Source organism: Silene latifolia, chromosome 8 (genome assembly GCF_048544455.1).
Source record: "Silene latifolia isolate original U9 population chromosome 8, ASM4854445v1, whole genome shotgun sequence".
NCBI lineage: Eukaryota > Viridiplantae > Streptophyta > Magnoliopsida > Caryophyllales > Caryophyllaceae > Silene > Silene latifolia.
The window spans coordinates 104,009,712-104,081,800 of NC_133533.1; the positions used below are offsets into that span (position 1 = coordinate 104,009,712).

The 72,089-nt window shown below is 37.2% G+C and overlaps 4 protein-coding genes across 6 annotated transcripts in view; 2 read left to right on the top strand and 2 right to left on the bottom strand.

Moving 5' to 3' along the window:
- Window positions 1-496, top strand: part of LOC141595627 (uncharacterized) — a 507-nt gene extending 11 nt beyond the window's left edge. Inside the window, exon 1 of the mRNA XM_074415589.1 lies at window positions 1-496. This exon is cut by the window's left edge and continues 11 nt beyond it. Within this exon, the coding sequence (XP_074271690.1) occupies window positions 1-496 (496 nt within the window).
- Window positions 497-21,010: 20,514 nt separating this feature from the next.
- On the top strand, window positions 21,011-36,058 carry LOC141595629 (uncharacterized). The gene is made up of 2 exons (XM_074415591.1): window positions 21,011-21,066; window positions 35,074-36,058. Exons 1-2 carry the CDS (start codon window positions 21,011-21,013, stop codon window positions 36,056-36,058), a joined length of 1,041 nt encoding a protein of 346 aa, XP_074271692.1.
- Window positions 36,059-37,735: 1,677 nt separating this feature from the next.
- Window positions 37,736-42,129, bottom strand: LOC141595803 (ricin B-like lectin R40G3). The gene is made up of 4 exons (XM_074415769.1): window positions 41,531-42,129; window positions 40,986-41,105; window positions 40,655-40,889; window positions 37,736-37,956 (listed from the first exon to the last, which is right to left on the bottom strand). Coding segments are annotated over exons 1-4 (876 nt in total). The 5' UTR covers window positions 42,050-42,129; the 3' UTR covers window positions 37,736-37,954.
- A 3,451-nt stretch (window positions 42,130-45,580) lies between these two features.
- Window positions 45,581-50,224, bottom strand: LOC141595804 (uncharacterized). Of its 3 annotated transcripts, XM_074415770.1 has the most exons (11): window positions 50,030-50,221; window positions 47,696-47,757; window positions 47,491-47,610; window positions 47,286-47,405; window positions 47,081-47,200; window positions 46,878-46,997; window positions 46,590-46,709; window positions 46,387-46,506; window positions 46,100-46,219; window positions 45,894-46,013; window positions 45,581-45,773 (listed from the first exon to the last, which is right to left on the bottom strand). In XM_074415770.1, the coding sequence occupies exons 1-11, from the start codon at window positions 50,164-50,166 to the stop codon at window positions 45,700-45,702; spliced, it is 1,233 nt and encodes a 410-aa protein (XP_074271871.1). In that variant the 5' UTR covers window positions 50,167-50,221; the 3' UTR covers window positions 45,581-45,699. The 3 variants fall into 3 exon arrangements, with proteins under 3 accessions (XP_074271871.1, XP_074271872.1, XP_074271873.1); XM_074415771.1 differs by lacking the exon at window positions 47,286-47,405 and having other exon boundaries at window positions 50,030-50,224; XM_074415772.1 differs by lacking the exon at window positions 46,590-46,709.
- Window positions 50,225-72,089: the final 21,865 nt, after the last annotated feature.

The following is a 72,089-nucleotide window of genomic DNA, read 5'->3' on the forward strand; positions in this document are numbered from 1 at the left end:
CAACAAATCAGATTCAACCCCGCCGCCCAAAGCCTCTCTCCACCCTGTGTACACCGTGTCTAACATCACCAACAAGGTCCGTATCCTCGACGGAACAAACGTCACCTATGCCTCGTGGGTTCGGCTTTTCACCCTTCATGCCCGTGGGTACAAGGTTCTTGCGCACATCGATGGCACTCCGCCACCGTCACCTTCTGCCGAGAACTATGTCGAATGGTGTGAGGTCGATGCCCATGTCCTTCAGTGGATATATGGCACGATGAGTGATGATTTGCTTCCCCGTGTCCTTGAAGATGAATCGACCGCATATCAGGCTTGGAAAAGAGTTGAGAATATCTTCCTCAACAACAAAGGAGCACGGGCCGCGGCGCTTGAACATGAGTTCAGCAATTTGAAACTCGATAGTATGCCCTCCCTTGATGCTTATTGTCAACGATTGAAGGATCTCGCTGGTCAAAGAAAGACGTCGTCTCCACAGTCGACAATCAAAGGCTAGTACTTCAATTGGTGCGTGGTCTTTCTAGTAGTTATGATACTGTCGCGGCCTACATCAATCAAACTTTGCCCCAGTTCGAAACCGCTAGGAGCATGTTAGAATTAGAAATGCACCACACCTCTGCTCGGGAGGAGCCAAATGCGGCCTTAGCTGCCACCCCTACCCCACCCTCTGATTCGTCTCAATGGGACGATAACTCCAATCCCTCTGGTTCTCAGAATCGATCGTCGAACAGGGGCAATGGTAATCGTCGACGCGATAATCGTAATTATAAGAAAAATGGCTCGCCATCTCAAAACAAATCCACGGTACCAAACTCTGTTTCTCCGTGGTCAAATTTTAATATGTGGCTTTACCCTTGGACCCCTCCCTCCTGCCCATACCCGACATACCCGGGTTGGTCTCCACCATGGCAGCCGTGGACTGGTTCAAATTCTAGCCGTGCTTTGTCCAATCGCTCGAATAACAGTGGGTCTCGTAACAATTTTGGACAAGCTCATGTTGCTGATCATGAGCAAGCCCAACCCACAGACCTTGCTCAAGCTTTTCAGGCGCTGGGATTACAAGCTCCAAACCGACCTTGGTTCATGGATACGGGCGCCTCTTCTCACCTAACCTCCGATTCAGGTACGTTGGTTCCTCCTTTTAATGCATCTTCAATTCGTTCTATTATAGTTGGTAACGGTCACAGCATTCCGTTCAAACCTCTGGCAATACTTTTATTAAAACACCAGAGCGTACCCTTCACTTAACCAACGTCTTACATACGCCAAAAATTATAAAGAATCTTATATCTGTTCGGCAATTTACCAAAGATATTAACGTATCTGTTGAATTTGATCCTTTCGGTTTCTCTGTGAAGGACCTTCAGACTAGGATGACGATTCTAAGGAGTGACAGTAATGGCGATCTTTACCCCGTGTCTTCCACGTCCGCGTCGTCCACAAATAATCAGGGTCACAGCTTAGTCTCTTTGTCTCATGACATCTGGCATAGTCGTCTAGGCCATCCTGGCCCCAACATTGTTAGTTTTCTTAAGAGTCATTCACGTATTAGCTGCAATAAAGAGACTAGCTCAAATTTATGTCATTCGTGTCAAGTCAGTAAACACAAACATTTGCCTTTTTTTGATTCTACTTCTGCTACTGTTGCTCCATCTGATATTATACACAGTCATTTATGGACTAGTCCTATTTTGAGTAAAAGTGGTTATAAGTATTATCTTGTGCTCATTGATAATTTTTCGCAATTCGTTCGGGTTTATCCTCTCAAAAATAAATTCGATGTGTTTGATCGTTTTATATCTTTTAATGCTTACATTCACACCCAATTTCATTGCAAAATCAAATCATTTCAGTGTGATCTCGGGCGCGAATTTGATAATAGTCCGTTTCATGAGCTTGCCAATAAAAATGGTCTTACTTTTCGCTTCTCCTGTGCTCAAACTTCCCCACAAAACGGCAAAGTTGAACGTATGATACGCCGTCTTAATGAAATTGTCCTTTTTCTTCTCTCTCACGCCTCCATACCTCCCAACTTTTGGGTCGAAGCTTTAAATGCGGCGGTCTATCTTCACAATATCCTTCCTACAAAAATTCTCCAGTTCTGCTCTCCTACTTCTGTTTTCTTCTCCAAAGATCCCTCCTATGATCATTTACGCGTTTTCGGCTGTGCGTGCTATCCTAATATTTCTGCCAAGCGTCCCCATAAATTGTCTCCTAGGTCTCTTAGGCGTGTCTTCCTTGGTTACCCGTCTCAACAATGCGGGTATCGTTGTCTAGATTTAGCCAGTGGAAAAATCATTATTTCTCGCCATGTCACTTTTGACGAGTCCGTCTTCCCATTTGCTGAGACTTCGCAGCTTCCGCTTACCTCTTACTCTTTCCTTGACCCTCCAGCCACGCCCATCAACCCGCTCCTTTTTGAACAAATAGTTGTGCCACCCAATCCCCCTACCCATACCGACACACCCTCCTCATCAGTCACACCTCCTGCCCATACCGCCACACCCTCTTCACCAGCCACACCCACTGCCCTGCCCCGAACGCCCACCACCCAACCAACCGTGTCCCCTCAGCCAGCCTCCCCAATCGTGACCACCTTAACACCGACACCACCTCCCCCTCCTCCCCCTCGCCCTCACTCCATGACCACTCGGGCAATGAATGGTATTTTCAAGCCCAAGAGGTTTGCCGATATAGCCCATCAACCAACCGCTTTATCACCCGTTCCCAAATCACCAACCCTCGCTCTTAAAGACCCGAATTGGAATGCTGCGATGCAGGACGAATTTAGTGCATTAAAGGCTAACCACACGTGGGACTTGGTGCCTCGGCCCTGTGATGCTCATGTCATTCGGTGCTTGTGGCTCTTTCATCATAAATTCCACAGTGACGGCTCCTTACAACGATATAAGGCTCGCCTTGTCGTTAATGGTAAAACACAACGGGTTGGTATAGACTGTGATGAGACATTTAGTTCTGTTGTAAAACCGACTACTATCCGTCACTAGTAGAAAAAGTCTCATTGACATCGGTTATTTTACCCTATTTACATCGCTTTTGTGGCGATGTTTCTGGGGGCGACGTATTTAGTATTTTTAGCTAAACATCGGTTTCAGAACCGATGTAAATAGTATAAAATTAACATCGATTATGGGTAAAAGCGATGTTAATAGTGTTTCAATTACATCGGTTTTGGTCTAAAACCGATGTAAATAGTATAAAATTAACATCGATTATGGGTAAAAGCAATGTTAATAGTGTTTCAATTACATCGGTTTTGGTCTAAAACTGATGTAAATAATATATTATTAACATCGGTTATAGGTGAAAAGCGATGTTAATAGTGTCTCAATTACATCGGTTTTTGTTTGAAACTGATGCAATGTAAATGACATTTTTACATCGTTTTGTCTGAAACTGATGTATGAAACTGATGTAGAATGATTCAGAATGACGATTTACTCTTAAGCTATTTGTGAATTTTTACACTGTTAGGGGCCTGCAAAATGAATCAATATAAAAATAACATCCCTGCATCTCATTCCTTCCAACAATTTTAAACACAACTACATATTTATTATACCAAAAAAATATCTTAGCGTATACAATTACGTCCATTCAAAATAATTTAAAATGTACACTACAAGCTTCTACGACGCAAAATGTGTATTTTCAATTACAATTTCTAGAAATCTAAATCATACATACTCTAGACGTTCTTTCCACAATAAAGCGACCAAAGCTCTCGAACCTCGTTCATTTGTTCAATTGTCATTTGCGAACCTGAAACACACTACATACAAGAACAAGTATTATTAGGCCACACTTAGAAAATACGAACAATATCTACACATAGACATTCTATACGAACAATATCTATACATAAAAATTCAAACAGTTCGAGACAATAGATCAAGCTACCTTTACTATGTCGTCCTCTGATGATGCGTAACGTACAGTAATATCATACATCCACTTCATAACATAATAACCGCACTCATAACTCTGCGGCTGTTGAGGGCACTACATTTATACAAAATCAAGAGTAAGTAGACAGCCAACAAGGACAATCAGGTTGCTTTTGCTCGAGCACTACATTTATACAAAATTAGCAGTAAGTAGACAGCTGACAAGGACATACAAATATATGTCCTTAATATTCACTTGTTAAAACCTTGAACCTTTCCTTATTTTATAAGGAACATACCCCAACATGTCCTTATTTTATAAGGAACATACTCACAAAATAATAACCAAGTCTCACATGTGCCCATAAATTGTTGTTCTTTTTTTATCATTCACTTGTGCACTTTGCATGTGAATTATTTGTCTTCATCTCTCTAAAAATAATATTCATCACTACTAAGATTGTTAGTATACATATTAATATTTACTAAGACTTGTTAGTAATATTACAAATAATATCAAGGGTATAATAATAATAAGTTCTAGTTAAATACTTATTATTATTTTTGGGTAAGTATACCATCGGTGGGATTTATCATAGTGTATACTGTATACTTAAATTTTGGGAGAAATATCTAAACTGCTATTTTTCCTGGAGTTGTAGGTAAGAAGAGTAGAGTTAAAGTTCACTTACTATTTCACTTATCAACTCTTGCGTTTGCGACGAAAGGTCCTTGGATGAAGGGGTATGTCCTTTGACCCACAAATAACCCCTATCTTCAAGAAGTTTCGTAACATTTTTATGAGTAGCTTCGGGTTCAACATCAAGATCATTAGCCAAGGCATCGTTTAATTCTTCTTCATACCAATCCTCCATCTTACTCATATAACCAGCTCTTCCCATATAATGTCGGTGCAAGTTACACTTTTGGGATTCCTGTGCTTTTCTACTTTTTTCCTGCAATTTATTAATTATAAAACCAATAATTTTTATTAGTAATAAACTTGAAAAAAAAAACAGAGAGTTGAATATCAATTAACAAACAACAAAGTAATTCACCTTAAATGTCTCATCCATTCGTTGTTTCACAAACTCATTCCAATCATCTGGTGTTATCCCTTTATAAAGGGACAAAGGATCATCTAAAGGCTCTGCTCTCCTTTGTTGTCTTGTTTTAGTGATAAAAAAACAAGTCAAGTTTGTCCTAAACAACCTAAAACTCTTGCCCACGTTACTTAGTACCTTCTTACGCATTGCATCATCAGTGAAGTTCCATTCGGTCTATCAAAAGAATTCATAAACATGGCACAGAAATCCCATTAACAACCTAAGGGAGAAGAGTTACTATTGAAGAGTACAAATGAATGGAAAAAAATGTCAATTGTTTGCCAAAAATACAAGTGTAAATAACCTAATGAAACTACCCATTGAAGAAACTATAAACAACCTAAGGGAGAAGAGTTACTATTGAAGATCAGTGGTCCATTGCTGGCTATTAGTTTATGTTTGCTGCATAAAACCCTGTAACAGCTGCTAGTTTAGCTTTTAATTTGACATGCTTTCTGTCGTTCTGAAGGTGGTCTCATTGATAATTGAGAGTCTGGCCTGGCTCTCCGTGTTGATCATGATTGGAGTAGAAAACAAAGTGTATATTTGTGAATTCAGATGGTTTGTCAGATTTGCTCTCATTTATGCTCTGGTTGGAGACGCTGTCATGCTTAATCTTGTGATCTCCGTCAAAGAATATTATGAGAGGTTGGTTCTTCTTGTTAGTTTTAATTTGGTTCCTAGGTTACTAATTTCAATTCCTCATTGATTATATTTATGATGGTTGATGCTCTATTTTTGTTTTCTTGTTTTTTTTTTCCCAAGTGTTTTTTCAACTATTTTTTGTGTAACATTCTAACACCCGTTTTAATTATCTCTCTGTCTCGTTACATTGATCACCCCAATAACAAGTGAAAGTAGTTTTAGAGAAAGGCTTGAAACAATGACAACATATGCATATGATGCCTTGAAATCTGTCATTCTCATAAAATATTAAACAAAAGGAATGACAAGACTTGGTTAAAACTATCTTACCACTAACTATGGGTAGACCGTGTTTATTTTGAGGTTCTAGTGTGGGTCTGTACTCACTAACAAAATAAGTTTTAGTGATGGAATATCTACCATTACCATGCATTTTTTGAGCTTATTAGGACCATATGACGATTATTTGTGGCTTTTAAAATCCTCAGAGTCTACACTTTTAATACAACATTATGTTTAAAGAGAGAATGCAATGTTTCTTGGAGAAAGGCGTTACATGAGAAAAAAAGCTGTCTAGTTGGCCCTTTTTCTTATTCATGTATATTTCTCCTTTCTCTATTTTGGAATATTACTTCGTACCTTAACATAATTGGGAGTTGCTTTTTGCACTGCAGTCCAGTGTCTTTGTACTTGTACCTCGGTGAGGTAGTTATCCAGTTTAGTGTACTTGACCTTTTCCCATAATGCATTAATTTTCATATTTAGTGTTCTATGAATTTGCAAAGAGATTAGAGCTAGCATATATATCGCACAGTCTTTAAACATTGTGATAATTTCTGCGCTTCAACCATAACTTCGTAGTTGCTCTGTCCTGAACAAGTTTTTACTATTGTGAAAAGCACATTAAACTGGCTTATGTTAGATGGAAGGAGAGAGTCGTCAAACATGTTAGGAATTTGGCTTCGTACAACTTTTCTCTGGCAGGAGCGAAATAGGTGCAGATTGGAATTGAATCTGCAAAAACCAGACTACATTGGGAAAGTTGTTAAGCAGCTGGTGATAATTCGGTTAAGAGGTTGCATCTCAGCCCCAGCTCGTATTTCAGATAAGGAATGGTTACAAAGGATAGGGATAATTGCTTCTTAGTTTTGTCTTTGTAATTGAAAGTAGTGATAGAAGTTGCTAAAATGTATGCTGAACTGATGTATGCTTTTGATTTTTGAAATATAAAAATGCTCACATTACACCAAAAACAATAGCATTTCCATAACATTCTGGCATAATTGAGCTGAGGAATGGCTTTGTTCAAATGCTCATATCTTGAGTTTTACTTAGCCAAAAATTATGTTCTTTATATGTATAAAATGTTGAGAATGTCATCTTTCTCATGGACTTGGAATGGTCAAGTTTCACCGTATGGATATTTCTCAGTAATCCCTCAAAGACTGGCATGATTTAATGTTCCAGTTTGCAGCAATTCTGACCTGTCAGTACTAAAGGGCTCATATCTCCCAAACCAGGAAAGATATTGGGCAAATTCTTATTGGAGTGTGTAGCTAACTCATCTAGATTCGATTTGGTATATGGGAAACCTCGTGGTTCATCTTGAGGCAATTATTATAAGGTCTGCAAAACGGGTCTGAATGCTAAACTGTACAGCAGAGGTTCAGCCTGACCTATCGATACTAAAACAATCATACCTCTCAAACCAGACAACATATAGGAGTAATTATTTTTGGAGGTGGTAGCTAACTCAAGTACCTTTCATTTGGTACCTACGGGACATTCTAATTCAACTTGAGGAGCAAGATATGGGGTCTGCAAATCGACACAGAAACTGGAAGTGCTGCTGAGTAAAATGCATCAGTTCTGTTTTGAACTAGGAACGTTCAAGGGATTTTGGCCATTCATATGCTATGTAAAACTCGCCCAAAAAATGTACCTTAGTCCTATGATGATACTTGTATGAGGAAATAATATTGGCATCAAGAATGAAGCATGTGAGAGCAGAAAAACCAAGCCAAATGCAAGGACAAACTGTCATTGTCACTTGTGGTCATACCATTTTGGGTGAGTTGCTATGTGAGTCTTAATGAGCTATGTTGGGACTAATTGGGCACGACTTGGAGCTGTTACAAGCTGTCACAAGACTCACCTACTTCCTAAGCATAATGCCAAAAGAGGAGCCTCCAACATCCAATGACAACTCACCTTCAGTTTATTTGTTCCTATTTGTCTTGTTTACAAACTACACAAATTAGTCATATATTGCAAAATATATGCTCCAATTGCATCCTTTCTTACCAATGCCAAAACCTCTAATGAAGCTTGGACTATTCTTTCAAGCACATATGCGAATCTGTCTCGGGGCCATATTCTCCAGGTAAAAGACTCCCTTGACTCCTTCTCTAAAGGTAACCTTCCAATTTCCGACTACATGACTCAACTCAAAACCTTTACTGATAAACTCGCTGCCTTAGGCAAACCAATGGATTCGGAGGATTTGCATATCTTATTGTTTCATATTGTATTATATCTTTCCAATTCTCATATCTAGTTTTAGGATAATTTACCTTATTATTGTCAATATGTAAACTATATATACCTTGTATCATATCCTTATTGCAATACATATATACAATTCAATCAATTCTCTTCTCAACTCTAACAACTAGTTCACACGGCAACAACACCAACAACTAGTCAGCAACAACAATCGAATGAATTCTAACAAACGCAAATTATTGTTTTCATCAGCAGTAGCATAAGACCGTGTTAATTGTAGCATAATACGGTACTACTCTATAACAATTAACAGGAGTACCAGAGCCCTAAATCGCTATATTGAATTCTAACAATCGCAAATAACTTCAGATTGCTTTCACATATCACACAAGTAACCAAATAATTGTAACATATTATTGACTACAGCATATGTAATTGCAAAATAATTGGAGAAACAATAAGAGAAATTTGGATGCAGGCATACCTGATTAATAAATCATACGGGGTCAAAGCAGGAAATAGGTTGAGGCCGGGTTCACAGGTGCGCGTGACGACAGGTAAATAAGGGTTGTGGTGGCCGGAAAAAGAGGAGGCGACGACGGCGTCTGCGTGGGTTTGTGTGGTAAGCAAAGAGGAAAGGGTTTTGCGTAGGGGAAGGGTTTAGCGTGGGAATTATGGGATAACTGCTGATGAAAGCGGTGTACTATTACGTGTTTGTTGCGTGAAGGACATGTTTTAGTGACATCGGTTGTCTAACCGATGTACTTGAAAGACCTTTAAAATAATTGTGAACGGTTATAACCTCGGTTTTTAGAATACTGATGTAATGACAATATATTAACATCGGTTTTCATATAAACCGATGTTAATATAATATAAATAACATCGTTTTGGTTTTTAAACCGATGTTAATAACTCCATTATTAAAGATTACATCGTTTTTATTAAAAAATATAAAAACGATGTAACTAAGGCAATGTCAATAGGACTTTTTGTACTAGTGCGTACCGTTCTTAGTCTTGCGGTCTCCCACTCTTGGCCCATTCACCAACTTGATGTTAAAAATGCTTTTCTCCATGGTGATTTGGCTGAGACTGTCTACATGCATCAGCCCCTCGGCTTTGTCGATTCTGCGAAACCATCCCATCTGTGTCGACTCCGTAAATCCCTTTATGGTCTTAAGCAGGCTCCGCGAGCCTGATTTCAGTGGTTTGCGACATTTATTCTTTCACAGGGTTTTCGTAGCAGTGCTTGTGATTCTTCGTTGTTTATATATTCCATGGGTACTGAGATGGCTTATTTACTGTTGTATGTGGATGATATTGTGCTCACTGCTTCTAGCACTACTCTGTTGCACTCTATTATTAAATCTCTCTTGCAGGAGTTTGCTATGACGGATTTAGGTGAGTTACACCATTTTTTGGGCATTACTGTTACCCGTACCGGTACTGATCTATTCTTGTCCCAAAAGAAGTATGCTGAGGATATTCTTAGTCGTGCTTCTATGTCGTCATGTAATGCCTCTACCACCCCGGTTGATGTTGGCGCTAAGTTGAGTGCCACGGCAGGTCCTCTTATTGCTGACCCGTCCTTATATCGCAGTCTGGCTGGTGCTCTTTAGTATCTCACTATAACCCGCCCAGATATATCTTATGCTGTCCAGCAAGTTTGCCTCTTTATGCATGCTCCTCGCAAACCGCATTTACATTTTTTTGAAACGTATTCTTCGCTATCTTAAAGGTACGCTTGCTTATGGCCTGACTTTTAAAGCATCCCGTTCTCTCACTATTACTGCTTATTCGGATGCTGATTGGGGTGGTTGTCCGGATTCTCGCTGTTCCACATCTTGTTATTGTGTGTTTTTTGGAGACAACCTCGTGTCTTGGTCATCCAAACACCAGGCCACGAATATCTCGTTCTAGTGCTGAGGCCGAGTATCGTGGGGTTGCTAATGCTATTGCCGAGACTTGTTTGCTACGCAATTTGCTTCTTGAACTTCGGGTCCCTATTAAACGTGCTAGCCTGGTTTATTGCGATAATATCTCTGCTGTTTATCTTTCTGGTAACCTCGTTCAACACCAGCGAACTAAGCATATTGAGCTCGAGATTCATTTTGTTCGCGAGAAAGTACAGGTTGAAACAATACGTGTTTTACATGTCCCTGCTGCGTTTCAATATGCTGACATTTTCACTAAGGGACTCCCACGGTATCTATTTGATCGTTTTCGTTCCAGCTTGAGCGTACGGCCTCCTCCCGCTCCAACTGCGGGGGTGTATTAGTGTAAATATGTTACTATTAGATTGTATATCTTTTAGTTATCGTAAATATCTCGTAGTCATATATTCTGGAATATTCCGTGTAACCTTTGTATTGACTATATATATGAGTAATATGAGATCACCCAAGTTAGGGATTACATTAACTTACAAAAATATTTGAGATACATTTTTTTTATATTATTTGTTTTAAAGCGTTTTTTTTACCATATGGTTAAGCAAAATGTTTATCAAATAAATCTAGCCGCTGCTTATCATGTACAGTTAACAATTAATTAATACATGTAAGTTTGACTGTAATTTTTAGGGCTGCATTTTTTCGTTGGCACCGGGTCTCTGATTGTTTCAAGACGGCCCTGAGTACTTGATTGCAATGATCAATTTGGTATTAAGTTGTGAATTTGTGTTTGACTCGAGACATTTAAATCATCTGAATTCATCAACATTGATATTTGTTTGATCTTATTTCAGTAGATTAATTAAAACAACAAATCCCCCAAAACTGGTTACTTTACTTTACACTCTTATACACTTAACATTTCACAAATAAGATTATACCTCCAGTGGTACAATAGCATCATACAACCAAGTTATATCTTATCGAGCTTATGGTGTAATTTTATTGAGGTTTCTTAAAGTTAATTTTTTTTATGTTTAAGTGAGTGAATTCAGAAATTTTATGGTATAGCTCGACTTCTTTAAAACAAAACTCGAAAACTTTATTATATAGCTCGGATTCTAGAGCATACAACTTGGTACAACTGGTTGTAGGATCTATTAATTGTTAACATTTTAATTAATTTAGTCCTTCTTTGTAGCCCATCCTTACTTTCACTACATTACTGTTTTAATAGCCTAGTTAAATGGGTGATTATAAATTTATATATAAAAAAACCGATTTATATTTATTAGACATACGCTTTTTAACACTTGAGTTACAAACGGGTCAATATTTATGGATTCATGAGCCTTAATGTAGGAGTCAGGTTTACATATCTGGTGAGCATTTAACAAGTCTACCTCTTATCTAAGCTCGTGGTGTTCAAAAAAAAAAAAAAAAAAAAAACTCCCCGGGTTAAAATGCTGAAAAACTCTTTGTCAAGTAGTGTTCAGACATAGTAAAAGCAGAAAACATCATCCCTACTAAAACATAACCTTAGTAACCGATCGGAGAAGCTGATGCTCATTAATTTATCGTCGGACCATTTCAAAATGTTCGGTCTCACGTAGGAAAACGTACAAATAAGAATATAAGATCAGCCCTAATTTAAATATTAAAGGAATGTCGTAGTCATGCGGTTTCCTGTAAATTGGGGAAATAGCCCTTGTCCAGTTGTCATGGAGGCAAGTATTACAGTATCAAACACGGTCTCAAAGCGTTTTCGGAGCATAGGGATATCTATTAGCGTTATAGAGTGGGTCAATTCAATAAGTAATATATGAGAGTAAAAAAAAAGCATACTCCGTATTATATCACTATTTCGTATTTTCGTATCGCATTTTATATTCCATTATCTCTTCTTTTAACACATTACTATATTTATTCAGGACATTTTCAACGCAACCAAAAGCCTTCAATATATAATCCGGCGTTCCATTCCATTTCTTCTTCTTCATCCAACCATAACACATCCATATAAAAGAAAAACAATTGTCATTCAATTATCAAATAATTCATCGTTTCGAACAAGAGTTATATATATCATGCATTCGCCAATTCAATTTTGTGTGTTATTGGTGGTGGTGTTACTCGTTTTACAATCTCTCCCTCAATATTTGGCTGATGAAATTATGTCGAACCATACAACGGTTACTTGGAATACAAATAAGGCAAAAGATGGAAATGAAATAAATAAAGAGACTTCAGTGCATGTTAGAAAACTTATTGTTTACAATCGTCCAAGAGTAACCCCGTCAAGGCCATCAACATCGGTATCAAGTATTCCAATAATATCAACTACTCCTACAATACCAACTACTCCAAGCGTTAAATCACCGAATCATTCGAATGCCGTAAAATCACACATTTCATGCCTTACTTTTTCACCCTTATTTGTTCTATTATTTCTGTAAGAAATACTATTTGTTCAAAAGTTTAATTTAATCGCAATGATACAAAAACCCTATATCATATAGTACTCAATAGTGTTCCATATGTATGTATTTACATATATTATCAAAACTATTTACCAAATTTCATCGATAGTATATATCGATAAAATTTGCATAGTTTCACGATTTCATCGATATTTCTTTGTTTTAATGTTATACACCTGTATATCTTGTAATTTTAGCTTCTTGATTGTCTATAAGATTTTTTGTTTATAATTTATGATTACTAGCTTGCATAAAAATTTGACGATATGTATGTTAGGAGAACAAATCCGGCCACATTTAGGAGCTTTGGAGCGAGTATGATGATCCATAATATTAGGCAAATGTTTTCTTCCTATATTTCTGTTAAGCGAAACATACTTATGCTATTTAATATCTTGTGAAATTTTATAAAATCTGACTATAGGTAGGACAGAGCACGGATCGGATATCCAATCCAAAGTGCTAGTTCAGATTAGATATCCATATTAGAAATTCCTGAAGTTAGATATCCATATCCAAACCAAATGTTTCGGATATCCAAAATAATCGGATCAGATTCGGATATATATTAGATATTCATATATTGGAATTTACTTTACATCCATATTTTGAAATTTACTATAAAATTAAGTTTGAAATAAGATCATATTCATCATCTTACATGATGATTTTTTTTAGTATTCTTACTTCAATGTTTTCAACATAAAATTGAAGTATCACTTACATATTTCTATAATATTTTAAACTTTAATTAAGTTGTTGTATGAGATAAAATTGTATTTTCACGAAATTATACTAGAGAATTGTTTCGGATCGGATATCCAATTATTTTAATTCTAATATCCATATATATACAAACATAAACCAAAGAAGTCGGATCGTATATCCGATCCAAACTTAACTTTCGGATCGGATATCCAAAAATTCGGATCAGATAGATATCGAATCTCGGATCAGTTTGGATAATCGGTTTTTTTGCTCACCCGTAACTATAGGGCATGTACAAGGCTATTCGGCCGTTTGGCTAGGGCATGTACAAATTCAGCACACCTTGCCATTTTAGTTGACTACTTATACGCAACCTTGCACGGATAATGCCAGTATGAAATGCCACAAAATGAGGCAGCAAAAGAGGAGTAGTTCATAAAAACCAAGTTCAAGCAATACGCAACAACTAAACACACAAAACTAACCCTATTATTAATTCCAATTATCACCCATGAGAAAAATGGGATCCAACACCACCAAGGCGGTCGCAGCAATGATGATGATGAACCTAGCCATGTTTGCATTTGTGTCTGCAAATCCAACAATAACACCATGCCCAACACTAGACATTTGCGTAGGCTTACCATTGATGAATGTCTCGTTTGGTTTTCAAGCCGGCACACCGTGTTGTACCCTTCTAAGTGGGCTTTTGGCTGGTAATGCACAAGCCTGTATTTGCACCGGCCTCGTTGGTTCCATGTTCACTAGAACTCTTGCTCCCCTTCTCGGCCTCCCCTTCGTCGGAGGTCTTCTTGGTATACTTACCACCGCAGATTATAATAAAGAGCTCATTTTTCTCTTCAATGCCTGTAACGCCCCCACATTCGTCTGTGATTACTAATCTTTCATCGCGATTGTAGATTTGTAGTTAACTAATTAACTCCTTTTGTTTTCGGCCTAATAAGAATAATAATGAATAATCATGCATGCATGGATAATGTATGTATGATGGATCATGGATCATGGATCATGGATCATGGATCATGGATGTACTACTGTGTTTTCTATTTGATTTCTTTTTGCTTAAATTCTGTAGTCATTAATTAAGTGTGATCTCCTTATAGTTAGGATAGAGTCTCGCTATAACTCCTAATAATATGGCATTGAATTAGTGACTTTATGTTGGGAAATTTACGCCAAATTACCCACACGCAACGGAAGCACAATCGACAATATAAAACCAAAAGTAGATAACCGTAAACAACAATAAGACGAGACAGAAATATAGGGTAAATACCCAGGGCAAAACCCTCCAAATTCGGAGGTAAAACCCACAGCCAATCGAGCAATCCACTATAATAATAGTACCAGTACAGTCCGCCATCCCGAATAATACACCAATTCGGAACCACAATGATTTAGGAAAAAACCAAATCTAAACCCTAGAACAATTGACAAATTCCACCAACTGACTAGTAAGAAGGTCTAGATTAAACCACCTAAATAATGTGTAAATCCGTATACAAGACCGTATACAAAGAACTATACTGACCTCGATTAACTGAACCCGAGATAAGAATCTCGACCACAAAATCACCTTGCTCCTGCCACCCAACCACACACTAACCCAAGACAAGAACCGTCTTGTGTCAAACCGTGTGTGAGAAGACCCAAGAAATCAGACCCGTTTCTTGTTAGAAGAAGTGGCACCAATTGAGCTCACGCTCAAATCAACCTGCAAGTATTTGCCTTTTGTGTTTGTGTGTGTTGTGCTTGTTGTGTACTGCCTTCTGCCAAGATAAAAGGAGGAACTCCTTTTATATCCAACAACCAGCCAAATTTCCCTTGGCTTACAAAACAAGCCGTGGACTTGGTCCACTAAACAAAGACTCTTATTCTTATTTAATAAGACAAGTTCTAAAGAGAACTCTTGGGCTGGACACAAATTGGGTCACGACCCAACAAATCTCCCCCTCCAGCCCAAGGGGAACCGAGGAATCAACCATTGACCTACCGTACTTATCAGCTGCACACCCGAGTTAGTATCCTCTCCCTAACTCACAACCACGGCCAATGCACCGTGTACAGCTGTACCAAGTTAGTAGCATCACTTGAATTTGGAGAGGAGCCTCTCCCCCTCACTCTTACCACCCTTGCCCCCGTCTGCAACCTGGAAACTAACATGTCGACGCCTTTCATTTTTCCAGCCAACATGTGAGCTCTTCAGACGGTATAACCCACGATGCAACTCCCCCTTCATAAGGACCATTGAACCCTTAGTCACCTTCACCACTCCCCCATGAGCTTTGAACCCATAATCTTGAGAGTCTAATTGACTAAGTGAAATTAGATTCCGTCTCAACTTTGGAGCATAAGCAACCCGATCCAAAGTGTTCACCACCCCATTAGAAGTCTTGAATTTCACCACCCCAATACCCATGACATCCACCGTTGAATTATCCGCCAAACTCAACTTCTTAGTCACACCCAATTGGAGCTCTTCAAAACATTCTTTCCGGAAGCAAACATGATTGACACTACCCGAATCTAAAATCCATTCCTCCTCAGAAGAAGCATCGTACCCATTTGAGACCGCAAGTAATTCATCACCATCAGTTAAGAAGCAGCTACTACTCCCTTCACTTCCTTCACCGACAACCAAGTTGGTGTCACCCTTGCCTTTCCCGCTTGTATTAGGACAAAACCTCCTAATATGCCCAAGTTCACCACACTTGTAACATTTCACATCCTTGCTTGTAGAAGCATTCCTGGATTGAGACCGGCCATGCTTTGACCCATCACCCCTGTTTAATGATCGACCTCTCCCACCATGAGCAACGGCAGCCGTATCTCCACTGCCACTGTGCACCCCAGCCTTGTCCTTCTTCCTCGCATCAAAAGACAATAGAGCTGCTTGCGCTTGATCCATAGTAATGGTATCCTTCCCGCACAAGATAGTATCCACACAATTTTCATATGTATCCGGGAGAGAGTTAAGGAGTAACAATACTTTGTCTTCCTCCTCCAACTTTAACTCGATTTTGTTCAACTCATCTAAGAGTCCATTAAACATGTTCATATGCCCAATAAGATTTCCATACTCATCCATCCTCAACCGATACAACCGCCGCTTCAAAAGCAACTTATTGGTCAAGCTTTTAGCCATATACAACTTTTCCAATTTTTCCCATATCGCCGATGGAGAGTCTTCATCAAGAACGCAATTAATGACTGAATCTGAAATACACAGCCTGATGGTATTAGCACACTTAGTACACATCTCTTCCCAGTCATCATCACTCATCTTTTCCGGTTTACCACTAACCCCTTTCAAGGCTCTAGCCAAGCCAAGATGAACCAGAAGGTCTTTCATCCTCCTTTGGCAGAGGGTGAAGCTACTTTTTCCGTCAAACTTCGGTACACCAAACTGAGACCCCATATTTGACATCATTGTCAATTAAACCGCCACCTAGGACCGAGCCCAAGTGGCTCTGATACCACTTGTTACCACTTGTTGGGAAATTTACGCCAAATTACCCACACGCAACGGAAGCACAATCGACAATATAAAACCAAAAGTAGATAACCGTAAACAACAATAAGACGAGACAGAAATATAGGGTAAATACCCAGGGCAAAACCCTCCAAATTCGGAGGTAAAACCCACAGCCAATCGAGCAATCCACTATAATAATAGTACCAGTACAGTCCGCCGTCCCGAATAATACACCAATTCGGAACCACAATGATTTATTAAAAAACCAAATCTAAACCCTAGAACAATTGACAAATTCCACCAACTGACTAGTAAGAAGGTCTAGATTAAACCACCTAAATAATGTGTAAATCCGTATACAAGACCGTATACAAAGAACTATACTGACCTCGATTAACTGAACCCGAGATAAGAATCTCGACCACAAAATCACCTTGCTCCTGCCACCCAACCACACACTAACCCAAGACAAGAACCGTCTTGTGTCAAACCGTGTGTGAGAAGACCCAAGAAATCAGACCCGTTTCTTGTTAGAAAAAGTGGCACCAATTGAGCTCACGCTCAAATCAACCTGCAAGTATTTGCCTTTTGTGTTTGTGTGTGTTGTGCTTGTTGTGTATTGCCTTCTGCCAAGATAAAAGGAGGAACTCCTTTTATATCCAACAACCAGCCAAATTTCCCTTGGCTTACAAAACAAGCCGTGGACTTGGTCCACTAAACAAAGACTCTTATTCTTATTTAATAAGACAAGTTCTAAAGAGAACTCTTGGGCTGGACACAAATTGGGTCACGACCCAACACTTTAGTAGTTGTTAGCATTAATCTAGTTGTGTTGTGATCATGGGAAACGTGTGTATACATCTCACTTATGCTAAAATTTGTTTTAGATTGTAAGCCTATATAAAGGCCATTAATTCATGTGTTATTAATTGAGCAAGTTTACAATAATTTTTCCCTTTTCTCCCCAACTATATTCCCCCTTAGAAATTCTACATGTTATCAAAGCTTCTTGAGTCGGGAAGGTAGATACTATTGTGAGTTTTACTCAAGTTGCCAGGTTAAATTCGGAAATGGGGGTTTACAAAAGAAATGGTGAAAAAGGTTTTAATGAAAAAAAATAATATAAGAAATGTATTCCTTGGGAAATTCTATTGATTAGCAAAGTCATATATACAGAAGGCTGGTAACCGATTACAACAATCATGACCTACAAATATGAAAACCACATCCTAAATATTTGCACCTAATTATATTTACTAAGAATACAAAGAAGGAATATACATAAGTATATTCTAACACGCTCCCTCAGTCGAAGCGGGAGGAGGACGGATGCTGAGATTGGACTGGAAATCATCGAAAAGAATATTAGGTAGCCCTTTCGTGAAAATGTCGGCGTACTGATATCGGGATGGAACGTGACGAACCTGTACTTGACTAATGGCGACCTTTTCGCAGACGAAGTGTATGTCTATTTCAATGTGTTTAGTGCGCTGATGATTAACAGGATTTCCGGATAAGTAAATAGCTGACACATTATCACAATATACCACGATGGCCTTTTTGATAGGACAATGAAGCTCAAGTAGTAAATTCCGAATTCAACATGACTCGGCTAGAACATTGGCCACTCCTCTATATTCAGCCTCGGCACTTGATTTGGAAATGGTTGCTTGCCGTTTAGAGGACCATGAGATCAGATTTTCGCCAAGGTAGACACAATAACCGGAGGTGGATCGTCGAGTGTCCGGACATCCACCCCAATCGGCATCACTATAAGCACAAAGAGAATCAGTTCGAGAAGCATTTAAGTGAAGGCCATAATGAGTAGTACCTTGCAAATAGCGGATGATGCGTTTGAGAGCCCCGAAATGAGCTTCTCTTGGATCATGCATATATAAACAAACCTGCTGAACCGCATACGAGATGTCGGGACGGGTGAAAGTCAGATATTACAATGCCCCTGCCAAACTTCGAAAAAGAGATGGGTCCAAAACTGGCTTTCCCGAATTGGCTCCGAGCTTAGGATTGGTGTCCACGGGAGTACGGGCAGGCTTGCACGATGTCATATTTGCACGAGCAATGATATCAGCGGCATATTTCTTTTGATGCAAAAACAGCCCGGACTTGTGACGAACAGCCGAAACACCAAGAAAGTAATTTAGTGGCCCGAGATCAGTCAATGCAAATTCTTTCCCGAGGAGAGCAAGGATGTCATCACAAAGTTTGGGCGTGGAAGTGGTGAGGATAATATCATCCACGTAAAGCATGAGATAGGCCACATTATCACCGTTTTTATAAATAAAGAGCGAGTTATCCGACTTACTATGGATAAAACCGAGAATGGAAGCATAAGAGGCAAACCTTTGGTACCATGCGCGGGGGGGTTGTTTGAGTCCATAGAGAGACTTCTTTAGGAGACAAAAATGATTTGGGCGATGACGGTCTCGAAACCCTGGTGGCTGGCGCATATACACCGTCTCATCTAGACGTCCATGAAGGAAAGCATTTTTGACGTCAAGTTGATGTATTGACCACTTTTTAGAGACTGCAAGACTAAGCACGGTACGGATCGTTGTCGGTTTTACTACCGGACTAAAAGTTTCATCGCAATCAACTCCCACCTGTTGTGACCTGCCATTAACAACAAGCCGAACTTTGTACCGCTCCAAATCACCGTTAGCTTTGAATTTATGCTTAAACAACCATAGACACCGTGTTATATTGACATTAGAAGGTCGAGGCACAAGAACCCACGTCTCATTCTTAAGTAGAGCGTCATATTCATCTTTCATGGCCTGATTCCAATGACGGTCCTTAAGTGCATCGATGGGACTTTTGGGTAGAGGTGGCGGGTCGGTCGTAGCACATAGGTCAAATAGAGGTTTCGGTTTGAAGATACCGTGTTTAGCTCGGGCAATAAAGTACTCGATAAAGAATCATGAAAGGGAAGTTTAATGTGCTTTCCTAACTGACAAGAATGACAAACAACAAATTTATTAATAGGACGACAAGCGATGTTTTTATGAGCACACAAGAAATTAAAAATAGCGGAGTCGGGATGTCCTAAGCGACCGTGCCAGGTAGAGGCGGCAACGGCAGTGAGGGCGTGGGCTGATGGTGGAGAAGGTGACGTGGGGTGAAGAGGGTAGAGGTCCCCCGTGCTATTACTTCTCATAATCGACGTCCCCGTCTTGAGATCCTTCACAGTAAAACCGAATGGGTTAAATTCAACGGATACATAATTATCAGATGTAAATTTCCTTACGGAAACTAAATTCTTAATGATGTTGGGAATATGTAACACATTCTTTAAAGTGAGGGATTGATTGGGAGGGGGAAGGGACACAGCACCACGACCAACAATAGGAATCAAGTGACCATTTCCGACTACTATGTGACGATTACTACTTAATTTAGAATAAAAAGAGAGATTACCATTATTGGATGTCATGTGCGACGACGCACCTGTGTCCATATAATAGTTGTCATCTGGCCGCTGAAGTGATAAAGATTTCATAACCGCAGCGATATCCGTGGGAACGAACGCTCCCTGAGATGCACCTACGGTTCCTGGTTGCGCAATAAATGTCTGAGTAGGGTGCGGTCCAAGGATGCCTGGAGCACGAGACGCAGCTGGAGGCGTCCAACCAGTTGTAGGGTACGGGCAGGGAGGGATGGTCCATTCTTGCTGCTACTGCGGGGCTTGCCAAGGAGACAGGGGAACCCAAGTCCAAGTCCCTGGTTGCTGCTGTCCAACACGGCCACCGTTGTTACCACCCGAATTAGAATTATTTGACGAGCTGCCACCACCACTATTCTTTCCACGATTGTTTTTGCGATTATTATGGCCACCCTTCCCCTTATTCGAATTAGACGACCCATCCTTGGATTTGTTGGAGTTGGATCGTGAATCTGAATTAGAGGATGCGGAGTTTGCTTGAGACACATGGAGAGCCGTGGCAGAGGTATCTGAGACATTGGCGCGTCGTTTTTCTTTGAGTGATAGCATAGAATGTGCCTTGTAGAACGATGGGAGAGGATCACTTTGTTGAATGATAGAAGCGATCCCATCATACCCATCGGAGACCTTAGTAACCAATTGGAGGACAAGACGGGTTTCGGAGACCGGAGCACCAACATTAGCGAGTTGGTCAGCGATCATCTTGAGAGCCTGACAAAAGGACGATACATCGGGGTAGTTATCCATATGGATACTAGAAAATTGTTGCTCCAGTAACACGGCACGAGTGTGTTGATTATCGACAAAGATGTCCTTGAAGCGATCCCACGTCGCTTGGGCCGTGGCACCTGGTTCAAGGATCGTGTAAAGGAGGTCAAGAGAGATGGTACTATAGATCCATTGCTTAACGATTGCGTAGAGACGGGGTCCATTGGGCGCCTTTGTTAATCACAACATCCTTGGGAGGAGCCATGTGATCAATAACATCAAACGTGCGGGCAGTGTTGAGAAAGAGTTCTACCCACGACGCGTAGTGGACATTCTCGGACTCAAGGGTTATTTGGACATAGTTCTTAATATTGGAGACGGAGTAGGCCGGGTGAAAAGGAGCTTTGGATGGGGTTGCATCGTTTGTCATGGCTGCGAGGTGAAGAGAGAACGAAAAAGAAGAAGAATAATAAGGCAGAGAGGCGGAAGAGTTTAGATCGTGTTTAGGGTTGATACCATAAAAGAAATGTATTCCCTTGGAAATTCTATTGATTAGCAAAGTCATATATACAGAAGGTTGGTAACCGATTACAACAATCATGACCTACAAATATGGAAACCACATCCTAAATATTTGCACCTAATTATTCTAATAAATAACGGTGAAAATAGCACTATTATTGAGAGATAGAGATGTGTTGTATCGAGTTTTGGTAAAGAAAAATGGTTCTACTGTATTTGGGTGAAGAGAAGTGCTTCACATGTTAATGGTGAAAAGGCTTCATTGATAATCGGATTTTTGGAGAGAAGTATTCTAAATGAAAGTTGGTGATAAAGTGCACCAACAAGACAGTGACGAGAGGTGCGTCAGAAAGTGAAAACAAGGGCTTCACAAAATTGAGATGGAGAAAAGTACTCCAAATTATGGTTGATGGTAATAAAGACATCAACGAGATGGTGATGACAAGGGCGTCACAATGTGAATATCCGGGACTTGTTATAAGCCTTTTGCTAGCATACAAATCGCAGTCTTTTGTTGATTTGTGTGGATACTAGTAGGGGCACTATAATTGGAATGCTCTTGATTTTGTAGCAGTTGAATTAATCGGATATGGTTCTTAATTTTTATTTGCTATTTATTATTTGTTCACGAATTCAACATGCTGTAAGATATTTCGAATACCCTCTTTATTTATATTTAGGACTTGTTTGGTTGACATAAGTTTCAAGGATGACTCATATTTATAATTATAGAATCACTGTATCTTATGTTAATCTTTTAATGTTGGGTAATTCTATTATTTATAATAAGATGACCCCACCTTATGGTAATTTTTTGATGTAATTTGAAAACATGTAAATATCTACTCAACCATTTATATTTTCAAGAGATAAGTCAACGTCTCAACGTTTAATAATAATGACTCGTACAAAATGTAAGAAATTGAGAAAGAAATGAAGTTAGAGTTTGGTTAGGTTTAACGGTGAATGTCACATTAAACCTCTGTTTATGTATAGCTTAGGTCCTTCCTATATACTTTACTTTTTGGCTCCGCCATAGCCCATAAGGCATTGAGGACGTGGTTTGGTGACTTGGATATGGTTCTCTGGATGCCTACTGTTAGAGAAGATTGCATGGAAATAAATTTTAAATGTGCATTACAATTTACAGTGCACTTGCCTATGTTTCCAAGGTATACAAACAACTACTCCCTCCACATTTTAATGTTCTTCCCATTTCTCAATTACATATGAGTAGTATTATAATAAAATGGGAAGAACATAGAAATGTGGAGGGAGTATAAATTTAGGATACTTTTTTAAATTATTTATTTTTTAATAATATACTCCGTAATTTTTTAAGAGCTCTCTAAGACTATTTTTGTTTGATACCTAAACTCCAAGGATGACTCCTATTATTATTATAGGATCACACCCTACTTTATGGTTATCTTTCTATGTGAAGAATTCAACTATTTATTTGTAATATATTCACTACTTCTGCATTATTTTCCAATGTGGAACAAATAACATAATATAGAAAATATATATTATAATCTATATATATATATATATATATAAAAGAGAGTTTTTTCGAGCGATTCTAGGCTGTCCACATCATCACAAATTAATTTAGGAAAGTTTTATAAATAATATTTTTGATGTAAAAAATAAAGTGGTAAATCTTTTAATTACTATTATAATATATATTTCCTATTTTATAGTCAAGCGATGTTTCTAATTTTATATAAAAACTTTTACATTTCATTTGGCAAAATAATGTCGGTAAAAAAATTATGAAAATAATAGAATTAGATTCGTGGTAAGAAATGCTATCATTAGTATAGATTTCATATAATTTGCATATATTTAAGATGATGTACTTCTTAATATGTTATATGTCTACATTGAACATATAAATATTAGAATTCTCCCACATCAAAAGATTAACATAAGGTGAGCTGATCCTATGATTATAAATAGAAGACATTCTTGGAACTCAGATATCAACCCAAAATCTTTTGAGTCTCTCAAGTATTGTCTTGGAGAGTTCTTAAGAGTTAAGAGATTGTATCTGTTCCGGGTGTAATTCCAGAGCAAGTATAGTTACCACCCGTGGCTTGTCGAATGATGTCTTGAGTTGGATTCTCCTTTGGTCTTAATCGTTCCTCTCGGCCTCTCCTGCAACAATGAACGAACTGAGGGCTTGGCTTTGTGCCAAGCGTACTCACTCCGACGCTCAAGTCAGTAAACTTAAGGGATAAGTTGTTACTTGGCTGAATGTATATTGTAGAGAGATAAGGAAGATATTACCAGATGAATAGTGTATTTAGGTTTAGTTGTGGATTAGTTGGATCCTCTCCTCAATGAAGGTTGAGGAGTATTTATAGGCTTTCACCTTTTGTCACGTAGTGGCCAAGTGGCCAAGTGGCTAGCAGGTGGAAAGACTGATCTACCCCTCGGCCGAGGGACCTATGGCAGGCCGGCGGGCCCTGTTGACTCACCGCCGAGGGGTCTTGGATATGAGTACGCGGGTATGTGTCCCGGTGGCCGGCGGGTTGTCATGCCGAGACCAGTGACCGCCGATGGGCCGCATCGGCTAGGGTCGTCTAAGTCGTTGACTTCTTTGTGGATATCTTTGACCTTGCTCAATACGTTGACTTGGTCAGCGGTGCAGAATATGCCCCATCAATTTGCCCCCAGCGTAGTCTATGCCGTGGTATGGGCTCCGATGTACGTTTGAGCGTATATTCTGCGTAAGTAATTTGCGGAAAATTTTCTCGACGGCTTCTTCTGCGGCTTTCTTCTACCTCGGCCTGGTCTTTCTTAGGCCGTACCATATCCCCCCTCCACATGGATGTGTACAGGGCATCCGATGTGGAAAAGAAAGTGACGCTGGCCGAGACCAGGATTGAGTGTGCCGGTTGTTTTTGATTGCCCCCGGCCGGCGCTACTTAGCTTGGTTGACCATGTGGCCGGCGGAGAACAGATGCTTGGGAATTTGTTGAGGAAGGTGAATAGGCAAGGAGATATGAATAGGCGTGTTGAAGACGCTTGGTTACTGTTGCATTGATTGACGTCTAACTGTTGCAACGATTGACATTCCGTGATTGCATGTCCGACACGTGTCTGCACGCTGATTGGTTGACGCCTCATGGGCTGTTCGCTGATTGGTCCTTCTTTATGGGCTTTTCCCTATAAATAGGGCAGTTATCCCGTGAAATTGGCCACCAATTTCATTCTCCAAAATTTTCCTCTAAACTTTCAAGGGTTTCATTGTCTTCTAATTTTCAGAGTTGTTACTCCGGCGGGTGTTTTTCTTCAAGGTAAACAAACTTTCCAATTTCTTAACTGTAAGTTATTATTGTAAACATGTCTTCTGCTGATGCCGGGCCTAGCAAACCGACGCGGGGGGGTTCCCCGTCGCGCCTTGATGAGGAGGAGAAGTTGGACGCCCTCCTGATAAGGCCTGGGGGCCCTAGGTCTCCTTCTCCTGAAGTCGATCCTCGAATTTTGGAGGAATGGGAGGATGACTCTGATGTCGATGATGACGCAGACGATTTTGGTGATGATGCTGAAGAGGCTCGTCCCAAAGAGGTGAGGCGGTACATTATGGATCACGGTGACGTCTGCAAGGTACGCGTTGACCGAGCTTGGACACATAAGTTTGCCGGTTGTTCCGTGAGAAATTTTTCGAGGGTCACTTCTTCTTTGGCAGGGGATACAAGATTGTTATCCCGAGGAGGGCCAGCCGTCTGTTGCCCTCCGCCGGGCCATACCGGCGTATACATGCGACATTTGGAGTACGGGCTCCGGTTTCCGCTGAATGAGTACGTCATGGCCATCATTAAAGCTATGAACGTCGATGTGGCCCAACTGCATCCGTTGGCCATGAGGACGATAGTCGGCTTTGTGTGGCTTTGTCTCTTCAAGGGGGAGGCCCCGACGGTAAATTTATTCCGCCGGCTTCATTATCTCCACCAATCTCCGTCCGGCGCGTCGGTTGGTACAGTGTGCACACGGAGAAAGGTTATGTCTCTGTTGACAAACTTACTTCTTGCAAAGACCGGAGAGATCGGTAGGTGTATGTTAAGGTGCTTGGATGACTATCCGCCGCCCCTCTCTTTTCAAAGACCAAGTGAATTTGCGGTGTGAGACTAAGGCGGAGCATGACGATGGGTCACCGGAAGAAGCTTAAAATGGATGCCGCAATGTCCTTCTTAAGGAGGACGAGAAGTCGCGATGAGGCTTTTGAGTTGGACAAGAGTGGGCTGCCGAAAAGATGGATCCCCCCAACGCAGATCATTCTTCAGGATGAGCCGCTTTGCCATGTCGGCCTCATACCGGCCCTAGCGCAGGGTGAGTGGGGTCGGTGTGAGGCCCATCACCGTTCTCATTGTGTCTCGAACTTTGATTTATTTCTTCTACTTAACTCTTGCTTTGTCTCTTTCGCAGCCACTTTGGACCGGACTGTCGAGGGTATCCTCCTGAGAATGGGGCCGCACAAAGATAAAACCGTTGCCAACTTGCATCCCAAGGCTCTAGCCCATGACCGCAGGACGCGCCGAATGATCTTATGGATCAAGCAAATGAAAAGCTTGAATGTGGTGGAGGCCCAGGCGAGGGTTGTAAGTAACATGCCGCGCCGCACGCGAAAAACAAAGCCTTCGGCGGTGATGGCGTCGACATCGGCTCCGCCTTCCATCCCCCCTGTTCAAAAGGAGACGGTGGAGATCGTTTATATCTCCAATGGGGATGACTCCGATGAAGAGGAGGGGTTGCCCCTTGTCCGTAAAAGAAAGCGACAGCCTTTACCGCTGTCGTTGCTTCGCCGGCCGACGAGGAAATGCGCCCTTCGGCCAAGAAGGCCAAGCACGGTATTGATCTATCCTGTGGCTCGGACTTAGCTTCCTTAGCGCCGCGGATCGGCTCTCTCTCGGCATGTCTGTGTATGTTGATACGATGCTTACTTTAAATTTTGTAGATCGGCCGCGATCGTCCGCCGCTCTTGTTGGGCGACAAGTGGAGGGGAATTCATGTGCGGTGGTGATCAAGACGTCACCGCGAACTCTTCGTCCCGAAGGCTTCCTCTCCCGGCTACAGGTGCCTGATCAAAATGTCACCATTGTCTCTTCATCCCAGAAGGCTTCCCTCTCCCAGCTACAGGCCGGTGATCAAAATGTCACCACTGTTTCCTCATCCCGAAGGTTTCCGTCTCCCGGCTTATAGAGGAAGGCACGGAGGCGATCAAGGAGTCGGCGAGGTGGAACGATCTTACCGGTGCTCGTATCGTAGAGCGGAGAAAGCCGTGGCTCAATCCGCTTTTGAGCTTAATGCCACTAAGAAGGTGGCCGCGAAGGCGAAGCCGGATCTTCTCAATGAGCAGAGGCTTAGGGAGATGCTTTGAGAAGGCGCTCTTGGCGAAAGAAAACTCAGGCGGACGCTGAAAAGGAGGTCCTTCTTTGAGAGAGCCAAGGCCGAGGCTGCGGCAGCCGGCTGCGAAGTCGCTGGAGAAGTGTAAACTTGTTCGAGGCACGCCGACCTCTACCTCCAAAGAGAGGAACGAATCCAGGGACCTATTTAAGGCCCAAAGGCGAGGTGATTCGGAGCAAAGAGGCCGTCACCAGGCAAAAGGAGAAGGACATTGAGATGCTCCAAACCGTCATGCTCCCTAACATGTGTGCTTTGAATTCCGGATTTGGCCGAAGGAGCTGCTAGGGAAGTGATTGGGGAGCTCTTCCCTCTTGATGGTTCCTTTCCGTGGGGCAGATATGACGAGCTTCTTGATGACAAGCTTGAAGCCAAGGAGAAGGCCGTGGCGGAGAAGGCCAAGGAGGCGGTGAGGGCGAAGATAGAGAAGGAGGCGGCCGCGGAGAAGGCAGCTCTTGCTGAGAAGGCTAAAGCGCCAAGGAGGAAGCCGAGTGGCAAGGGCAGCTGAGGCTGCCGAGGCTAAGGCTGAGGCTCGCCAAGCCGAGGTCGCTAAGGAACTATTTGCCGGTTACCCATCGGAGAAGGTGCAAGAAAAACTGCCGCCGATGGCGAGCAACAACGGACATAGGGAGATGATATCTGTAACCTTGTCTTTTGGCTTATCCTTGTAATTTCTTGTAATTCGTTGAACATTTTTAATAAGAGTTCGTTTCTTCTGCCTCCGGCCTGGCCGAGGTTTTTACCTCACTTCTTTTTCTTGCGCTAGTATTTGAGCGTCTCAATTGTACTTTAGCGTCTATGTCTTCGTCTGGGTTGTCTCCTTACGTTATTAATTGAGTGTCTCTTTTGTTTCCGCCTCGGCTTGGCCGAGGCGGTCTAGAGTGCGTATCCCAATCGTGTTAACGCTTCTGAGGCATTTTGAACGCTTTGCAAGTATCACCTGCGCTGGTCGTTACCATCGAGGTGTCTGCTCTCTGGTGGTGATTGCCGCTCTTGTCGGTGTGTGACAGTGTGAGCCAGCATCTGCTTCTTGTTATTGACTGCCGTGGCGTCTACCACTTGGAGTGACTGCGACGGCGTCTATTTCTTCATGGAGACTGCCGTGGCGTCTACCACTTGGAGTGACTGCGACGGCGTCAAACCTCTTTGGGTGACTGCCGTGGCGTCTACTACTTGGGGTGACTGCGACGGCGCCTATTTCTTCATGGAGATCGCTGCGTGGCGTCTACCACTTGGAGTGACTGCGACGGCGTCAAACCTCTTTGGGTGATCGCCGTGGCGTCTACTACTTGGGGTGATCTGCGACGGCGCCTATTTCTTCATGGAGATCGCTGTGGCGTCTACCACTTGGAGTGATGCGACGGCGTCAAACCTCTTTGGGTGATCGCCGTGGCGTCTACTACTTGGGGTGACTGCGACGGCGCCTATTTCTTCATGGAGATCGCCGTGGCGTCTACCACTTGAGTGATCTGCGACGGCGTCAAACCTCTTTGGGTGATCGCCGTGGCGTCTACTACTTGGGGTGACTGCGACGGTGCCTATTTCTTCATGGAGACTAGCCGCTTGTCGGTATGACAGTGTGAGCCGACATCCGCTTCTCGATAAAGACTACCGCTCTTGTCGGTATGACAAAGTGTGAGTCAAGGCGTCTCTGCTTCCTAGTGACTAGGGGGAAAATGAACATTTTGATGGAAGACTTGGACGATTTTTCATTAGGTAAAAACATGCGTCGGGGTGCCCACAAAAGTTTTGGACACCTCCGCCGCTACATAGAGTATTCCCGAGATTACCGGCGTCCTAATGGCCTATCAAAGGCACACCGTCCTAGTCACCGTTAGTTACATCCATGAGGTCGCCCTCCCGTTGTAAGGATAGACTTTTCCCTTTTTCCGATTTCTTTGCCACTTTGAGGGATTGCATGTTGCATCCTCCGCGCTATCCGGACGTTGACCACCTCGTCATTCTCGTCTTTGGAGACGAGCTTATGCGCTTCCCCGGTCCGAGACATACATCGTGTTAGGGCCCGGATGGACATCACCGCATCGCCTCACTCGGGTGACTCGGCCTATGAGAACGTTGTAGGCGGACGAGCCGTCGATGACCACGAACTCGGCTAGGACATTTTTAGCCGCATTCTTTTCGCCGAATGTCACCGGAGTCCGATTGATCCTAGTGGTACCAGGCCGGCCCCAGAAGTCGTATAGTGGGTTGGTGCGGGGGCTCAAGTCCTTGACTTTCGGCCGAGGTCGAGGAAACATTCCCGAACATGATGTTCATGTACGCGCTGTGTCAATCGGCACCTCTTGACTAGGTGGTTGGATATGTCCAAATTGACTACAAGTGGGTCGTTGTGAGGAGCGATGACTCCTTCGTAGTCCTTCCTTCCAATGGTTATATCGGGGATGTTGGAAGCAGGGATCGCCGTGTTGGGCACAAAGTTGATGGCCTGATATAGCTCGTTCAGGTGCCGTTTGTGCCCATGGGCGGACCCTCCGTTCTCGTTGCCCCGATGACAACATGGATCACTCCTATCCGTTCAAGACGGATTTCTTACCCGAACCGCTTGTCGGCGTCGGTCTTTTGGCCTTTAGCAACGTACTTGCCGAGGCTCCCCTTCCGATCGCTCTTCAATGGCATTCTTCGGATGTCGGCGGTCGTTGGTTAGATGGCCGGTGTGGCCGTGGTACTCACAAGATCGGCTCGTGTCACCGTCACTTTTTGGCTTGGGGGTCTCCCCACTTCGGCCCTCGTTTTGCTCGGGCGAAGACCTCGGCGGCGATACGACGAGAGGGGTTTTATCACTATACCGCCTCTCGGTGGTACGTTCCCGAACTCCACCGGCGCCCGTCGAGTCTTGTTTCTGGCGGAGACTTGTCCGACCGTGACCTATTATTCTCACGGCGTCTTTCATCGGACCGTGACCCGTTGTTGTCACGGCGTCTTTCATCCGGGTTGTCCTCCCGGTGGCTTTTCTTTTCGGAGGGCTCGGCCTCGCTGGGGCCGACCCATGTCTTGTGATAGTCTTCTACCTTGATGGCCTGGTCGGCCATCCTCCTGGCGGCATCTAAGCTCAGGCCTCCGCACTTGATGAGCTCATTTTTTAAGTCTCCCCTTGGAAGGCCCTTCATCAGCGCGAAGGCCGCCAGTTCAGGATTAATTTCCCGAATCTGCTGGACCTTTCCATCGAACCTCTTCACATAGCTTCGTAGAGACTCGCCCCCCTCCTGTTTGATAGTTAGGAGGTCCTCTCCTCGTAGCGGGAAGGACTCCTTCTTCGACTCGGGCTTCTTCTCCAACTCTGCTGAGTCGGACTCCTCTGGTTCCTTTGGGGTAAGCCTCGTTCGTGTTGCGGGGACGCTGTCCTCCCATGAGTGCGGGAAGGACTTAGGTCTACCACGCCCACTTTGGGCTCCCCCGGCGACTTGGCTGGGTCAGCTTCTCCCAGTGCTCCGTTCAAATTTCTCGGAGTCACGTTTTGGGCCCTGGTCTCCTGGATGGTTTCCGCCGCTCTTGTCGGCGTGACAGTGTGAGCGGGCGTATTACTAATTAAGTCCAGGACCATTTTCAGTTTTGCTATGTCAACCACATGTCCCATGATGGTGACTGGTTGGTCGGCGCGCGGCGTGTCCGGCATTATTGGCATCCCGAACTCCGGTTGGATTACTCCGCGGTGGAGGGCCGCACGACTCGACTTGTTGAAGGTATCATCCTGGTGGAATGGGGTTTCGTCGGTCACGACTGCGTCTTGTTGTTTCGACATCTTCTTAGCTTTTTGGGTGGGTTTTTGTTGTTTTTTTTTTTTTTTTTTTTTTTTTTGGAATGAATGTGACTAGCTTCTAGTAGCGTTTCCCACAGACGGCGCCAATTGTTCCGGGTGTAATTCCAGAGCAAGTATAGTTACCACCCGTGGCTTGTCGAATGATGTCTTGAGTTGGATTCTCCTTTGGTCTTAATCGTTCCTCTCGGCCTCTCCTGCAACAATGAACGAACTGAGGGCTTGGCTTTGTGCCAAGCGTACTCACTCCGACGCTCAAGTCAGTAAACTTAAGGGATAAGTTGTTACTTGGCTGAATGTATATTGTAGAGAGATAAGGAAGATATTACCAGATAAATAGTGTATTTAGGTTTAGTTGTGGATTAGTTGGATCCTCTCCTCAATGAAGGTTGAGGAGTATTTATAGGCTTTCACCTTTTGTCATGTAGTGGCCAAGTGGCCAAGTGGCTAGCAGGTGGAAAGACTGATCTACCCCTCGGCCGAGGGACCTATGGCAGGCCGGCGGGCCCTGTTGACTCACCGCCGAGGGGTCTTGGATATGAGTACGCGGGTATGTGTCCCGGCTGGCAGGTTGTCATGCCGAGACCCAGGCTGACCGGCCGATGGGCTGCATCGGCTAGGCTGTCTAAGTCGTTGACTTGCTGTGGATATCTTTGACCTTGCTCAATACGTTGACTTGGTCAGCGGTGCAGAATATGCCCCATCAGTATCATTGTCTCCAATCTCTCCATAATACGATATAAAAAATAATGTGGAGGATGTTTTAATTATTATAATATATATTTTCTATATTATATTCAGTGATGTTTATAATTTTTATATAAAAACTTTTACATTTCATTTGCAAAAGTATCGTTAAAAAAATTATGAAAATTATATAATTAGATTCATGGTAAAAAAAAACAAATGATATCATTTGAGTATAAATTTCTTATCATTTGCACATATTTTAATTATGATAAGAAAAAAGAAAAAAAAGTATGAACATAGTATAGCTGAGTGAGTAAGATGGTATTTTGTTTGGATAATATAAAAGTGTGTGAGTGTAAAACTGCTACAAGGAGCTATACGATTGTGCTACATATATTACATCTATATTGCATGATTAATTGACCATTACATGTTCTGATCGACAACTTTCATAAGTATCACCGGATACACTCAAAATTGCACCAAATTTAAGATAGAAGAAGTATGTAACTCACCATTGTTTGTTCAAGTCAAAGTTTGCCCTTTTCGGTTGGAGATAAGTTGGCAGACAAGTTTAATTTTAGGGATAGATTTGTCGTCAAAGTGATTATTTTCAAGTAGTTAATACAGAGTAGCATTTAAATAGCACGGGCGATACTATCACTTTGAAATTATAAATGGACGATATACGAAGTAGAAATGTAGAACGTAAACATACATGCAAACAAAGCATGGTATTGAAGGAGAAAAAACTTAAGAACCTCTGATTAGATATATAAACAAAGGTATATGTGGAAATCTATGATACACTACTTTGTTCTATTAAGTGTTTAGTTTCCGTGGACATATATGGAATTTGATTCCAACTCCATAACTTATATTGTTATATCCATTATTATTACAGTTAGGCATGGTGTCAATTAAAAAAAAAAAACGCATATCTGATCAAAAATTTCATACGCATTGGAAAAATTACCATAAAATTGAGTGATCCTATGATATGGTTAAAAAAATTATGAAAATAATAGAATTAGATTCATGGTAAAAAAATGTTATTTTTGGAGTATTGATTTCATATTATTTGCATATATTAAAGATGATATACTTCTTAGGTGTCGTTTGGTTCGAGATGAAAGGATGGAATGGAACGGAGTATGATACCATAGATGTATGAGATTCTAACTCCATTCCATTTCAAACTCAAAATTGTTTGGTTCAATCTAAATAAGTAAGGGGAAGGAATGGAGTTTATTGAAGGGGAGAAGGTGTGTATGAGATTTCAAGGGGTTAAGATGGAGTTATAATCTATTGAGTATCTAACTCCTCCAAAATCGCTCAACCAAACACTTGAATAGATTCAATCCATTCCATTCCATTCCAAACAAGCCAACCAGGCACCCATTAGTATGTTATATGTCCCACATTGAAGGCATAAATATTAGAATTGTCCCATATCAAAAGATTAGCAAAAGGTGGGGTGAACCTATGATTATAAATAGAAGGCATCCTTTGAACTTAGATATCAACCAAAATTTTTTTGAGTCTCTTAAGTATTGTCTTAATAGAGATCTCTTATTAGAGTTTTTATTATTATCTCTTTAATAGCAAAATTTATTTATTTATTAATTATTTTTCTCGCATAATCAATAAACGGTAGACGTGTATTATTAATCATTTATTTTCTTTGAAAGAGATATTTTAATCATATGTAAACAAATGATTAGATGTAAACATTAAAGTTTTATAACATTTTTTTCATTATAACCAAGTTAATTAACCCGTTGCAACGCACGGGCTTTCAACCTAGTAATTAATATATCTTTCACTATGTTTTTTTATGTCAAAAATATTATTTACTAGTTTGAATGCCCGTGCGTTGCAACGGGTAATTAGCTTATTTATAATGCCAAAAAAATGTTATAAGTGTTTAATGTTTACATTATATGTCTAATGATTTGTTTACATATTATTAAAATATCTCTTTCAAAAAAAATAAAAGATTAATATATACGTGGGTTAACTCTTATTTATAATCATATAATCACCCCCCTTATACTAATCTTTCGATGTGGGACAATTCTAATATTTATAAGTAATATATTCACAAAAATTGGATTTTTTTTCTGATGTGGGACAATTCTAATATTTATACGTAATATATATATATATATATATATATATATATATATATATATATATATATATATATCAAACCTGCATTATTTTTCAATGTGGGACAAATAACATACTCAGAATTACATCATCTTTTTTTGCACTTAGTTCGACATCCAACCAGATTTGCTACTCATTATATCTAATAGTTATATTTAAATTTAATAATATGATCAAGTACTCTCCATTAATATTTGTACGTTGTTTTTCTTCAAAAAAAAAATTAACATAATTGAGATATGGAAATTTTCCGTGGTACCCCTTAATTTTGTTAGATTTTCCATGTTACCCCTACTTTTCAAAATCTGCCTATGGTACCCTTGAAGTTCCATTTTTTTGCCCAGGGTACCCCTTAATGTAAAGGTTGTTAAATGAACATTAAGTTTGATGGCGTGGCAATAAAATAACAATTATAAAATAATACCCCCTTTATTGTTTTATTGGTACGGATCTCTCTCTTTTAAATGCAAATTTAATTAACTATATCATTATAATATTGGAAATTTCTCATGGTAACCTTGAACTTTGATAGATTACACATGCTATCATGGATGTTATATAATTCTAATTATAATATGTGTAAATGATAAGAACCTATACTCTAATGATAGAATATTTTTTAACATAATTCTAATTATATTATTTAAACATAGTATATTGACTACACCTACATTATTTTTCAATATGGGACATATAAAATCTATAGGTGAAAAATATAATGATATAAACTTTTAAGAGCTCTCCAAGACAATACTTAAGCGACTCAAAAGATTTTGGGTTGATGCCTAAGTTTTAAGGATGCTCATAGAATCACCCGTCTTATGCTATATTTCGATGTGGGAAAATTCTATTTTTTATATGTAATATATTTATCACACCTATATTATTTTTCAGTGTGGGAGGTATAACATACTATGAAATACACCATCTTTAATATGTGCAAATTATATGAAATCTATATATACTCTAATGATAGCATTTCTTACCATGAATCTAATAATATTATTTTCATAATTTTTTACCGACATTATTTTGTCAAATGAAATTTAAAAGTTTTTTTTATAAAAATTAGAAACATAACTTGAATATAAAATAAGAAATACATAGTATATATTATAATAATTAAAAGATTTTCCAAACATTAACTTAGGTTAGAAATCATTATTGTAGAGACAGTAATACAAACTCTTTTAAGAGTTATCTCTGACAATACTTAAGGGAATCAAAAGATTCTGGGTTATGACTTCTATTTATAATCATAAGATCACCATGCCTTATGGTAATCTTCTGATGTGGGACAATTCTAATATTTATACATAGTATATTCACCACACTTACGTTACTTTTCAATGTAGAACAAATAACATATATACTAAGTACACCATTTTTTTGTTTGAACCTACTTTGACATCGACCCGATTTAATAATGAGAAAATACAATACAATACAATACAATACAATACAATATACACTCTAATGATAACATTTTTTTTTGTCACAATCTAATTATATAATTTTCATACGATACTTTTTTTTTCAAATGAAATATAAAGTTTTTATATCAAAATTATAAACATCACTTTAATATAATATAGAAAATGTTCCTCTTTAAGGAATCGTGACTTGACGTGGAATGCTCCTCTAGTGCGTGCCCTCTTTAAGGAAAAGGATGCGGATTGGATATTGGCATCTCCCCTATGTACGTCTAGAAAGTATGATGAAGTTTTTTGGCCTCTCACTAGTGATGGAAATTATTCGGTGAAGAGTGGGTACGGCATTGCCTTCATGGAGTTTTTTGAACAACATGGTACTCTAAAAGATAAATCCAGGATCACCATGTCAGGGAGGGGTTTTTGTAAGTCCCGCCTTTGGAGTTTACCTGGGCCGAATGTATGGAAGGTTTTGATCTGGAAGATCGTCACAAACACCCTGCCTGTAGGTTATGAGTTTCATAAACGATCGATTGAAGGGAGTCATACATGTCGGATGTGCTTAGGGGATCAACAACATAGCGAGACAATTGAGCATATCTTTAGAGATTGTCCTTTATCTTCCAGAGTTTGGGCAGGGACGGCCCTTGGGATTCGGGTCGAAGGCACTGTGATGATCCCGCTTGGTGATTGGGTCATAAACTGGATCCGGTACTTAGATACTTTGGAGGGGGGCGAAAGTCAAATTTTAGTCTTCTTGGCAACCTTATGGGGTCTATGGACCACTCGTAACAATGTGGTCTTCAGAGGAGATCAGGTTATGCCGTGCGTACTTCTTCAGTCAATCGCTAACAATGTTGAGGTGTATCTACAATCTAGACTGAACGAGAAGGAGCACAATGAGAAGATGCAAGGACGAGTGTCACATTCGTTAGGAGATGATGGTATGCAGACTATTAAGGATGGTCACCCAGTTTATATAGTTGGTAGACGGGGTCATTGTAGAGGTATACGGATAAAGGTTGATGCTGGATGGTTGAAGACCTTGGACGCGGCGATAGGGTGGGTGGCGTATGATAGTGATGGGGTTATGATTGAGAGCGGAAGCAAGAAGACTAAGGCAAATCGGCTCTGCAAGCGGAGGCCTTAGGTATCTCTGAAGTTCTTCAATGGGCCGTCGGTAGGGGATTCTTTCATCTAGAGGTAGTGTCGGATTGTCTACCCTTACTTTGCCAGATTGCAGGTTTTGCAGGAGTTCATCATGGCATCAAAGGCATTCTGCAGGATCTCAAGGATTTTTATGCGTCTTTTCATTGTTTAAGTTTCGCTTATATTGCTAGAAATCTTAATTTTGTAGCACATGGTCTCGCTTCTCGGGCCATGCGAATGTAAAACTCTTTATTTACGGTTGCCAAAAAAAAAAAAAAAAAAAAAAGAAAGAAAATGTATATATATGGGACATTTCTATTATTTATACATAATATATTCACAACACCTACATTATTTTTCAATGTGGGACATATAACATACTAAAAAGTCTATATCTTTTATATCAAAAAAATTTGGATTAATATCTAAGTTTCAAGCATGCCTCCTATTTATATTTATAGAATCACCCTACCGTATACTATTATTTCAATGTGAGATACATAATTTAGTTATTTAGACGTAGTATGTTCATAATGCCTACATTATTTTTCAATGTGAAAGATATAACATACCAAGAAATACATGTCTCTTCTTAAAAAACCACTATTGTATACATATTATTTTTCTTTGAAGGTAAAACCACTTAGTCTCGATCATTAGATATGGATTTCTACATCGTACATATAACTGGATTTCTACATCGTACATATAACGACTCATTAACGCTCTACTACTGCATTCAGAAGACAACCATTAGTAAAATCTTTAGTTTTGTATTGTGTCAAGAGACTACCATTAGTATAACCTTTAGTTATTTTTTTATTTTCCTGTTCATGTTCTTAACTCTTTCCCGGATAGTTCCCAACGTTTTCCACTTTATTTTTTATATCATATCGTAGATAATGATAGAAAATCTTAAGAGCTCTTTAAAACAATATTTATGAGACTCAAAAAATTTTGGGTGGATACATAAGTTCCAAATATGCATTATATTTATAATCATATGATCAAATCACCTTATACTAATCTTTCGATGCGGGACAATTCTACTATTTATATGTAGTATATTCACCACACCTACTTCTTTTCCAATGTGGGACAAAACATACTAAAAAGTACATAATTTTACGTATTAAGAAGTACACCATCTTTAATATGTGCAAATAATATGAAATTTATACTCTAATGATAGCATTTTTTAACACAAAGCTAATTATATTATTTTCATAATTTTTTTAATGATATTTTTTTGCCAAATGAAATGTAAAAGTTTGATATAAAAATTGGAAATATCACTTGAATATAATTTAGGAAATATACATATTATAATAATTAATAGATTTTCCACTTTATTTTTTACATCAAAAATTATACTTTCCTAAATTGATTTTTGATGATGTGGACGCTCTCAGATCGCTCGAAAAAACTCTCTTTTATATATATACTAGATACTAGATTTTGCTTCCCTAAACTAATTTTTGATAAAATTATAATAATTAAAAAATCCTCCACTATATTTTTTACATCAAAAATATTATTTAAGATACTTTCCTAAATTAATTTTTGATGATGTGGACAGCCTAGAACCGCTCGGAAAAATTCGATATATAGATTACCATAAAAAATAGTATAACTTAAACATACAATAATCAAATTCTTTACTATAGAATATCCAACATTCTCACAAACATCTTTTTCAACATGAAAACAATTTCACAAGTTTCATACATCAGACTGTTTCATAGCGAAATCAATTTAATTACTTGTACAAATAAGTAACTTAATTTGTCTCGAAATGATAACGTCATACAAAAGCAATAAACATTAAAATAGTTACGATGTTGATACAATAATCCTTCCCAACTCCCTTTCCAGAAGGGTAAGCTCTCCTTAGCACTCCTGCATTCAACCAAGGGTACGATAATCATGTTTTTAGAAATTGTTACCAATAATGAAATACTCGAAGCTGATTTTTATGCAATTTTCAGAGAAATTTGAGTTTCAGTTTATCTTTGTTTAACATAATCCTCTACAAATACCCAACATGGCAACATTATCGGCATAACTATCAAAAATAATGACAAAAACAAGATGAAAAACCTTTACATATTGATCAACACAACATGTATAGGGCAAATAGCTGAGCAAGTGCGGGTCGGCCCGCTAAAATAGCGGGCTTGGACAAGAAAAATAAAAAATTAAACAGGTAACGAATAAGAAAACTAGGCCCGCTAGAATAAATGGACGGGCTCAGACTAAAGAAAATTTCCAATGGACGGCCCGCTAGGCCCGCTATTAAAAGTAACCTTATAAAAGTTCTCAAAAATCCTCAATCCTCCGACGTTCTCTGTTCATTTCAATTACAATTTGTACACTCTAAACCAATTAGGTAGCGCAAATGAATACTTATGCCTTACGTATACGTGGAAGATTGTCGGTATTTACATTTGTCGTATAAAGATTCTTCGAGAATCGACATGCTAACGGGATTGTCGTATAAAGATAGTACCTTTTAAGTATTTATTACACGGGAGTGTATTTAACCGCTAACAATGCCACACAAAACCAAGGCAAAAATAAACTTTTGATGTTTGTAGTAGAACATTGTTAAACTTGTGTTTTTTCCAAAATCTGGTAAACTTATCATTTGAAAATTAGTATACTTTCTTAAGGGTAAACTTTTAAAGACAATTGTTAAGTTTTAGTAAGATGTAGCGATAACAAACTCGTGTTTTAATAAAAACACTAATTTCTGCATTTGATTTTAGTCAGGCCCGCTTTTTTGAAGTGGGCGGGTGCGGACAGTGGAAACTGGCCTACTTAGCGGGCTCGGGCTATAAAATAAGGCCCACCGAACCCTTTTTTAGCAGCTAGGCCCGGCCCGTGTCCGGCCCAAGCCCGCTTTTAATCAGCTCTAGGCAATATTTAATACTCCATCCGTCCCTGTCAATTGTTGTCCTTTGGTTTTGACACAAAGACCAAGGTAAGAGGAATGAGTCAATTACTAAATGACAAGTGGAACAAATTGAGTGTAAATGATCAAATTGCTTATAAACTTCATTCTTAAAATAGAAAGGACAACAAATGACTGAGACACCCTAATATAAAAATGGACAACAAATAACCGGGAAAGTGGGAGTATATATATTCCCTCCATGGCTTTATACCATAATTAATAATTTTCTTACTTTTACTTTAAAATTTTAGTGATCGAAGTCTAAAACGTTGACTTTAAATCGGAGAAAAAGAGTTGAAGCGATGCCTTGGAGACTGTAAATAAAATCAAATGAGAATATCATTTTGAAATCGAGGGATTTTTTTTTCTAAAATGGGACTTAAACACAAACAAATTAACGAAATGGGTTGGGTTTGAAAGTATTTATCCAAAATGGGTCCACGTCATGATCGAAACTAGACTCGGATTCAAGTCGCTCTCCCGCTCAACGACCTTACCCAAAGTGTCACTTAAAGTCCACCCAAACCTTAGTACTCTACTTCCAGACAAGTCGCTTAAGGAGTGAGCGATTTTAGCTCAAGTCACCCTCCTTTGCAAAAAAAAAAAAAAAAAAAAAAAAAAGAAGAAGAAAAAAAAGATTGATAAGCGGAATCGAACACAAGATCTTCATCAAAACAAACAGTTATTCTATTGACGCTAACCACCAATACAAGCAAATTTACATGTCAAAATCCAGTAGTTAAAACATAATACTCCCTCCTATTTACTATTTTCTTCCCTATTTTCTTAAACGGATTATTCAGGTTTTCTTTCCTTTTCTTATTTTGGAAACTTTTACTCTTATTTTATTCATCCATCTCTCCTATCATCAAACCCCACCTAACTTTTACTCTTATTTTATTCATCCCTCTCTCCTATCACCAAACCCCGCATTACTCACAATTACTTATTTAATTTCTAATTATTCATTCCTCTCTTCAATTCATAAACCACACCATCTTCCTTTATTTATTCTTTAATCATCTCCTAAAATCTTGTGCCCACATCAAAGGGGAAGAAAAACGCGACTAGAAGGGAGTATTTAATAATTATTATTAAAAGTCTCAAAACGCATTCAATTCTCATAGCGTTAAATATGTATTTTAATCACCCTAATGAATTATTACCTTATGCTAGGTGTTATGGTTAGGGGTGTGATTTGAATGGATTCAGATTGCGGGTTCAATTCCCATCAACTACACCTTCTGTATTTTTTTTTTTTTTTTTTTTTTGTGGTTAAGTCGCTCGGCGGTTTGGCCTCAAGTCGCTCTCCCGCTAAGCGACCTTAATCCCCACCCTAGTATTGCCAAAACCGAGCCTACGTGGACCCATTTTGGGTAATTAGTATCAAAGTCGCCCCATTTCGTTAAATTGTTTGTTATTAAACCCCATTTTGGAAAAAAAATTCGATTACCACCGTATATAGCTAATACGGAGTACTATCTAAAAAATGGCAAATGATGATCAAGAACTGTATACTCTGTCTTGTATGCTATGTAATTCGTAACATGGATTAGTTATACTAGGAAATATAATTCTAGTTGGAATAATTAATATGATTAAGATGCAGGAGATGATTGAGATTAGGAAGAATTTACGTACAATGGAGTGTGATCTTCCATTGCTGATTCTGATTATCGCCTTTCCAAGTCTCATAAAGTGCAATAAGAGTTCCATCATGAATTCCACCATGATCTTTATCAGCATTCCAAGCATCCATAACCAACTTTACATTATTTATTGTCCTGATTGTTCTAAACCCATGCCCCATGTCCTTGCCCTCTGTCCACAACACAGATTCATCAAGCTCCCCTGGATTGTAAGGGGCTAATTGCACCTGGATCGCACCGATATACATTAATGCAAATTTATAGTAACAAACACATACAAGGATAATATAATTGGAAAAGAAGCGGAAAATTAATTAACTCACTGGATGACAAGAAATAGAGTGTTTAACAGCTTGTCCAGTGCCTTTGTTAACCAAAATGAAACTGGGATAACCATCTTTGTCCTTCACCTTTGTGCTGTATCTCTCGTCTTTGCACCAGTGCTGAAACACTCACCCGGCCCCTTTGTTAACCAAAATGAACTAAATGCACAAATTATCTTGATTAAACCATTCATCCATGTTAATTAGGATCGATCATTTCTATCGATTTCACATGTCGATATTTATTCTGTATTCATATATCCGTCCAAATCGACCATTCGCCATGTTAAATTAAATATCCACAACATGATAACATGCATTCATCTCGGCATTCTCGATTGTACTCATTTCAATGATAAAAAAAAAGTCAACGGCCTGTTTTAATCATTTGTTTACTTTTTTAATTTTATTTTTCCTAGAAATTAACAAAGGTAAACAAATAATTTAGACCCAGCCTAGGCAAATTCACGACCACCCTTGAAACTAATCTAACTACTTTAATGTTATCGAAACAAAAGTAGTCAAAGAATGAAAATGAAACAAACCTGAGTAAGATCAGAAGTATCAGGATGAGTAAGAACAACCTTACCATCACGAATACCAACCGCATACCGTTCACCACCCGCTTTACAGTAAATCTTGTGACTGGGCTTGTTTTCAAGGGAGCCCAACTCAGGCCCATCATCACCACCACCACCATAAGTACTGCCACCATGATCATCAGAACCATGGTGAAAATGCGATCCAATGAAGTTCGGCATATGAGGCCTAAACCTGTGGTGGTCCGTGGGGGGCTCATTTTCACTGGAAGGATAATATTGGTTATCGTATGAATGTTCTGGAGGCGGTGCGTCGTATCCACCCCCGTACGATGGCTGCTGTTCGTATGCGCCTCCGTCGTAGGAAGGTGGTGGGTAGGTTTGATGTGGGGGAGGTGGGTAAGGGTTGTTAAAGTGAGGAGGTGGAGGAGGTTGTTCATAGTTGTTGTTGTCGTCGTCATCGTCGTAGTCATGTCGGCGGTTCTCGTGGCGGTGACGTCCGACGTGGCCGAGGGAGGAATCCATGATTGTTAAATTGATTGGTTTGGTGATGGATTAGTTTAATGGAGTGGACTTTGGAAGGGAAGACAAAGGCAACGTGAAGGGTGATGCAAGGAGTTTATATAATCGTGAATCATACTCGTAACTTCTAAATCACTATTATATAATGTGAATATGATCGTTTGTATAATTAATTATACACCGACATGCTATTTTCACGGTTAATTCGTTAGTTTTGTCAAACTCATATATTTAAATAAATTAATATTTTCTTAAAATTGAATTGTTAGTTAATTTTTCATACTTTCTCCGTTGTTCCTATTATTACTTTCATTACATATTTTGTGACTACTATAGTACTATTACTTCCACCTCTCCCGCCTTCATAATTTTTCTTTCACTACTCACGTATTTATTATTGTTAATTTCACTACTCTCATTGCTGTTAATATGACTTTCACTACTCCGCTTGTTATTATTGTTGCTTTTACTACTCACATGGTGGTTACTATCATATCATAGTAGTTGATTATCTAGTTATATTAGAGTTATATATTTAAATAAATCTGAAATATTAGATCAGAATATTATTTAAGAGCAATTATTATTATTTACTAATTAAATTATAAATCTAATGAATTATGGAATATTATATTTTTTGGAAATCTAGATTGATTTATTTACCTTTTAATAGTTTCCAAAATATAAAATACTTATTTTATATTCGTGTATGTTAAATAATTAACATTTTTATACTAATTAATACCATAGGTGGGCATGTTATTTTAAGGAAAATCATCATCAATACTATATATTAAATCCAGAAACCAAGGGACTTCAATGTAATTAAAGAAGTTATACAAATTAATTATACTATATAGTTTTAAATCACTAGCATCGTGTGATGGATCCGATTAAAGGATCTCAATGTAAATAATATATAGTTTGGGTTAAAATTAAATTATATAAAAGCTTGATAATTTTCCTAAATATGGTCAATTTCCTTAAAATAAAATAATTAATTAAGATGGTCAATTTCAAGGAGACTAAAAGAAAGAAGATGTCTGATAATTTTCCTAAATATTTATAGAAAACTAGAAGATGGTCAATTTCCTTAAAATAAAATAATTAATTAGTATAAACATACACACTTATAGTATTAATTATTATCATCATAAAATTATATATTAAATTTAAAATATATGCAATTTTATAAAACTTTAGTATATTTTATTAGATGTATAGAGATGTTAATTATTTAACATACAAAAATATAATAAGTAGGTTATAAATAATTCAAGTTAGATTCCATAATATATAATATTGCATAATTCTTTCGATTTGATTTAATGTATATATGTAATATATTTAGATAAATATATAATCCTCTTAAAATTGCATGCCTAAGTAGTAAAAGTAATTTCGTTAGTAAAGAAAAGATTTGTAGTAACATTGGATATAGTTATATGATAGTGTAATCATTCATTTGAATAGTAAAAATAACAATATTATCAACGAAATTAGTGAAAGTGGTAGAAACAACAAAGGGAGTAGTGAAATAATCAATATTAATGCGGTAATAGTGAAATTATCAAATGCGGCAGTAGTGACAGTAACAATAATTACGGCGGGAGTAGTGAAAGTAACGATGATTACGGGCAAGTAGTGAAATGTTATTACTATTGTTTCATTAATAAGAGTAAAATATTAATAGCGGGAGTAGTGATTTTGTCTCAAAATTTATTTCATCGTAATATTAGGATATGTGATAAAAAATATATTAATGATAAATTTATGAGTTATGCAACTTTAAGTAATTTTATTTAATGAAAAAAAAATTTAATGGTAAGTAAAGGTAGCCCGGGCGAAGCCGGGCACCAATACTAGTATTATAGTATTCTCTAAACTTATACTTCAACCAAAACTATATAATATTTACATTGAAGTTCCTTGATCGGGTCCATCACACAGTGTCATGATTAAAAACTATATAGTATAATTAATTTGTATAGATTTATTTAATTACATTGAAATCCCTTGGTTTCTGAAATTAATATATAGTACTAGTTTGAATGTCCGTGCGTTGCAACGGGATAATTAACTTATTTATAATGCAAAAAAAAAAACGTTATAAGGGTTTAATGTTTACATTCTATGCCTAATGATTTGTTTACATATTATTAAAAAATCTCTTTCAAAAAAAATAAAAGATTAATATATACGTGTGTTAACTCTTATATATAATCATATAATCACCCTACCTTATACTAATCTTTCGATGTAAGACAATTCTACTGTTTATAAGTAATATATTCACCGAACTTGGATTATTTTTCTGATGCGGAACAATTCTACTATTTATATGTTGTATATATATTCATCAAACCTGCATTGTATTTCAATGTGGGACAAATAACATACTCTGAATTACACCATCTTTTTTGCACTTAGTTCAACATCCAACCAGATCCCGAATACGGACAATTGCTACTCATCTATACTATATATTAAATCCAGAAACCAAGGGACTTCAATGTAATTAAAGAAAGTTATACAAATTAATTATACTATATAGTTTTAAATCACTAGCACCGTGTGATGGACCCGGTTAAGGGATCTCAATGCAAATATTATATAGTTTGGGTTAAAATTAAATTATATAGAAACTTGGTAATTTTCCTAAACGTTTGTAAGAGATTAAAACATGGTCAAATTCCTTAAAATAAAATAATTAATTAAGATTGTCAATTTCCTTAAAAAAATATATTTCAAAAGAAAAAAAATCTTTAAAATAAAATAATTAATTAAGATGGTCAATTTCAAGGAGACTATAAAAGAACGAAGATGCCTAGTAATTTTCCTAAATATTTATAGAAGACTAGAAGATGGTCAAGTTCCTTAAAATAAAATAATTAATTAATATAAACATGCACACTTATGGTATTAATTATTATCATCATAAAATTATATATTAAATTTAAAATTTATGCAATTTTATTAAACTTTATAGTTTATTAGATGTATCGAGATGTTAATTATTTAATATAAAGCCTTTACATTAGAGGGTACCATGGGCAAAAAAATGGAACCTCAAGGATACCATATGCAGATTCTTAAAAGTAGGGGTAACATGGAAAATCTGACAAAATTAAGGGGTACCATGAAAAATTTCCGTATCTCAATTATGATAAAAAAAATTGAAGAAAAACAACGTACATATATTAATGGAGAGTACTTGATCATATTATTAAATTTAAATATAACTATTAGATATAATGAGAATGGCTTGAATATTTTTCTCATATTCTGCATTTTAGCATGATTTTGTGTGTGCCAATTCTTTTAAATGGGTATTGTGAGTTCAACTATTCAAGTATCGACCCATCTTCTCCCTGGCCTTTGGTATCAAACTGTTTAGTGAAAGTAGCTTGATTTTATTTCTTATTGCTCACTCTAACAATAATTACGGCGGGAGTAGTGAAATTATCAATATTAATGTGCAGTAGTGACAGTAATAATAATTACGGCAAGAGTAGTGAAATTAGCAATGATTACGGGCAAGTAGTGATATGTTATTAGCTGAAGTGTAATCAAAGTACTGAAACATATCAGAGTCAAATTGCTTAAGCAAATGGTTGAAAATAAAGGAAAAATTATTCATCGGAAGCCGAATCTTAAACTTTATCCACCGTCTTCGAAGCCGAGTCCTTAGCACCTTTGGCCTTGTCAGAGACATATTTTGATGCATCTAAAAAGGGTAATGGAGAGTGGAATATAAGGATACAAACACGTTACACAGTTACAGTATAAGCAATTGCCAATGTAGATGAAACGGTTGTAAATAAAGAAAAGAAGACTATTGAATTACCATAAGCTGAATCTTCAGCTTTGTGCATCATTTTTTTAGCACCTCCCTTAGCACTTGACATTGTCTCGGAAGCCGAGTCCTTTGCGCCTTTGGCCTTGTCAGATACATAATTTGAAGCCTCTGGAAATGCGAGGAATAGAGGTAAGAAGAATAGTCAATGTTAATATATTGCATGCGTAAATTGGTCATAGCAACGGATAAGTTACCAGAAGCTGAATCTCCAGCTTTGTGCATCATTTTTTTAGCACCTCCTTTAGCACTGGACATTGTCTCGGAAGCCGAGTCCTTGGCGCCTTTGGCCTTATCAGATACATAATTTGAAGCCTCTGCAAATTCCAGAAATAGAAGTTAGAACAATATTCAATGTTAATGTATTGCGTACATTCAGTGGTGGGGCGGTTGAATTTTTTGAAGAGTTAAATTTTTTTCGCCCCTAAGCTCAAATCTGGCTCTACCACTGCGTACATTGGCTATAGAAAAGGAAAGTAGTTACCAGAAGCTGAATCTTCAGCTTTGTGCATCATTTTTTTAGCACCTCCCTTAGCACTGGACATCGTCTCGGAAACTGAGTCCTTTGCGCCTTTGGCTTTGTCAGACACATAATTTGAAGCCTCTGAAAATGAGGAATACAAGTAAGACGAATAGTCAATGTTAATAGATTGCGTAAAGTGGTTACATCAAAAGAAATTAAGTTACCAGAAGCTGAATCTCCAGCTTTGTGCATCATTTTTTTAGCCCCTCCCTTAGCACTGGACATTGTCTCGGAAGCGGAGTCCTTGGCGCCTTTGGCCTTATCAGATACATAATTTGAAGCCTCTGCAAATTCGAGAAATAGAAGTTAGAACAATAGTCAATGTTAATGTATTGCGTACATTCAGTGGTGGGGCGGTTGAATTTTTTGAAGAGTTAAATTTTTTTCGCCCTCTAAGCTCAAATATGGCTCTACCACTGCGTACATTGGCTATAGAAAAGGAAAGTAGTTACCAGAAGCTGAATCTTCAGCTTTGTGCATCATTTTTTTAGCACCTCCCTTAGCACTGGACATCGTCTCGGAAACTGAGTCCGTTGCGCCTTTGGCCTTGTCAGACACATAATTTGAAGCCTCTGAAAATGAGGAATACAAGTAAGACGAATAGTCAATGTTAATAGATTGCGTAAATTGGTTACATCGAAAGAAATTAAGTTACCAGAAGCTGAATCTTCAGCTTTGTGCATCATTTTTTTAGCCCCTCCCTTAGCACTGGACATCGTCTCGGAAGCTGAGTTCTTTGCGCCTTTGGCCTTGTCAGATACATAATTTGTCGCCTCTGAAAATTAGAGGAATACAAGTAAGATGAATAGTCAATGTTAATTGATTGCGTAAATTGGTGACAACAAAGGAAATTAAGTTACCAGAAGCTGAATCTTCAGCTTTGTGCATCATTTTTTTAACACCTCCCTTAGCACCGGACATTGTCTCGGAAGCTGATTCTTTTGCGCCTTTGGCCTTGTCAGATACATAATTTGACGCCTCTGAAAATTAGAGCAATACAAGTAAGATGAATAGTCAATGTTAATAGATTGCGTAAATTGGTGACAACAAAGAAAATTAAGTTACCAGAAGCTGAATCTTCAGCTTTGTGCATTATTTTTTTAGCACCTCCCTTAGCACTTGACATCGTCTCGGAAGCTGAGTCCTTTGCGCCTTTGGCCTTGTCAGATACATAATTTGAGGCCTCTGAAAATTAGAGGGATACAAGTAAGACGAATAGTCAATGTTAATTGATTGCGTAAATTGGTGACAATAAAGGAAATTAAGTTACCAGAAGCTGAATCTTCAGCTTTATGCACCATATTTTCCGCCCCTTCTTTTACACTCCATTTTCTGTCATGAAAATTATGAGTAATCCTTTTAACGTCATAGAATCACAAATCCTCGTGTGATGAGAAACATAAACATGATAAATTTGACATAAAATGCAAATCCCAAGTGCTACAACTATCTTTTATCCTCGAGTTTTTACCAAAGGGTTACTTTTTATAATGAAATTATGACTGTTAGATCGTCCCAACATGAAATTTCAATCATCAATAAAGAATGTACCATTGTACCTCCATTTCTTTTGGAAAAAAATGGAGAGAATCCTAATTAATTTTCTGCGTGGATTTTAAATTCATGTCACACCTAGATTCATCAAGAGGCTCCCTCGTCTTAGATTGATAACGAAAACTATAGTTGAAATGGATATTGAGATGAGGCCTAAAAGCGTAAATTTTAACAGATTTAGAATCACATTTCCGTTACAAAGAGAAAAAGTAGATAAGGAAACCCTCCAAGTTTGAAAAAACTTGCTTAGCTAATACGTAGAATTTTTTTCTAAAATAGGGCTTAACACTAAAGAAATTATCAAAATAGAGCGAGGTTAAAACTTATTATCAAAAATGGGTCCACGTCATACCCGAAGCTAGGCTCGTATTCAAGTCGCTTTCCCGTTAAGCGGCCATATCCCGTGTGAATATAAATGCAGTGGCTATAACTTTCAAGCCAAGTCGCTCTAGGAGCTAGCGAGTTGAGGCCCAAGTCGCTCAGTGGGCCAGCGGCTTGAGTCCAACTATGGTATTTCTACCCAAAAAATAAATAAATAAAATGAGCCTATGCAAAATCGAACTTGGGGTGCCGAGACATTATTAGAAATCCAAAGTCCTACAGTATGTAGACTATACAACCAGTTGTATTGGTTGTATAGTAAAGAATCCGAGCTTTATAATGAATTATTTGAACTTACACCTATACATTACGAGCTTTATTAGAAAGAACTTGAGCTCCATTATAAAAATATTGATTTTAAAAAATTATAATGAAATTCAAGAATAGTATATATAAGCTCAACTAGATTTTAATTTTGACATAAAAAAATTTAAATATAAATCAAAAGTTATAAAAGATCGAAAAAAATATACATAAACTCGATTAAATTTATGATGGTTGTACAATGCTCTTGTACAACAAGTTGTATAGTAGTATTTGTGCAAGTCCTAACCACTATAGTACTATACCACCTGAAACATTATTAACTCAGGAAACGATGATAATAATATAACATATTAATCATGAGCGATGTATTTGATAGTTAATACAGATTATAAATTTGTCAGTGCACTTAGTTATCAAAGCATTATAAGTGGTGTAGTTAGTAGAACTCATGGGAGGGTAGGTATGTTCTGTAGCGTGAACACGGTTCGAATCTTCCCAACATACAAAGTTTATTTTTATTTTTTTTTTCAAAAATTCTAGTCGCTCCGTGGGTGGGCGACTTCATGAAGAGTCACTAAGCGGCTTATTTCCGAAGCAATTTTTCACATATCCCAATCTTACGTGGACCCATTTTCAGTAATAAGTTTCAAACTCGAGCTATTTTCATAATTTTTTTTGTTTTGAGCACCATTTTAGAAAACAATTCTAATACGTAGCCCCTAGAACGACACAATTCAACACGAAATAATAAGTCGGACAATCTAGCAGGAAATTAATGGATTTGGGTCACAGCTTATTTGTTACATCAACTTATTTTTAATATCAACTGAGCCGAGCCAACTTTGCCCCGCTGGTCAATGAAAAATTCGAAAGTTTTACTTTCAATTTCCGACTTTTCTTCAAAGTTTACATTATGCCATCATTAGTTCGGTCCGCTAAAATTTTTTGCCCTTAACCATAAATCCTGGCTTCCCCAATAGGTGGGTGTTATATTTCTGATAACACGACTTATACACGAATAAGTTACTCGATATCAGGTTACGAAAATTCTAATTTGTGACGGCACAAGCAACACTGTCTGGTCAGGTTATTAGCTTATTGTTATTATTAATAGGGAGTACTCCCTCTGTTCCGGTCATTTGTAGTCTTTTTTCATATTAGGGTGTCTGATCAATTGTTGTCATTTTTATTTTAAGATAAATTCAATGAGCAATTTGATCTTTATACTACATTTGTTCTACTTGTCATTTAGTATTTAGCCCCTTACTTTTTTCTTAGTCTTTATGCCAAAACCAAATGACAACAATTGACCGGGACGGAGGGAGTATTATATAAGTCGATATGAGACAGTCCTACATAATATTCCGTGTTTAGAAAAAATGCAAAAAAGCAAGAAAATTACCCGGAACCATAAATCTTTTGGCGAGCCCAACCAGTCCAAGATTCATCTTCATTAGCGTCGGCAACCTTGGCGACCACCAACGCTACCACGACGGCCAATAAAAACAACCTCATCAAATCCGCTCTTTTGCTATCCATCTTTACCTCCTTTTTAATATTTACTTTCTTAGAAATTACAAAAGAAAACTTGTCTGAATATTGTAAAAGTGTGAAAATACAGTGTGCTTTAAAACTACACGGAGATAAAGAAACCAAGGGAGCAGAGAAATTAGCTCCATGATAATCGTTTCCCAAAAAGTATATGCTATTTGGCATCTACTCATTTGGCCACATTAGTCTATAGGTGCCAAGTGTCACACTTTCTTACCAGTGACAATTTTTTTTTTAGTTTGCCACTTTTGCTGCCTCCATGATTTCTAAGGTGTTAATTTAATTCAATTATTAGTTTCTCCAAATTTAACTGTGAAAATTAGTGTTCTATTTTCATGCCATTGGGCGTAAACTGTAATATGTTTAGAACGAACACTATTTTGTTATATAGTTTCGCTTTTAAGTTATAACATACAAAAAAAACAAATAACATAATTAGCTAAACATCATAAATCACGTAAAAGTTACAATGAACTATTTTACGATATTACTTACATACGTAAGTTAATGGTTATCAACAAATAATACAACTCATCTAAATTAATAATCAATAATACGGTAGAACACAACAAACTTTATCGTTTTTAAAAATTTATTTCGACAGTGATCATAATATACTTTACGTTTCATTATACTTGAATGTGAGTGATTTAAATGAACTTCGATTAGAGCATGAAGGATAAGTATTTTACTATTTTTTCTATTAGGTCATCAAGGTCAAGAGACAGAAATTAGTGAAATTGTAGACAATGAAGTAAAAAAAAAAAATCTTACAAAGTACGGAGTACTTACTAAAAGAGAAAAATTTGTTTTGACAAAAATACACATAAGAATTATTAAAAGTAATTAGAGAAAAATCTGATTAACGACCAATTGATATATTGTAAACTGTAATATTAATGTATAAATATCACACAATTAAACAATAAATTGAATACATTATTATAACTATTTATAAATTATAAGCGACAACAATACATAAAGCGTATACATTAATATTCTTACAAAAACTAAAAGAGGTCAATTCTTATACCATACACCCACATGTATGGTACTTTCTATCATATAAAATAGTTAAATTTGTACTAAAATAGTTATCGTATACATTAATATAATTAGCTTTTACTATTCTCCATTAAGATTTGTACGTTGTTTTTCTTCAAAAAAATTTTATCATAATTGAGATACGGAAATTTTCCGTGGTACCCCTTAATTTTGTCAGATTTTCCATGTTACCCCTACTTTTAAGAATCTGCATATGGTATCCTTGAGGTTCCATTTTTTTTGGCTATGGTACCCTCTAATGTAAAGGCTATTATGTTAAATAATTAACATCTCTATACATCTAATAAACTGTAAAGTTTAATAAAATTGCATAGATTTTAAATTTAATATATAATTTTATGATGATAATAATAATTAATACCATAAGTGTGCATGTTTATATTAATTAATTATTTTATTTTAAGGAAATTGGCCATCTTCTAGTCTTCTATAAATATTTAAGAAAATTACTAAGCATATTCGTTCTTATATAGTCTCCTTGAAATTGACCATCTTAATTAATTATTTTATTTTAAGGAAATTGACCATGTTTTAGTCTCTTACAAATGTTTAGGAAAATTACCAAGTTTCTATATAATTTAATTTTAACCCAAACTATATAATATTTGCATTGAGATCCCTTAATCGGGTCCATCACACGGTGCTAGTGATTTAAAACTATATAGTATAATTAATTTGTATAACTTTCTTTATTTACATTGAAGTCCCTTGGTTTCTGGATTTAATATATAGTATAGATTGATTATTGTGAAATAAAGAAAAGAGTATTACTGTAACACCCCCTCATACCAAGGTACCTTACCAAGGACTACCCTAGCATGAAAGGTTGTTACCATCTCGGTTTCCCGAGGTTAGTATATCAAAGTTACAATTTCCAAACAACATTTATTAAAGTATAAAGAGTTAGCGAATACATTATCTCAAACCAACTCAAACTGAAAGTGTAAGAACTTCAATACAACTGAAATCATTGACGGCTAAACTCGTAACGGCGGAAACTAGACTCGAAGTGATGTCTCCCCATGTCTGTCCCATAACTAAACATCTGCATTACCTGTCATATCTGCTCACCATCCCCGAATGGATCACCGCAGGTTTTACAAAACAACAACACGGGGTCAGTTACCGCATAATTCAAATAAGACAAACAAATAATGTAACCGGCTGATCATCCTCCATCACCGGTCTCCCGATTTTATACATTAACCGACTACACACCGAAGTGTGTAGCCCTGCCAGATTACCCATCGCAACAGGTAATCCTCGCCGCCAGTGGGTGACCGCTGCCCATCCCCACCTAGTCCAGCTCATCAACGAGCGACTAACAATCCCTGTCCCTTAATGTGCACATCCCCTCCCGTGACGGGTTCCACGGAGGGCGAACTAGGGTGTGAAGCCACTCCCGCAAGTGACTCCACCTCAATCACACATACCACAGCATCACAGCTGTCACAACATCACTTCCGTCACAACACAACCACATCACCACCGTCACCACAACACCAACACTCCGATGATCAGCAGACAACAATCATACACAATACAACAAATATCTCAAATCAATTACACAAGGACTGAGTAGGGAAACCCTACCTTTTCGCAATCCCTTTACGCTGCAATCAACCATACAGATGCATAACAATTACCACATCGTCACCTACAACAACAATCATATAGTTCCAATCACTAACTGCAAAACCCCATTTCCCCCAATTCATGAATAAAGACAAACCCTATAATTAATCATCAACAACATAGGGATAAAGACTTCCCGGCGAAAGAAACAAAGGATGAATGCACTTGCTATGATCACGCACACACACACAAGGGGAGATTTGGAGAGGATTAGAGCATCGTTTGAGTGATTAGGTTTTATGAAATGTAATAGGAAACTGTTTTGCGTTTATAAATAACTCTAATCCTTTCTAAATCAATCGCGGAAAATATAACCCGTCAGACCGGATACTCGGTCGAGTAAAATGTATACTCGGCCGAGTATCCTCTACTCGGTCGAGTATTCACCATACTCGGCAGAACCCAAACAAACTACACTCTTGGCACTACTCGGCCGAGTAGGCTCTACTCGGTCGAGTACTTAGCTTATAAAATCCGTAGTATTACAGTCTTCCCCCCTTAAAAAGAACTTCGTCCCCGAAGTTCCAACCCAACCTATAAAACATGGACACTTAACACCAACTCCACAAACCACTCTTCCTTCCACAACATGGCTCACGATATCGTCTCAACTATAGCATAGGCTCCCAATACTGACTCCATAACATTACCCAATAACCACAATATAATGTTGCCAACCTTGTATCACTTCCATAACACTTAATAGCACTCAATCCACAAAAGAAGATCAACCATCAAAACGGAATGTTACATTCTACCATCCTTAAAACGAACTTCGTCCTCGAAGTTTACTCAAACACATAAACATCATCTTCCAACTGTCAAAACTATCGGACTCATAATCATCATCATTCAACTGTCAACACTATTGAAATATTCTCTCATTCCTAAACATCAAACTACTACAAGCACGGTCATGACCTTTGATAAAATCAAAACAAATATCCGTCCTTTATGCTACACCAACACTCTACTTCCAATTATACTACCATATGCACAACCATCAAAATCTCTTTTATCGCATCCTACTCCTCTTAAGATAAATGTTACGTCCTCGTAACTCGCTAATACTAAATCCTAGCTATATATTCTCATTATCCCCATCACCACCGCATGTCAAAGATAACCACTTATAATCTGAACAGTCGCCATGCATATATCTTAGGCTCTCTTACTTAAACAACTCTCATCCTTCAATTCACTCTTCACACCCCCTAACCTATACCTCAAAATCTTCAACTTAACTCAAAACTTCAACTCTTCCACATTACCGCAACATGACACACATCTCTATATAAACTATATAAAACTCATATCACCAAAAGCATAACTCGCACTACACACTTGTTACGTACACTCACACTAGGTCCTCAAGTTCTTTTCTTTCATTACCGCAAAACTCATACATAACTTAACATGACACCAATTCCCAATATCCTGCACTCACTATCTCAACAAAAGATTATGAACCACCTGTCGCTTTCAGATCATTACAACACATATTCCACGAATCACTTGCCATGACTATGACTACCGATGCCTCATCTTAAAACAAGATCAAAATTACTGTAACAACTTCTCACAACTGTGTCCCATCAACAGAATATCACTATACCATGACAACAACGAAAACATATACAACTCTCTTTCATATCATACTCTACCCTCATTCCCAAACTGAAACTGGTAAGAAACATCAACAAACAAAACAACAGTCTTTATGTTCAACCAAAACTCACAAGGAACAGCAGCAAACAAAACAACAATCTATGTTTAACTGGTATGCACTTTCGAAAACTCGTATCATAATCATCTCACCCACTCCACCACAACCGGTGACGGCATCGCAACACCGCCACCAACAGCCGCACCGCAGTGCGAAAATACCCGCATCACAACAGTAGGTACCGTGCCCGGATCACCACCCGAGGCACCACAACATACACAATATAACATCACAACATACACAATCCCATAAACACTGACTCAATATAATATCTCGGACAAGAAAAACTTACTCAAAACTGCTTTACCAGATCACAACACCATATATCATACGGAATAACTAGACAAGAATCTCATGCATACCATCCATACTTTTCATGGAATAAACATATATCATGAATACACATGCAAGTATAACTAGTCTTGTCAGACCACCCAAACTATCACTTTTGATCATCATTCCATTAAGTTACCGTATTCAACATATATTACAGAATATTCAGATAACAACATTATAACTATCACACCATACCGCTTCTCGTGAGGTCACAGCCTCACACAAACATTTATATACATCTTAGACCCATAATCACATCCAACTAGTCAATCCTGATTACGTAAGTTACCACTTGACAATGATTACCTCTTATCCAGACTTAACTCAGGTGCCCTTCATAACATATCTTTTCTTACACACAATTATCACCATCCGGCAAACGTAGCCATATCATCTGTACCCAACTACCAGCGAATACCTCATATATCCATACCTTAAACTCCCTCACAACCAAATATTAATCACCTCCACAAAATCAACCTCATTAGAACAACTAACTTCCCTAAAATAACATCATCCTCAACCACTAGTGACAATACTATGACACCAACATCCGTCATGTGACTACTCTCTTACTATCACTTCTTAATATAACAATCCGTTTCCTCCCTTTGGTTATCATCCCAAACAACGAACATCAAATATATCAACAAAAATCACCTCAACACTATTTCCAATTCCATCCTTAATTGTATCGTCACCCGACTCACCACCAAAATCTCATATCGTGCAAATTCTTTACCCAACTTTTGCTTTCTTTAATTCCTCGAAACTCATGATTATCATGTTGTCCTGGAACTTCTATACAACTGTAAACTCAAATCCTCATGATAGTATCATACATCTCGACGATTCCTAATTTTATATCACATAACCTCGGTGAACATGTTCCTAGTTTTACTCCCCTTGTTCTTTTCTTTTACCCTCGACAAACTCCCTTAATAATTCAACTCTTCATTATTTCAATCTAACTCTCTAGTGCTCCGGTTACCTTCACATTGCTCCAAACTCAAATCCCATTATTTTATGTCGATATCATCTCACTCTTTCTTACCATGGGTCTTCTCTCATTATACTATAACTTCTAATTGTCACTAATCTATCCATAAAATCAACGTTTAATGTTCAAACAATTGCATCTCCCTTTTTACATCACTAGGAAACCAAAAATTCATCTCATACCGTTAATTGCCCAAAGAATTACTCACTAGGCTCACATCGTGATATTCCAAATTCCCAAATAAACTGCTATCTACTCATCGCGGCATAACTTGACCTCACTATACACTATTCGTTTTCATCTCTCTATAGCAACCTTTTATCACATATGTCCTTAAGCAACTCAATCCAAACCGTCTCCCTCCATAAATTCTTACACATCCCAATACGCCACTATTCGTATCCCTTATCTCAATCTTTCATTCTCACGTTTCTTTACACTTACATCACTCTTGCCCATATACACTTACTTTTATACTACTCAACACACGACTATATCACTCATCATATCTCACAAAACATGCTCTTTACCCCGATTAGCTCATCATTCTTCCTTTTTTTTTTCCACTATCCTTCACAACCACATTAGCACATGTCTTCCTTACCCAACACATGTCCCTCACAAGCTGGCATTCTCCATGTCATAACTTCTGGTAACTTACGTATCAAGACCGTCACACATATAAAAGAATGCGTTAAGACTCAAAACATACATGTGTATATACCCTATGACTCACAACAATGTAAAAACATAGCCACCGGCTCAAAACAAAAGTAAGAACATAGCCACCGACTCAAAGTGGCCGCCCAATGAGGTACTCGGTCGAGTACATAACATACTAGGTCGAGTACAAGGTACTCGGTCGAGTAACTATATTACTCGGTCGAGTTTTCGACTCCAGAAGCAAACTCAATTGTCGCAGAAGGATTACTCGGTCGAGTATTGGGAATACTCGGCCGAGTAGACCTTACTCGGTCGAGTATGAGACTACTCGGCCGAGTTCACGACTCCAGACGCTAAACAGTATTATCACAGAGATATTACTCGGCCGAATATGGAATACTCGGTCGAGTATAAAAGATACTCGGCCGAGTAGGGACTACTCGGTCGAGTATCGGCGCAGTTCTCAGAACCGTCCAGTTTTCGTAAAACAGTCATATCTCACTCGTTACTTGGTCATTTTGGGCGTGTGACCTATCGTTAGAATCGTAAGAGGACAAGCTATCACCTCAACTTGGAATCACAGCAATATCATTTCCAGAACTCGACTTATGACAGTTTTAAGACAACCCTTCCGTAATCGTTCTTTATACAAATCAAGTTTCCTAAGCCAAAACAACTTGAACATACATAAGGCAACAATAACAATTCAATACCTCTAAAAACCATTACATAGTTGAACATTTATCAAACTCACATTAAAATTAAACACGACATTTACATATATAGAAGCATGACCTTAATCACTTGCTTCTACCAACAATCAAGCATTAAAATCATCATGTTCATATGCACATGTACCACTACCATACTTCATGCTCAACATTGTATTAAACAGATAACATGATCACATTCCTCATACTCAATATCAATCAGATAGAAATTCACAATTCACCTTTCATATTTTACCACGTTCCAACACTTAACATGCCAACATATTCCTCCTCAAAGTTTAACATGAACAATCCTCGATGCATCTTTCAACAACTATCACATTCCACTTCTTTCATCATTTCATCCAACCATGCACAAGATTCAAACTATAGATATCAAACTCACAGAACTCAAGCATACAACAGTTTTCCCCCCATGTGACCGGCTTGAGATCGTAAGGGCCTTAATGCGACTTCGGGACGTCTCCCAAGTCTTTGCGGTAGCTCCAAACAACTCTCCCCGGGGTCATTTTATTTAGACTCCCTAAGTTCATTGGGTTCATTTGTTTTATGTGCCGGAATCGTCGGCTCTGATACCACTTTGTAACACCCCCTCATACCAAGGTACCTTACCAAGGACTACCCTAGCATGAAAGGTTGTTACCATCTCGGTTTCCCGAGGTTAGTATATCAAAGTTACAATTTCCAAACAACATTTATTAAAGTATAAAGAGTTAGCGAATACATTATCTCAAACCAACTCAAACTGAAAGTGTAAGAACTTCAATACAACTGAAATCATTGACGGCTAAACTCGTAACGGCGGAAACTAGACTCGAAGTGATGTCTCCCCATGTCTGTCCCATAACTAAACATCTGCATTACCTGTCATAGCTGCTCACCATCCCCGAATGGATCACCGCAGGTTTTACAAAACAACAACACGGGGTCAGTTACCGCATAACTCAAATAAGACAAACAAATAATGTAACCGGCTGATCATCCTCCATCACCAGTCTCCCGATTTTACACATTAACCGACTACACACCGAAGTGTGTAGCCCTGCAAGATTACCCATCGCAACAGGTAATCCTCACCGCCAGTGGGTGACCGCAGCCCATCCCCACCTAGTCCAGCTCATCAACGAGCGACTAACAATCCCTGTCCCTTAATATGCACATTCCCTCCCGTGACGGGTTCCACGGAGGGCGAACTAGGGTGTGAAGCCACTCCCGCAAGTGACTCCACCTCAATCACACATACCACAGCATCACAGCTGTCACAACATCACTTCCGTCACAACACAACCACATCACCACCGTCACCACAACACCAACACTCCGATGATCAGCAGACAACAATCATACACAATACAACAAATATCTCAAATCAATTACACAAGGACTGAGTAGGGAAACCCTACCTTTTCGCAATCCCTTTACGCTGCAATCAACCATACAGATGCATAACAATTACCACATCGTCACCTACAACAACAATCATATAGTTCCAATCACTAACTGCAAAACCCCATTTCCCCCAATTCATGAATAAAGACAAACCCTATAATTAATCATCAACAACATAGGGATAAAGACTTCCCGGCGAAAGAAACAAAGGATGAATGCACTTGCTATGATCACGCACACACACACAAGGGGAGATTTGGAGAGGATTAGAGCATCGTTTGAGTGATTAGGTTTTATGAAATGTAATAGGAAACTGTTTTGCGTTTATAAATAACTCTAATCCTTTCTAAATCAATCGCGGAAAATATAACCCGTCAGACCGGATACTCGGTCGAGTAAAATGTATACTCGGCCGAGTATCCTCTACTCGGTCGAGTATTCACCATACTCGGCCGAGTATTTCTCGGCAGAACCCAAACAAACTACACTCTTGGCACTACTCGGCCGAGTAGGCTCTACTCGATCGAGTACTTAGCTTATAAAATCCGTAGTATTACAATTACCCTCCGTATCTCGGTCAATAATTTACAATTAATTTAGAACGGAGAATATGATTATTAACAGGAGTGAACCTAGAATTAAAATTTTGGGTATAGAAGTTTTCTCAAATTGTTTTCACTTATATTAAAGTTCATATTTAAGAATTTTGGGGTAGTAAAAAGCGATAATTCTAACCATTATTCGAAAATTTGGGGTAGCAAGTGCCTACCCTTGCTATTAGCTAACACTCGCTAGGTTTTCCCTAATTACTAAGATAAAACAACTTGAAATGAGGAGGGAATGTTATTAATTATGTCCACTTATATGGGTTGATTTATTGACTAGATAAAAAGTGCAAACTAAGTGCATTAGCAATAGAGGTTTGTCAAAGAGGTTTGTCTACTATTTGAGAGGTTCATAGACAAACCTCCCTATTGTTGAACAAAGGTTTATGGGTTTATGGATGCAAAGGGTTACAATTTTTTTGTTTTTGGTTGTTAGTGATAGTGAACCCCATTGTAGTATACTTTTATTAGGTTTGTCTATATTTAAGAGGTTTGTCTATTGTTGTATTGAGGTTTATTGTTAAAGAGGTTTGTGTATTGAGTAATGTGGTACTAGACAAACCTCATTTGGGATTTGTCATTTGCTAATATATAACTTAGAATATGTTTGGCCTAACTTGTAAAAAATGAATTTTTATTTTCCAAGCTTAATTTTCTAAAAGTGTTCAAAAATTAGAAGCATCAAATTGTTTCTTCTATTTTTATGGGTGAAAAGATGGTTTTTTGGTTTTTTGATAATTTTTTTTAACTTTTAAATAATGATGTGTCTTGCCAAAAAGTTTTTTTAAGACCAAAAACACTTTTAAAAGCCAAAACAAACACACAATTAATTAAAAAAATGTAAACCATTGACCAAGAAAAATGAGGTATAGCTAAAGAGAGATATAAATGTAAGATAATATAAGAATTAGTTATACTTACATCGTTTTGAAATTCACTGTTTTAAAGTTACTCCGTTTTGAAGTTTTTTTCTAAAATTAATACCTTAAGTCGCATTTGAACTTAAAATTGCTTCAAAACTCCAATTAAATGACTTAGTTCCTCTTTCTTTAACTCTCTCTACATTTGTTTACATATTTGTACATTTTAAAGTATAAACTAGTTTTGTACCCGCAAAAATCGCGGACTTGTTTTATTTGTCCCATTTATTTGCTTTTGTTGACGTCCATCTTTAACTAATTAAAATATAAAATAATTTTTTTTATCGCGAATAAGCTATAAACCAAACATTTGTAAATATTTACTTCTTTTACATTATTTTTCATGATCATAGTAATATAGATAGAAGTTTTAATTTGAATTTTATTTCCATATATTTTAAACATGTTAATATTGTTCATGAATATTTTGTAGTCAACAATTTAATGTAGCTAATTTTATAACTATAAATGTTTGTTTAAATTTTTTTATGTATTTATGATGTACGTCATAAAATAATTAAGCTAAAAACAGCTGTGTCGTTAGGTCGATAAACAAAGCACTCCAAGATCGCGGTTACATATCTGATAGGTTTATTTAAGAAAGTTAAATAGATACTATTAATTTAACTTTTCCTCAAAATCTATACTTTTTATCAAAAATATACATGTAAAATAGAGAATCTCGCCGATGATGAATGGTGATGCTTTGTAAGCCAACTAAAAGAGTAAAAAATATGTTTTCGTTTTTCACATTTAGATCCAAACATGTAATCCTCCTCACACTCAATAATCTGCAAATTGAGATAGTTAAAATTAAAATTAAATAAGCATCATCTTAATTACAAAACTAACTATACAACTTATTAAACGTTTAAAATTTTAAAATCTTAAAAGATAGAAATATGGAGTACTTTTAAGAAGACTATGAACGTTTGAATCACATGCATATATACACCTTATTTTTCACTTTTTCGCAAGTGTGCTAATTACAATATTTAAGATGGTTTTGAAATAAATCAAAAGTAACAATATGAGAAATTGTGAAGCTTTATAATCCAAGTTATTAGATTTTTCATTTACCACATATAAGACCTTTTAGCTACTATCTTTATTACTAATAAGGAATTATATGGATAAATTTTACGATTTAAAATTTTAAATAATGAGAGTAAATTCTTAATTTATTTTTGTAATTTAGTACATGATCTTATGATTTCCACCAAAAATTATTATTAGTAGTAGCTTTATAATCCAAATTATTAGACTTTTTATTTACTACATATAAGGCCTTTTAACTACTATCTCTATGGTTAATGAAGAGTTAGGTGGACAAATTGTAAGATTTAAATGATGAGAGTAAATTGTTAATTAATTTTTATAATTTAAATCATGATCGGTATTATGATTTCCATAAAAAAATATTAATAAATCTTATGAAGAATTTTAATAAATAAGTCTGATGTAGCCTTAATATTAACCAATATAAAAATGACATGTGCATTAAAATTAGATGTTTTAAGTAGTCTTTTAACTATATTGTATTTTTTTTTTTTACAAAAACAGAGTTATAAAAAAAATAATTTACTAAGATCCTCTAAATTCGAATTAAAAACTAAAAATGTTTTGTTTTATATCAAGTGAGACAATTACGTACCAAATAAGTTTTAATATCATTAGAACATGGTTCAAGGACGGGTATCAAGTTTTTGTTCAACTAAATCCTTCTGTTGCCTACACATTTCCCATGTAGTTTTTTTTAACGCACTATGTTAATATTATGAGAAGACAAAGGAAGCATCACCTACAAAAATAGAATAAGAAACAAACATACATTTAACGATAATTCAATTAATCTTGTAAGAGGGTTTACATAAAGATAGTATAAAATAAATCTACCACAAAACGATATTAGTGGATAAATAACAAAAAACTGTGCATTTTACAATAAGCTTATATAAATTACACAAACAAAACTCGTAGAACATAACTTGTGTATAACGTAATTAACTGCATATTCCAACTTTGCAATAATAAGAAAATTGTACCATTCCATCTGCAAAAATAAATCAAGGTGAAAAATACAAATTGACATCAATAAAAGTTATTTAAACAATACCAAATAAAACACAAATCTTATGTTTGATATAGCTTTATTTTTTTCACAAATGCAAATGATTAATAAAAATTATATGCAATGGAAAATTTCAATAACATATGAATATGCCAAAAGGTTAGAAAAAGAGGGTAAAAAATAAAAATGCTTATTTTAAAGACTTTACTTATATTAACTTAGCATCAAATAAGGAGTTAAATTTTAAAGGGAGAAAGGAATCATCAAAAAGGAAAAGGAAGAGCTAAAGAGAAAATGAAGAGTTAGAGATGAATAAGGGGTCATAAACGTGATAAAAAGTATTCTATCTTAATTCTATAAATGAATATTATTAATTAGTCACATATTATCAAACGAAAGTTTCTTAGTGATTCTACGCTGTCGCATGTTTTATACATATGCTCAATGTAGCCTTTTTATATTATTGTATAGATACGACATGTAGATTATGATAGGTAATTTAGCATGCCTTTAAGTTAGATATATAGATTTTGTATTTAGATTATATAGTTATTGATTTTACATACATAAATATGGAGCAAGGAGAAATGTAATATAAAAGGTTTGCATGAGAGTGGTTTATAAATTATCTTATGAAATTAAAATAAGACATATAGTTGATGGTTGATAGTTTGGCTTAGTTTTTAATTATATTTATAGATTATTATTATTATTATTATTATTATTATTATTATTATTATTATTATTATTATTATTATTATTATTATTATTATTATTATTATTATTATTATTAAATCCACTTTGCATGAGAGTGATTTAAAAATTATCCTATGAAATTAAAATTATCTAAATTTAGTTTTTTTTTACCATTAATTATGATAGTAACTTTTAAATGTGGAATTGATAATTTTTTTTCATTTGTACTACTATGCTAGTATTTCCATGTGGACTATATTTTGCCACTTCACAATTAATTGTTGTCATGTCACATTTGTCTACGTGGCGTTTAATGTCTAGCCTTTTAATAATATTTATATAGATTGATTAAGACACAAACAGAATAAGTTCAAAACAGACGAAATAAGTCATTTAAGCGGTCTCTTTGAAGCAATTTTAGATCAAAATGCAATTTAAAAGTCTACAAGAAGCTGGCAGAGCTTTAGCCATGCCGCTTTCTTGAGACTTCCAGTGGTGTATTTTAAAAGGGAGCAAAATTCGATTGACTCAGAATATAACTATGTATACTTGAGGGTTCACCCAGTGCGCAACTAAAGCAGCGGCTGCGAGTTCACTTGTCACCTAAAAAAAGGGATTTTCTCAAGTGTACCCCCGAATTTTTACATTTTCTCACATATACCCCTTCTTTTTCACAAATCCCACTGATACCCCTATGTTTTATAATTAGTCGCACCTATGACCCTTAAACTTTCAAAAGTCAATTCTTCCATTAGTTGTTGAGATAACATGGACTTGGTTGCCATGCCCACCATTTCTGCATAATCTTAGTTCCAATTTTATTCCATGCTCTTTATCTATTCCTTCTTCTTTCATGTCTGATTCTAGACCTTTATTATCTACAACTAGTTTTGTGATTCGTGCAATGCACGGGTTTTATCAAGACGTTTCCTTAAAACTTTATTCTGATACGAAAATTTAATAAATGGGAAGGAAAATGGAGACCAATTTTTTTTTTCAACGATAAATAAAAGATTTTAAGATAAAATCTAAAATGATTGACACGTGTTGTGAAATAATCGATGTTGTGGAAGAGGGTGGTTTACATGGTCCACGTGGTGGTGCAGGAATGCATGGGCACGGGGACATTTAAACCCCTCGTCATAAAAAAAAAATAGGTAAGAATTTAGTTTGAGAAGTATGTAGTTAATACAGAGTATAATCCTTCTTAAAACTTATTCATGCATATGTTTATTCAAAGTCGGTTGCGAAGTCGAAATGTACCTTTTTGTTCGTAAATCGACGTGTACTTAATGTGATGACATTATAACAAAGAAGGAACACATAATTTTATTTACGTGGAAATTCTTATATTAATGACAAAGTATGCAAACTTAAATTCATTTTGGTGGACTATCTTGTGAATTTGAGTTGTATTACAGTTATAATCTACATAACATTCTAAACATGATAATGTAACTTGTTGCCTTAAGTTTTATGCATAATCATTTTTCATTTAATTTAATTACTTTGTAGGGTAACAACCGAATATTCTACATCACGTTTCAAACCAAACAATTGTTGTAATTAATCACATACTGAAAATATGTGAGAATCTTGAAATATGACGAATTTGTCTTAGCAATGCAAATCAAACTACTTAATGAATGCACAACATCTTCCATATTGGCTTGTTCAATTACATAATCTATATGTACTACCTGCATGTCAAAAAAAAAAAATACATGTAAGCAAATTAATCACACTATAAGCAGATTACAAATACTAATCACGTGATTTAGAAATTAGCAAGGAAGGAACCAGAGTTGGTTATTTGACTTCATAACAACGATGTTCATCAACTTTTTTATTTTACGCAGAACTTAAATATTAATTTTTAAAAATTTTAGCTTTATACTATGAAAACTATGAACAATCAGGAGAAATCAACATGCAAACAAACTAAAAAGTTTAAAATTTAGTAGCAATGTAGCGCCTTTGAGATCCAAATATTATATGAAATTGAACCATTGATTTTCAAAGCACAATAAAACGGAGGCAGATGGAATATATGTCTTCAATGTACATTTCACATGACCCATAGAGAATTAAGGATGAGTGATATAAAATGTGTTTGACTTTAGAGAGTTACAATATTGATTTCGTATTTGCTTGTTTAATTCTCTTATTTCTCTATGAGGAGGTATTTATACAAACTCATTGAACAACTGAAAAGTCACCACTAATATACTTAATTATGCAAATTCATTGTATCATAATTTCACTAATAAACTTAATTATGATAATTCATTGTGTCATAATTTATACATACCAACTCATAGTCTCTTACTATTCCTACTAAAATGCAAAGAAAAATAAAATAAAATAAAATGTAGCACTTAAAATTGCTTAACATGACACACGACAAATAATAAACTACTCATCTTGCCCTTTTATTATATTGTATAGATACTAATAGTTAAGTCATTTATCATACTAAATTTCAAAAAAACAATTAATTTGAATAAATTTTAAAGGATAATTAAACAATAAAAGTGAAAGGGAGAAGGTCTCATTTAAATTCACCATGAACACAAAATTATAAATATAATTATTTTAGTTTTACTTACTAAATATATTGCTAAACAATGCAATTTGTTGTTTTTTTTTTTTACAAAACCTTATCCTTTACATGAAATAATTTCATGAACTAAATACATGGTATTACTACCCTTTTAAAATAAGTATTTACAGAATTTATTTGTAAATTATTTAAATTAAATAAATATTTTCTTTTTCATATATATTATATTTTCCAAAACTTTATCCTTTACGTGAAATAATTTTATGAACTAAATACACGGTATTACTACCCTTTTAAACTTCTATTATTAGTGTCTAATTTCACTTAAGTATTTACAGAATTTGTTTGTAAATTACTTAAATTAAATAAATATTTTCTTTTCTATATATTTTATATTTTCCTAAGAAAATATTTTATATGATCTTTAGTACTCATTTGTCGACTAATTAGTTATGTAAACAACTCCTATATACAACAACGTTATAGTTGTTAGGTTCATATACCTATTATTAGACTCTTCTAATAGTGAACTAATTAACTTCTTAGTTATATGTTCTTTTGATCTATTGCATGCATAACAAAATAAGAGATTAATAAGAAAACAATGTCCCTTACATTGTAATTTTCGAATTCATGGGCACAAGTAAGGTCTCCTACCTTCACTTGTTCTTGAGCTATGATCACTATAAGAAAAACGCGGGTTAGTGACGGCCCTACCGACGGAAAAAAGAAGCCGTCAGAAAACACGAGTTACTGACGGATTTGTGACGGAATTTCCGTCAGTAACTATTCCTGACGGACATTCCGTCACTAACTATTGGCGCGTTGACAAAGTCAAAAGCGCCAAAAAACCTGTGACGGAATTTCCGTCAGTAATTCCATAAACCTGACGGAATTTCCGTCATTGCTATTCACATGCAAGAATGGAGTACAGCTGGAAATTATTTTAGCCCACTGACGGAATATCCGTCAGTTTTTTCAAAATCCTGACGGAATTTCCGTCAGTGGGCCAAGATATTTGAATTACGTGTTTGATGACAGTGTCACAATAATTGGCCCACCGACGGAAATTCCGTCGGATTTTGAAAAACCGACGGATATTCCGTCAGTGGGCCAATAATTGTGACGTGTACAGTCACTTAAATTATTGTCTGCTAAAGTGGACATCTGACGGATTTTCCGTCAGTAAAATAGGAATACTGACGGCATTTCCGTCAGGATTTCTATTTTACTGACGGGAAATCCGTCAGATGCCCTTATAAACTAAGACACGGGAACACTTTCCCCTCACTTTACCAAATTTCCCCCAAATCAATTAAAAATCGTCAACCCTAACCTCCTTAAAACCCGACACCACCACCACCCTCCTCCACTTCCGACGCCACCACCACCACCACCAACACCACCACGCCGTCGCCATCACTATAAGGTAATTAATTTTATCTTTTTTTCCTCTTTCCTTTATCTTTTTCCTTCTCCTTCATCCTTTTCCTTCTCCTTTTCTTATTTACCTTTTTTTTTTTTCGTCCAGCCCGCCGCCAGCCGCCCCCACGTCCGCCGCCACTGCCCCTTCTTTTTCATTTTTTTTTGTCAAGTTAATTAGGTATTACTCCTTTTAATTTTTTTAATTAGTTTAATTAAGTTATTGTTTTTAATTGTTGTTGAAAAAGGGTTGGTGTTGATGCATGTTGACTTAGGATAGAAGCCAATGTTGTGACGGATGTATGTTGTTAATTTAGATTATTAGTTATATTTTTTTTTAATGTATGCATGTTGACTTAAGATAGATATTTAATTTTATTGTTAAAAATTAGATTATTGTTAAATGTTAATTAGAATAGATATGAATTAGACTAGATATGTAAAATGAAAAGTAAATCATGTTAGTTTATGTTAATTGAAAAAGTAGTCATTGTTGTATGTTTTATTTTTAATATTGTTAAAATTATTGTTCATATTGACCTAGTACCCGTTCAAAAATTACTCACTAGGAGTAATTTTTGAATAGTCCCCGTTTTGGGATCGTTTTGTACGTTTTAAGTCACTTAGGTAGTAAACATGTGCTTGTGATTTGTTAATGAGAAAAGAGTTTGGTGACAATTCCTTTAATGTTCTCTAAATGCATATGTAGAGTAATTATTTATTCTATATTGTGTATTTGGAGAACGGATGGGAATTGCTGCCGAATTTTTTTTCTCATTAATAAATCACAAGTACATGTTTGCTAGTGACTTAAAACGTACATTGATGGGTTTAGGTTGGAGTGATAAGGACCCAATTCAAAGAAATACAATATTTATATTGGTTAAAATGTTAAATTATTGTTTATTATGCTTGATTTTGATTGTTGTTAGGTTATTATCTTTTTTAATGACATATATAAATGTGTAGATATATAATAACATGAAAAGATTAGAACGTCAGTGGATGTATGAAAGATTAGACGAAAAAAGAAACCCAAGAAAGCATATGCAGAGGGGATGAAAGAGTTTATTAAATTCGCGGAAGGAAGTAGTGAGTACAAGAATTTAGGTGAAATGAGGTGTCCATGTAAGAAATGCAAAAACCTAGGTTTTAAAAGGAAAGCAGATGTTCAAATTCATCTTTGGTCGTATGGTTTCGCCGATAATTATTATGTATGGACATATCGCGGTGAGAAACTACCTAGTACAAATGCTAGTGAGAATCATTACCGTGAGTTCGTGGAAAATGCATTGCGTGATACTGTTGACCAAATTTTGGAGGATCGACTTAATCCTGATGACCTTAACGATGAAGAAGTGCGTTATGAAACCCCGAACCCCCAAGTTTCTTCGTTCTTTAAAATGTTAGAGCAAGCCGAACAGCCGGTGTTTGAGGGAAGTGATATGAGTTTGTTGCAAGTTTGCTAGGTTGTTATCACTCAAATGTGAGAACAACATATCTCTTAGATGCGCTAATGGTTTTGTGTCGTTCGTTGGTGACATAATTCCAAAGGAAAATCAAATGGCGCGCAATTTTAATGAGATTAAAAAAGTTCTGAAGGGACTCCAACTTCCCCATGAAAAGATTGATGCATGTATCAATGGATGCATGCTTTTCTGGGAGGAAAATTCTAATCTTGAAGAATGTACAAAGTGTCGTGCATCTCGGTATAAAGGTAAAAAGAATTCAAGTGGGAGGCGAATTCCATGTAAACCAATAACTTATTTTCCGCTTGCGCCAAGGTTACAACGACTATATGCAACCAAGCACATAGCAGGTGAGATGAGTTGGCACTACAAAAACTCTCGATTAAGAGAAAGGGGGACAATGGCACATCCAAGTGATGGAGAAGCGTGGAAGCATTTCGATAGAGAGCATCCAGTTTTTTGCAAGTGAACCCCGGAATGTTAGGCTAGGTTTGTGTACGGATGGATTTCAACCTTTTGGGCAGTTTGGGACGAAATACTCTTGTTGGCCCGTGATTGTGACTCCGTACAACTTACCTCCTTGGTTATGCATGAAGAGACAATTTATGTTCTTATATGTACTAGTTCCCGGTCCTAAGAACCCGAAGTCAAATTTAGATGTTTTTCTCCAACCGTTGATCAAAGAGTTGAAACAACTTTGGGAAACCGGCGTGGACACCTATGATGTCTCTAAGAAACAAACTTTTCAATTAAAGGCTGCATTAATGTGGACGATCAACGATTTCCCGGCATATGGCATGCTTTCTGGTTGGTCCACAAGTGGATATCGTGCCTGTCCTTATTGTCCAGAAAATGATCATAGATCTTTTTGGCTTAAAAATAGCAAAAAGGTTTGTTGGTTTGATTGTCACCGTGAGTTCTTAAGACCTCATCATCCTTTCCGCGACAATTGTAAGCATTTTCTTAAAAACAGAAAAACTGAGAATCGCATAGCCGCATCGAAACTAACGGGTGATGAAGTGTGGGAATCCGTAAAAGACTTGCCTAAAATAGTTGATGCTTCGATAAAGAATTGAAAAGATTGAAAGATCGAATGAAGATTGGTGGAAACAAAGCATATTCTCGGAACTTCCCTCTTTGAAAACGTTGCTTGATTCGACACAACTTGGATGTTATGCACATTGAGAAAATTTTTTTTGAACAACTTATCAACACCATCATGGATGTACCAGGTAAAACTAAATTTGACCCTAAGGGTAAAGAAGACTTTAATGAACTTTGCTATAAACGGACCACATCATCTAGGTTTGTTTTATCAACTGCGGAGAAAAAGGCTCTATGTGACTGGGTTGCTAACTTAAAATTCCCGGATGGTTATGCTTCAGATTTGAGTCGGTGTGTTGACCATAAAAATATGGTGTTACATTCCATGAAAAGTCATGATTGTCATGTCTTTATGGAACGACTACTCCCCGTTGCCTTGAAAGAGTTGCTCCCGACAGGTCCTTGGAATGCAATAACTGAGATAAGCCAATTTTTTAGAGACCTGTGTACTTCTACGATTAGAGTTGATTCTATGGAACGTCTGGAGTCAAACATTGCGTAGATAATATGCAAGTTAGAGAAGATATTTCCCCCGTCTTTTTTCAATTCCATAGAGCATTTGCCTCTTCACCTACCTTATGAAGCGAAAGTTGGAGGACCTGTTCAATATAGATGGATGTATCCATTTGAGAGATTTCTTAATCATATAAAAAAAAGATTGGCTACAAAGCTCGGGTGGAGGGTTCAATATGCAACGCTTTTTTGTTAGAGGAAATTTCAAATTTCTGTTCTTTTTATTTCGAAGATCACATTGACACAAAAGCAAAAGACTTAGATGTTGGTGTAAATTCCGATGACCAGTTGAAATCTAAGTTACCCGAGAGGATTCAATGATGACATGGGAACTACAACCGAGAAATGTATACGAGAGGTACTTAACGAGAAAGAGTATGAAGAAGCTCATTTTTATGTGCTAAGGAACTGTGGAGATTTTTTAGAGACTTATGAAAAGTAAGTTAATACTTCATCATTACTCAATTGTTTTTTAATTATCAAATTAGATCGAATTTATAGGTAATTAATACATAACTAAAACATGCTTTCCCTACTTATAGGGAATTTGAGGCACATATCAAAATCAATTTTCCTGATGTCACATCCTCTGATGATGTTTGGGCATCACATGACAAAAGTTTTCCGAAATGGTTCCAAAATCAAGTAAGTGATGATACATTTTCTTTGAAATTGAACTATACATTTAGATTTCTTATTAGATATTGAAAAAAATATAACAACTTAATTAACATTTTTTTATTCATAGGTTCATAGATTGAAGGATCGTCTAATAATAGCTTTAGCATTGGGTCCTAGTAACATGGTGAAGTCTTGGAGACGGTATTCCATCAACGACTATAAGTTTCGAGCTTATAAGGAGGGAGTTAATGTTTCGAAGTCTACGTTAAGCAATGGGGTTTCTGTGAATTCAACTGAAGGGTTGGACTACTATGGAACCCTAAATGAAGTAATTGAGCTTTCTTATTATGCCGAGCAAAGGGTTTATAGGGTTATATTGTTTAAATGTGATTGGCTTGATAATTCCCCACAAGGACTTAGTATCCATAAGGTTTATGGACTTGTAGATGTAAACGAGAAAAAGAAACTTCGTGGACATAACCCATTTGTGGCAGCTTTTCAAGTCGATCAAGTTTGTTATGCTCCTTATCCAACCATTAAGAAAGGTAATCAAGGTATTCAGTGGTCCGCGGTTTTTAAAACCAAGGCAAGATCACAAGTTGATGCTCCTATTGAAGAAAGTGTCTTTCAGGAAGATGTGGTTGTGAATGATCACTCAATTTCACCGATTTTGTTGGAAGATATAGAGGATGAAGATGTATACGAAGTGACAGTGGAAAGAGGTCAAGGGGAATATGACAGAGATGTCGGAGAAGAAGGGGATGAAGATGAAGTTGAAGAACTTATTAGATACGAAAATGAGAAATCAGAGGAAGAAGTAGGAGTGCTTTTTTTAGAAGATGAACCTGTTTTGATTTGTAGTGATAGTGATAGTGAGGAGGACTAGTTGTAATTGTACAATTATTAAACATTCAATGAAATTTGCCCTCCGTTTTTTATTACTTGTCGTTCTAGGCTATTTGGTTTTTTTGTTTCATACATGTCGTTTTAGCTTAACATCAATAGTGTGTTTCAATTTCCAAGGTTTGGTTATAAGAAACCTCTCAATTCAGCCAATAAAATGCATTAAAGAAGAGGCAAGTGGTAATTAGTTCACAGTTTTCCATAGTGTTTTTTTCAATTGTTTATATATACCCTGCAGAAATGGTTGTTTTGAACTAACGATTTTTTTTTGAACTAACAATTTGAATTGTTTACATGCAGTGATTATGCCGAACATTTTTCGCCGTGTTTTTGGGAGCAATAGTAATGCAAATGCATCTCAACAGAATCGGGAGGACGACGAGCTTGAGAATGAGGAAGATCGTGAACCTCCATCACAAAGACAGGAGAACATGCAGGTGACTCTCTCAGCGGCCCGTGCTCGGCCAGATCATTTTTGG

Coding starts and splice junctions, on each gene's coding strand:
- LOC141595629 (XM_074415591.1), top strand. CDS start 21,011: ATGTCCTTGAAGCGATCCCACGTCGCTTGGGCCGTGGCACCTGGTTCA. Junction 21,067..35,073: donor GCACCTGGTTCAAGGATCGT/GTAAAGGAGGTC, acceptor AATATAATATAG/AAAATGTTCCTCTTTAAGGA.
- LOC141595803 (XM_074415769.1), bottom strand. CDS start 42,049: ATGGATTCCTCCCTCGGCCACGTCGGACGTCACCGCCACGAGAACCGC. Junction 41,106..41,530: donor ATACTTCTGATCTTACTCAG/GTTTGTTTCATT, acceptor TGAGTGTTTCAG/CACTGGTGCAAAGACGAGAG. Junction 40,890..40,985: donor ACTCTATTTCTTGTCATCCA/GTGAGTTAATTA, acceptor GGTGCGATCCAG/GTGCAATTAGCCCCTTACAA.
- LOC141595804 (XM_074415770.1), bottom strand. CDS start 50,166: ATGGATAGCAAAAGAGCGGATTTGATGAGGTTGTTTTTATTGGCCGTC. Junction 46,998..47,080: donor AGCTGAAGATTCAGCTTCTG/GTAACTTAATTT, acceptor CCTCATTTTCAG/AGGCTTCAAATTATGTGTCT. Junction 46,710..46,877: donor AGCTGAAGATTCAGCTTCTG/GTAACTACTTTC, acceptor TCGAATTTGCAG/AGGCTTCAAATTATGTATCT.